Source organism: Cynocephalus volans, chromosome 10 (assembly GCF_027409185.1).
Source record: "Cynocephalus volans isolate mCynVol1 chromosome 10, mCynVol1.pri, whole genome shotgun sequence".
Lineage (NCBI taxonomy): Eukaryota > Metazoa > Chordata > Mammalia > Dermoptera > Cynocephalidae > Cynocephalus > Cynocephalus volans.
This window is the reverse complement of record NC_084469.1, coordinates 106622356-106694444: the sequence shown is the minus strand read 5'-3', so window position 1 is coordinate 106694444 and position 72089 is coordinate 106622356. Positions and strand designations below refer to the sequence as shown.

Genomic DNA, 72089 nt, shown 5'->3' with positions numbered 1-72089 from the left:
GGATTTCTTGTAAGGGTGGTCATGTGGTAGTGAACTCCCGCAGTTTTTGTTTGTCTGAGAAATATACTATTTGCCCCTCATTTCGGAAGGATAGCCTTGCAGGGTAGAGTATTCTTGACTGGCAATCTTTGTCTTTTAGTATTTTGAAAATATCATCCCATTCCTTTCTAGCTTTTAGGGTTTGTGATGAAAAGTCTGATGTTAATCTGATTGGGGCTCCCTTATAGACGCTTATTGACGCTTCTCTCTTGCAGCTTTTAAGATTCTCTCTTTGTCTCTGAGTTTTGCCAATTTGACTATGACATGTCTTGGAGAAGGCCTTTTTGGGTTGAATACGTTTGGAGATCATTGAGCTTCCTGGATCTGAAGATCTGTGATTTTTCCTATACCTGGGAAGTTTTCTGTCACTATTTTGTTGAATATGTTTTCAATGGAATCTCCATTTTCCTACCCTTCTGGAATACCCATGACTCGGATATTTGAGCGCCTGAGGTTGTCTGATATCTCTCTCAGCTTTTCTTCCGTGTCCTTGATTCTTTTTTCTTTCTTTTTGTCTGCTTGTGTTATTTCAAACAGCCCATCTTCAAGTTCAGAGGTTCTCTCTTCAACTTCGACAAGCCTGCTGGTTAAACTCTTCGTTGTGTTTTTTATTTCGCTGAATAACTTCTTCAGTTCAGCAAGTTCTGCTACATTTTTTTTCAGGACATCGATTTCCTTGTACATTTCCTCTTTCAGATCCTGTATACTTTTCCTCATTTCATCATGATGTGTAGCTGAGTTTTCTTGTATCTCATTCAGTTTCCTTAGAATTATCACTTGAAATTCCTTGTCAGTCATTTCAAGGGCTTCTTGTTCTATAGGATCTATAGTTTGAGATTTATTAACTTTTGGTGGTGTACTTTCTTGATTTTTTGTATTTCTGGTATCTTTTTTTTGGTGTTTATTCATTGTGGCAGGGGGTTGCACAGACCACCGGTTTGAGACTAATGACTAACTAGGATGTTGCTGTGGTTGCCAATTTGGTATGGCTCCCACCGTGACTGCTCACTTGGCCTCTAGTGCCTTGTGTGTGTGGTTGCCTCGGGTCTTGGGCTTCTCTGGGGAGCCACCTTTCTGGTCAGCTTGGACTCTGCTGGGCTGGTGGATCACGTACCACAGGGTGTGTGATCTCTGTTGAGCTTTCACTTCCTGTGCAGGACTTCTCCCCGTTCCGTGTGCTCTGGCCCAGGCTGTTAGATGGTGCAGTGGCGACCCCACCGGGTGTGTGGTATCTGTCGGGTCTCTGCCTCCCTGGACGCACGTCTCCCCCCTCTGTGCACACTGTGCTGGGCTGGGGCGTGTCTTCTGCACCCCTCGTCTATCAGCTGGGCCTTCAAGACCCTGCTCGGCACCGCCTCGCCCAGGAAGTCTACCAGGTTTCTGCTAGGCACAGACGACCGGTCGCTCTGGGTGCCTTTGTAGCACTGTGTAGATCTTTCTCGGGTCTTGTTCACCTTTGTATCCCCCCAGTATAAACCGAGCCTAGCGCCCGCCTGCAGCCTGCTCTCCGGCAGGTTCAAGCGGACCTGGGAACTCTCCTACCACACTATTCCCAACCAGAAATTCGTTAGGCTTTTTTCCAAACTGGTGGCCGCAGAGATGGTATCTGCCTCCCAGTAACAGGAAGCTTACCGGGGGCCGGAGTCTAGGGTGTGGTGGAGTGACAGTCGGCCCGCCCGTACTTCCTTGCCCTCCCAACACTGGCCGGGGATGCCCCTAGCCACCAGCCCCACCAGAGATCTGGGGAGGGAGTGGGACAGGAGGCCGGTCCGCAGGCTCCGGAAAGCCCTGCGCCAGGCCAAGCAAGTGGGAGGGCTCAGTGATGGCCGAGCAGTGCGGAGCTGCCCGCACCTGGGAAAATGAAGGCAGCACCGGGGCAGTGAGTGGCCTGGTGGTGCAGGCGGGAGCCAGGTGGGCATCCGCCCCCTGAACAGAGCTGGACCAGGGGGTCACTCACAGTGCTGTGCCAGGTCGGGCGCTCGCTCTCTGTCTCTGGTTTGTCGCCTTCCGTGTTCTCGGCTGCTGCCGCCTCAGGCTGTTCAGTCGCAGCGCGGCTCGGGCGCTCCCAGGAATCTTCTTTAATGCCGGCCTGAAACCTCGAATCCTGAATAGAGCAGCTGGCCACCTTCAGCGCGGCCCTGGCCTCCGGGATCCTGGCTGCATCCACAGCAGCCCTGGTGCCGTGTTCCCTGTTTCGAGACTCGCTTTTGCAGCTAAGAAACAGTTCTTTTCCTGCTCCACACTTCAAAGCTGTTGCCTGTAAATGAGGCAGCCTCTCCTGCCGGGGGCAAAGTGGCGGTCACCCCCCACGACCGGCCAGCAGCAGCGGTCCTCCCTTAAGAGATGGCAAGAGGAAGGTCCACAAGTTTCCCGGCTGCCTGAGGCCCAGTGGCCGCCTTTTCCACCTCAGCTACTCTGCACCAGCCGCCGCAGCCACCGCCATCTTGAAAGAGTCTTCTGAGGGCTTTAAAAGAAGGGGAGAATCTGTCTCTCTCTCTGCTCTCTCTGCTTCCACCATAGTTTCTGAGGCTGGGAAGTCCAAAGTTCATCTGTTGTTGGTGACAGTGATCCAGGGGTCTCACATTGCAATATAGTGGAAGCACAATGAGCAGAGCTGGGTCCACCTTTTTGATCCAGTCAGCCGGTCTGTGTCTTTTGATTGGGGAACTTAAGCCTTTTACATTAAGAGTTGTTATTGAAAGGTGTTGATTTATTCCTAGCATTTTATTGGTTGTTTGGTTGTCTTAGGTTTCTTTTTTTCCTTGCTTTCTGATTTACTGTTTGGTTTCTGTGTTTGTTGGTTCCTTAGGTTGTAGAGAGCATTTTTGTTTGTTTGTTTTCTCTTCATGAATGCCATTTTTATTGTACTAGTGGGTTTTGATTTTTCTTGGGTTTTTATGGCAGGGGTAGTTAATTTTCAGGAAACAAACCCAGTACTCCCTTGAGGATTTCTTGTAAGGGTGGTCGTGTGGTAGTGAACTCCCGCAGTTTTTGTTTGTCTGAGAAATATACTATTTGCCCTTCATTTCGGAAGGATAGCCTTGCAGGGTAGAGTATTCTTGGCTGGCAATCTTTGTCTTTTAGTATTTTGAGTATATCATCCCATTCCTTTCTAGCTTTTAGGTTTTGTGATGAAAAGTCTGATGTTAGTCTTATTGGGGCTCCCTTATAGGTGATTTGATGCTTCTCTCTTGCAGCTTTTAAGATTCTCTCTTTGTCTCTGAGTTTTGTCAGTTTGACTATAATATGTCTTGCAGAGGGCCTTTTTGGGTTTAATAAGTTTGGAGATCATTGAACTTCCTGGATCTGAAGATCTGTGATTTTTCCTATACCTGGGAAGTTTTCTGTCACTATTTTGTTGAATATGTTTTCAATGCAATCTCTATTTTCTTCCCCTTCTGGGATACCCATCACTCAGATATTTGAGCACTTAAGGTTGTCTGATATCTCTCTCAGATTTTCTTCAATGCCTTTGATTCTTTTTTCTTTTCTTTTCTTTTTTTTTTTTTTTTTTGTCTGCTGTGTTATTTCAAACAGCCCATCTTCAAGTTCAGAGGTTCTCTCTTCAACTTTGACAAGCCTGCTGGTTAAACTCTCCGTTGTGTTTTTTATTTCACTGAATAACTTCTTCAGTACAGCAATATCTGCTTCTTTTTTTTTCAGGACATTGATTTCCTTGTACATTTCCTCTTTCAGATCCTGTGTACTTTTCCTCATTTCATCATGATGTGTAGCTGAGTTTTCTTGTATCTCATTCAGTTTCCTTAGAATTATCACTCGAAATTCCTTGCCAGTCATTTCAAGGACTTCTTGTTCTATAGGATCTAGAGTTTGAGATTTATTAACTTTTAGTGGTGTACTTTCTTTTTTTTATATATTTCTGGTATCTTTTTTTTGATGTTTATTCATTGTGGCAGGGGTTTTCACAGTCCACAGGTTTGAGACTATTGACTAACTAAGATGTTGCTGTGGTTGCCAATTTGGTATGGCTACCTCCGTGACTGCTCACTTGGCCTCTAGTGCCTTGTGTGTGTGGTTGCCTCAGGTCTTGGGCCTCTCCAGGGAGCCACCTCTCTGGTCAGCTTGGACTCTGCTGGGCTGCTGGATCACGGGGTGGTACTGCAGGGTGTGTGGTCTCTGCTGAGCTTCCACTTCCTGTGCAGGACTTCTCGCTGTTCCATGCGCTCTGGCCTGGGTTGTTGGATCACGCAGTGGCAGAACCCACAGGGTGTGTGGTTTCTGTCGAGTCTCTGCCTCCCTAGCTAGAGGTCTCCCCACTCTGTGCACACTGGGCTGGGCTGGGACGTGTCTTCTGCAGCCCTTGTCTATCAGCCGGGCCTTCAAGACCCTGCTCGGCACCACCTCATCCCAGAAGTCTACCAGGTTTTTGCTAGGCGCTGACGACCAGTCTCTCTGGGTGCCTTTGTAGCACTGTGTAGATCTTTCTTGGGACTTATCACCTTCCTCCTGGTATCACGGTTATTTGTGTACTTGTCTTGTCTCCCACACCAGAGTGTGAGCTCCTTGGGGGAGGAGCCTGCAGCACACGGTTCACCATTGAATCCCCCCGGCGTGGACCGACTCTGGTGCCCGCCTGCAGTCAGCTCTCCGGCATGTTCAAGTGAACTTGGGAACTCTCCAACCACACTATTCCTAACTAGAAATAGGATAGGCGTTTTTCCGAACTGGTGGCTGCAGAGATGGTATCTGCCTCCCGGTAACAGGAAGTTTACCGGGGACTGGAGCCCAGGGTGCAGTGGAGTGACAGTCAGCCCAGCCCATACTTCCTTGCCCTCCTGACACTGGCTGGGGATGCCCCACGCCACCAGCCCCACCAGGGAACCACAGAGGGAGTGGTAGGGGAGGCCAGCCACCGGCTCCAGGAAGCTCTGTGCCGGGGCAAGCAAGTGGGAAGGCTCAGTGAGGAGCTGAGCTGGGCCAGAGCCCCCACCACCTGAGAAAATGAAGGCAGCCCTGGGGCCAGTGAGTGGCCTGGTGGGGCATGTGGAAGCCGGGCTGGCATGTGCCCCCCAAGGAGGACCGGGCCAGGGGTCACTCACAGGGCTGTGCCGGGTCGGGCGGCTCCCTCTCTGCTTCTGCGTCATCACCGTCCCCGTTCTCGGCTGCCGCCACCTCAGGCTGCTCACTCAGTCCCGCGGCGTGGCTCAGGCGCTCCCAGGAATCTTCTTTTATGCCAGCCTGAAACCTCGAATCCTGAATAGGGCAGCTGGCCGCCTTCAGCACGGCCCCGGCCTCTGGGATACTGGCAGCGTCAACAGCAGCCCCAGCACCGTGTTCCCTGTTTAGAGACTCGCTTTTGCAGCTAAGAAACAGTCCTTTTCCTGTTCCATACTTCAAAGCTGTTGCCTGTAAATGAGGCAGCCTCTCCTGCCAAGGGCAAAGTGGAGGTCAGCCCCCACGACCGGCCACCAGCAGCGGTCCTCCCTTAAGAGACGGCAAGAGGAAGGTCCACAAGTTTCCTGGCTGCCTAAGGCCCAGTGGCCGCCTTTTTCACCTCAGCTACTCCGCGCCAACCGCCACAGCCACCGCCATCGTAGGATCAGTTAACTCTATTTCTAAGTATTTTATTTTTTTGGTGGCGATTGTAAATGGGCAGGCTTTCTTGATTTCTTTTTCTGCATGTTCACTGGTTGAGTATAGAAATGCTACAGAGTTTTGTGTGTTGATTTGGTGTCCTCCAACTATGCTAAATTCACTTATCAATTCTTGGAGTTTTTTAGTAGAGGCTTTTGGCTGTTCAATGTATAGGATCATATCATCTGCAAACAGGGACAGTTTGACTTCATCTTTTCCAACCTGGATACCCTTTATTTCCTTCTCTTCTCTGATTGCTCTATCTAGTACTTCCAACACTATTTTGAATAGGAGTGGTGAGAATGGTTATCTTGGTCTAGTTTCTGTTCTTTAGGGAAAAGCTGAAACTTTTTCAGAATGATATTAGCAGTGGGAGTATCATATATGGCTTTAATTATGTTGAGATTCTTTCCATCTTTACCTAACTTCTAGAGAGTCTTTGTCATGAAAGAATGTTGAATTTTGTCAAATGATTTTTCAGCATCTATAGAGATGGTCAAATGGTTTTTTCTTTGCTTTTATTGATGTGGTGTATCACATTTATTGATTTGCATACATTGAACCGACCTTGCATCCTTAGGATGAATCCCACTTGATCATGTTGTATAATTTTGTATATGTGTTGCTGTATTCTGTTAGGTAGTATTTTGTTGAGGATGTTTGCATCTGAATTCATCAAGGATCTTGGCCTGTAGTTTTCTATTTTTGGTGTATCTTTGTCTAGTTTTGGTATCAGGGTGATGTTTGCCTCTTAGAATGAGTTTGGGAGAATGGCCTCTGTTTCAATCTTTTGGAACAGTTTGTTGAGAACTGGTATCAGTTCCTCTTTGAATGTTTGCCAAAACCCTGCAGTGAACTTATCTGGTCCTGTGCTTCTCTATTTTGGGAGCTTTAGGATAACAAATTCAATCTCTTTTACTGTTATTGGTCTGTTCAGATTTCCTATATCATCTTGCCTCTGTATTGGTAGTTTGTATGCATCCAGAAATTTATCTGTTTCCCCCAGATTTTCAAATTTGTTGGCATATTATTGTTGATAGTAGTGGCTAATGCTTCCTTTTATTTCTGAGGTGTCAGTTGTAATACCACCTTTTTCTTTTCTAATTTTTATTTGGGTCTTCTCTCTCTTTTTCTTACTTTGCCTTGCTAAAGGTTCTTCTCACCCCAAGACATACTTATTAGGAAAACATGGTTGCAAGGCAAGATGTTAACATAGATGATCTTTCCCCTAAAGCATGTAGACAGAGCAGCTAATTCCAGTTCATGAGCTTCACTTGGTGATGGGAATATGGGGCTCACTCCATTGGGATATGATGATTTGCTGTCTTGCACTTAAAGTAAAGTAAATATCTGCTTAATCAGTACAGAGAAGAATGAAATGGGCACAAGGGAGTAAAAAGATTGAAGAAACTCAGGTGGTCCCAAACGACCATGATGAAGAGATAGTGTCCTTTGTTCAGGAGGCATTCCCACCCCAGTTATGTTTCTGTGATGCCTCCGATTACCAATAAATCAGCAAAAAACAATTTATTTGGAAGAGAAAAGAGAGATATATATGGTGTCAGGATACCTTACAGATTGAACATCCCAGTAGATCAATGATCAAAGGGAATAAGAAAGGAGTTCACAAAAGGAAATATACAAAGTACAACAAAAGTGGATAAGTTTTAAGTACGAAATGGTCAGAGACTTTAGTGAATGATATTACATGCAAAACTTTTGGAATTAGCAAACCAGGTTTTGAATCTTGGATCTACCACATATTTGCTGTTTGAAATTGAAGACCCAAAGCCATTCTAAATGTCAGCATCCTCTCCTGTATAGTGGTCATAGTAGCATTTGTTCTCTTAAGTTGGTTGACAGATCTGATCCGTATTTGTAAAAAGCTTAGCACAGTTCCTTCCTGTTGGTAAATGAATGGTTGTGACTGGTGATGAGATGAGGCAGATTTTTTTCTTTTACTTCTCAAACAAATGTCCTCATTTTATGTCCCCAATACCATGATATTATTTCAGTTCTTTGCTGTCTCTCCAGCTATTACAGGCTGGTTGTCATCCAGTCTCATATTCATACCGAACAAGAAATATCTTTCTATATAACAAAGGTGATCAGCCAAACCCTTGACATAACCCCCCTAACAATTACCTACTGGAGAGTGAAGCTCAAGTTGCAGAGCCAAATATCAGTCTTAATTCTCCATGACCATCCCTCCAGCTAGATCTTCACAGGGCGCTGTCCCCACCGCATTGATCTCCTAAACACTGAACTTGATGTTCAGTTTCACCAGACACCAGATCTCCATAGCTCACCCACTCCCCTCTGCTTGGAGTCTCTCCCATGAGTCTATTTGGAATTATTTACTCCTCCATCTGGAAAACTCCATCTACTTTTTAAGGAGTACCCAACATCATTACCTTCATACATGCCTTTTTTGTTTGTTTGCTTTTCACATTCCCATAGGGAATGACATTTCCGGCATGTGCTTAATTTTGATGTAGGGACTGTCACTGTGATGATTTTATTTAATTTCATGTATTTTTTTTTCACAGTTATGCTGTGAGCACCATGGTGTGGTATGTAACAATGATGTACATACTCTGCCCTCCACCACCCAGATAAATTTAGTTGGAAACAGTAGCTGAGTGAGTATATATATATAAACAATTGAGCAACTGGGGTCTCAGAGAAATTTCTGGTGACGGGAGAAAGAAAAGAAGCAGTAAATGCTAAAACATTTGTGGAGATCTAGCTAAATAAATATTTCTCCATGTTCTGAGATCTGGACTGATTGGGGTTCATGCTATGGTTTGTAAGAACTAAACAGAATAGACTAAAACACAAGAGAAAATATTCGAGTGCATCATATATGGTAAGCGAACATACAAAATTGTCTTGTGACACTCTCTGTTCAGATATGTACGTGTGTGTATTTGTGTGTGCACACATGCTGGATCCTAATGTAAAATACATTTCTTACTCTGGGATACAGTAAAACACAGTTTGGAATCCACTACTGTAAAGGCAAGCATAGTTTTAAAAGGAGGACAGATTCTGCTAATGAGAGAAAAGCTCATGGGTGAAGAGCCTAACAGCAGAGCCAGGGTGTTGGAACACAGGTACCCATCGTGGTGCTGATGTGACCTCCTGACTCAAGGGTCACGTGCTGAGCAGACTCTTATTGCTCCACCTGACTAATCACAGAATTCACATCAGAGCCCTGATCTGGTTGTTATTCCTGCAACTGTTCAACGTTTATATGACCACACCTGTTTTCAAAGGTCTGATAGGGGTGAGGCAAGACGTTCTCTCACTTTTCTTTGTGGCCTTTTTTTTCCTTGGGCTTTGGACTTTGATCTCTTTACTGACAAATACAATGAGCACAACCTGTCCTGGTTTTCTTCCTCATCCAACATGCAGAGACCTCCCCAGAGCATACTGTATGAAACCCTGCACATACCATGACAATCTACCCTCTTTCTTTATATGATTTATCCCTGGGGATGTTATAAATTAACAAAGACCTGGAAATAAAATAGTAAAAAGGACACTTTTTTGGAAACAGTGGAAGAAACAGGGTCTAACATTATAGTTTCATTCTATATAAACATAAGTGGATTCCAATCTGCTTATGAAAAGCATATAGAAAATCTTTAGGTGAATGCAAAAAATATTTTCACAATATGGCAGACTATGACTTTCATTCATAAAAAATAATCCAATCACAGAAAGCAAAAAGGTAACAATAAGGAAATCCAGATGTGAAATAAGATGGCAAAAGGCATAAAAGGTGACTTATTACTACTAATGATGCAGAGGACCTTTCTAAGTGTAAAAAGTACTGGGGGAGGGGATAGATACACAATGTGACCAACTGATTGATTTGACCACACAAAATGTATAAACTTCCATGTATTCCCCCTAAAGACATCTATACACAAACAAATATAAAATAATTAAATGGAAAATGGCACATTAGTGAAAAAAATCCTCCATTTTTTTCTTTGAAAGAATGAAATCAAAAGATAAAAATACTCGGACCCCAGTACAAAAAAGCAAAGGATTTGCAATAAACAAAAAATGGCTAAGAAACCCCCAAAATATATTCATCCACAAGAGTAATTGCAATGTATACTTTAATGCTCCAAATTTGACCTATCAAATAAAAGTTATTTTTCTTGATATTATAGAACTGTGGTTACCAGACTTGGGAGGGGAGGGGGACGGATAACAGGAAGAAGTTGGCCAACAGGTACAAAGTTACAATTGGGTAGGAAGAATAGTTCTGGGGTTCTAATGCACAGTAGAGTTGCTATGGTTAACAGTTAAGTTTTGTATATTACATAATAATCAGAGGGCTGGCCTTTGAATGTTCTTAACACACACAAAAAAGATAAATGCATGAGGTGATAGATACATTAACTACCCTGATCTGATCATTTTATAGCATATGTATGTATCAAAACATCAGATTGTACCCCATAAGTATGTACAATTACAATGTGCCAAAAATGATTTTTTTTTAAAAAAAAGAGAAAAGATAAACTTATTTTTCAATGTGAGTACACAGCATGGGAGAAGATACTGTGAAATGAATGTCTCATGAACTGCTATTGCAAGGTACTATGAGGGTACTTCAAAAAGTTCATGGAAAGATCTGTATTACCTTTCAATTCTAATTTTCCATGAAATTTTTGATGTACTCTTATACTTGTAAGCAATCCATTGGTCTAATCTCCACAATGAATACTAAAACACACTTAAATACACTGCACATTAAAAGTTCAATTTTAAAAAAGGCCTAAATTCACTGCACATTTCTTCACTCCTAATCAATTTTCTTACCCCCATACTGCAAAACTCCCTGGATATGTTCTAAGTTTATGGAAAATACTTTATACTTCCCATTCCTTCTTCAGTCTCATTCATTGGACTCCCATTCCCATCACATAATTGTCAATAATGATCCATGCATCATAGAGTCTAAAAGACACTTCTTTTTTTCACATATTAAATAAATTAATTACCAATTAATTAGACAAACAAACACAGTAATCTCTCAACTCTGAGTTGGGCTGGTTTGGCTCTCACGTGAAATAGATAAACGTTCTTGGATTCCTTTGTCCCTGAAGTTTTCCTGCAGTACCTACTAGGTTATCAGACTCACCTGGATGAGTTTTCTGAAAGGAAGGTCTTCATGCAGGTGTCTGAATTCCTCCCTGGATGGTTGAATATGAAGACTGAAGCTTCATACAGAGAAGACAACAGGAAGAAATAAACCATCAGTCCCTTCGCCAGACACAAGTCTCTAAAAGAAACAACCATGTCCTGCCCAGCCCATAGTTGTACTCTCTGAGGGACATCATCAGAGGAGGTACTTACACCTCCCTATCTCTGCTCATTAAGTGTATTTTCCCTTCTTACTCCAATCCCTGAGCACCTGATTATCCTGTGGAACACTGGTTTCAGCAGAAGAAAAATTTTCCTGTTCTTACTCGATTCCCAAGAGACCAAGTTAGAAGTTAGGTGAATCCAGTCTTAATTGCTTCTCCATGAAATCTCCAGCCTTCCAGAAGTCTATAGTCCTTAGGACTTTTGCCCAATCCTTTGTCAAAGTTTTCTCCAGTGTCTGAGGTACTGAGATCCCTGGAACTTCAAAGCAGTGATTGTGGTGGGGACACAGCTCCTGTTACCTTCCAAAAATGCTACTCCCTCTTCATCAAGGGAGAGAACTGTGTCCACTTGCTGTAAAACTATAGATAGTTACTACAATCCCTGCCTTCATGACTCTTTCTACAAAGCACTTAGGAGTTTCATGCTTGTAACACAAGTGGAGAACTGTCATGTACTTATGCAATAATGAAACACTTGGTAATTAAAGAAGATTTTGGTTGTTACAGCTGGGGAGGTGCAATTGACACCTGGTGTGTTGAAACCAGGAATTGCTGCTCAACATTCTACAATGAACAGGACATTCCACAACACAAAGAATTATCCACCACAGTTGTCAACAATGAGAAGTTTGAGAAACACTGTTCTAGATCAGAGCTTCCTCAACTTCAATGTGTATATAGGTAACTTGGGGATCTTGTTCATATGCAGATTATGATTTGGCAGGTCTAGGATAGACCCAGGGATTCTGCACTTGTAACTGGTCCCTAGTTGATGTTGCTGAAGCTGGTACAGGTCAATAGACCACTCCTTGAATATCAAGGCTGTGGTCCAGTGTCAGAATCAGCTGTAAGTATTTTGAGAACTTCTCCACCAAGAATCCTACCACCCAATTCGTGTGTGACTTTAGGTGGTCAGATATTGCACTCAGTAGCCCAGCTTCTGCATACACAAGTTTACACTTGCCCCTTGAGTACTTCCCTCATGACAAGAAATGGTTCCTTATCTATGAACTTGATAAATTCCACCTCCTTTATGGTGTTTATGTTAGAAGTAAGTAGTATTTGAAAGCTTATAAGAAATTGCCTGGCACACACATGATGCTCAGTAGATAACAGCTATTGCACTATGCATTTATTCCAGATTTACTACATTCAAGGTGATACCACAAATTTTCTTGGGACAGGAAGAGAGTCTAGCATCGCCATGAACCTAGGAGACAGCATGCTGTGATCATGAAGAAGTACCCCTCCCAGGTCCCCATACGAGGAGCAGAGTTCTGGAGAGTTCACCACTCTATGCTTTGTTGTACTCAGAGACATCATCTCTGAGCACCTCTTGTAGACACCTCATGACAAATTAATAATGTTTAGACTCGTTTAGGCTGTTTTACTATGTTCCTCTGGTGGGAATATTTGTAAAGTTGATGTTTCTTGTGTATATCAACTTATTCCTCCAAATCTTCTCATCTTCCTTATTGCAAATCCACAGCCTATAACTCATAAACATTTGAGGTCAACAGAAGTACATAATGCTCCCCTTTCTGCCTCTGTCTCATGCAGAATTGGTTTTATATATCGTGATTAGTTATTACTCCACTGCTCTCTGTAGGGGAACTGTGCAATCCCACCCATTGCTTTGGGTCTTGATGGTGCCTCAAGAGATAGAAGTGTATGTCCCTGCCATTTGTCTTTGGGCTGGGACAAGTGACATATTTTGGTTGACAGGATGTGGACAGCCATGATGTTCTCAGTGCTTAAGAAGCTTGAAGGACATTGTGAGAAGTTGAGATCTTCACCTTTTCACTTAAAGGAAGCACTTTACGGCTTTTCATAGGCATCTCCAAAATGCCAGCATCACTACTCTTGTGCTTTGGGACCATTGTTAAGGAAAATAATGGTTACTTGAATGCTAGCACTACAATATCATGATGGTCAATCTAATAGCCAAGACAGCTGCTTAAGTATCAAGGAGGTGCAAAGACATCATGGATACTCTGTACAGAGTGGTGATTCACGTCTCAGGTGGGACTGACTGGATGGCAGATTTCATCACACTTCTCAGAACAGTGAGCAGTGTGAGACTTGTAAATTGTTTAATTCTGAACTTTTTCATTTAATATTTTCAAGCCGTGGCTTCCCTCACATAACTGACACTGTGTAAAGGGAAACCGATTATGAGTGGAGACTGCTGTACACTTACATCTTTTCAGACACAGTCAAGACTCAGAGCCAAGGGTGAGGAAGCACAGATCTGCTACAGGGAATAGGGGAGTTGATACATAGTTGGTAAAATAAAACAAACTGCCTGCAAACATTTCACACCACTGTTGAAAAATGTTTATGAACTTTTTGCTGTGAAGTTGCAGCAAGGAGCATAAGAATAGTCAAAGGAATAATTTGATGATCAAGAAACAACAGCTTTACAGATGTTCCCAAGATTAGAAGGTTAGTAAAACAGCTCGAAAGCATATATGGCTGTCTGGAGCCAGCTTGAAGAGATAAGAGGCCAATCCTTTGAGTACAGCAAAGCACAGAATGGTAGCCCTACATTCTGTACCCTGTGCTGGCTCTAAAAGAAGTTCTTTCTCAAAGTCCTGGCTCTCTGTCTCCCAGGAGCAGGGCAATGCTGCACTCATATCCTGTCAAGAGAGACTTTGCTGTTGTCACAGGAGCATAGTAAATATGGAACTAAGACTTACAATAGCTGCTAACAACTACTTACCCGCATCAATTAGAAGCCAAATTGTCCCTTGGTGAGGACCATTGGCCAAGAACATGAGAAATGGAAAACTCGTGATGGAATTCCAATCAAAGCCCATCCCTTACTCAGTTCATAACTTTAGGCAGATCACTAAAGCTTTCTGTCCTCCATTTATACAAATGTCAAATGATATTTATAAGAGAACAGACTATTATGAATGAACTTTAATAAAAGTTCAATAAGATTATTCTAATAAGTTGCAGTCTCAGGGCAATGTGCATAAAAACATCTAAATATATGGTTTTTAATTAGCAAACATTTTTATAAATGACAACACTTAATTTGTATTATGGTGTAAATATGAGATTTGTGATTTCTTTGGGAAAAGGGTCATGAAGCCAAGAAATATAGAAGCTATAATTTTGTATCAAAGGAACACAGTTGTCCCCCTTATTGAAGAGGGGAATAGCAATTTTCTAAAGTTATCAATAGCTGTGTCCCTACCACAAGTTAAGGCTTTGTAGATCCAAGGGTTGTAGTCAAGACAGGTTTCTTGGTGTTAGACTTTGGAGAAATCATTAACTCAAGGTAGGCATAAGGTATTAGGTGATTAGATCTCTGGAAGGCAGGTGAGTTCACATTGAAGGAGCAATAAAGACTGAATTCCCCTGATGTTTAATCTGGTGTCTTGGGAACAGAGAATCTGCAGGAAATAATTTTTTTCAGTGCAGAGCAGTGTCCCACAGGAGAACGGTGTACTCAGGGCTGGTATAACAAGAGGGAAAGCTGCCTCATGAACAGATATATGGATCTGTATCTCCTCTGCTGTGGTCCCTCAGAGTGTGCAAACTTCTCTGGACAGAACATGGTCATTTCTTCTGGAGTCCTAAGTCTGGCTCAGGTATCAATGCTTGACTCTTTTCTGCTGTCTTGTCTGACACCACAGCTTCAGTCTCCATCAAGAGCCATCCAGAGAAGACTTCAGATTTCTACACCGAGACCTATCTTTCAGAAAACCCATATAGGTGAGTCCCAGAGCCTGGTAGTCACTGCAGGAAAGGTACAGAGAGAATGGAAGTTGTGAACATGTCCCTGAGGTCACCTGAGAGGAAATCTAACCCAACCCACAGCTGAGAGATGGCTGTGGTTCTTTGTTTGATCACTTGATTAATTAATTAATGTATTTATTTAGGATTCTAAAAAGAGAAGTTAATATTGAACTGAGAAATGCAGATCACTGTTGACTGCACACTGATGGTCACGGAAGCCCAATGAGAAGAGGGAGTGGGAGGCTTAAAGGTGTTTTAGTAAAAATAGAACATAAGTCCAAGGACCTTTGCAATTAAGTGCAGAGGAGAAAGAGGGTATTGGCTGTGGAGGGATGTGCAGTCAAGTGAGGTTATTTATTTTTAATTCATGAGATGGCTCATGTTTGAGTATGTTTCTGTATTGATGAGAAATCCAGAACAATGGACTTTTCATAGTAGTATCTTCTCTCACACTGGGGATCACAGGAAAAAAATGAATGGGCTAAACTGGTACACAAACAGGCTTTACTTTACAATTATTTCCTTCCCTGTGATGCCAAATATATTGGTGAGTCTCTTAGACATTTGTTCCTCTATTGCAAATTGTGCAGATTTTTTGCTTCCTTAGTGGGCTGAAGTGTTTTTATTCCTGTTTGTAATCACATTTCTTAAAAGTATGCTAATTGGAGTCGTTCACCACCTTGGATGCTTGTCATTCGGTCCTTTGATAAAACTATAGTTATATTTGGAGGGAAATGTGTGAACATTTATGAATTTTGAGTAGCCAAATCTATCAGTAAGTCATATTGTGCTCCCGTCATTGCTTTTAAAATGCAGAAAGTTCTTCTGCATGCTTTAAGCAAATAAATATCCTTTTATGCATATTTACATCGTGATTTTATACCTCTGTTATTCCTTAGGGTGCCTTTTGTCTTTTTGTGTTTCAGTCTATTTCTAAAAGTTGCATCACCTTCAGCCCTCATTTAAAAGACATTTATTATCATTTGGATAAAAATCAACCATATCTTTCATAAGCATATTTGAATCCTCATATCCTTTAAAAAAAATTAGGGTGAACCGTCGTATCTTTATTTAATATAAATTATAACTTTACATACTGCTTACTTGAGTCATTAAAAAGACTTCGTATTTATTCTTTTTTGGTTAAAACTTTGCAATTTAATCTTGAATTAGTGACCCTTGTTGATGTCATCAAATTACTATTTCATATATTTATATAACGTTACTTTCAGATTTTTACTCCATTCTGTTTCATACAGTAGTTTTGAAGTCCTCTAATTAACCCCACTGCCTCTCCCTGCCACTCCTTGTTATCTAGGTTCTTAGTTTCACTTTAAAACTTCTCTTTCTGTATTATGCATACATACATACCCATACAGTTATTATACAAATGCATGAGTAGACTGCTGTGCACACTGGAAATGCTCTTTATGTTTTAGTGCAGTCTTCTTTTCTAACCGTTCTCCTCTTTTTTTCTCACTGAGTTGTACCTTAAGGAAGTTTCTGAAACCAACTACTGTAATGCTGATTCATTATTTCAGTGGCTACATAACATCTCAGGTGTCTCCATGCCATTTACACTATTAACAGTTTGTCACATTTTGTCCTCAGTAAACTGCTATTATATCAGTACTACAAATTTTGGGATTGTTTAGTTAAAACAGTCCTCTCTACCAGGGGTGATTTTTTTCTTCCAGGGGTCATTGAGCAATGTCCAGAGTCATTTCTGGCTTTCACACTGGAGAGGGGCTCCTTAACTTCATACAATGCACAGGGCAGACCCCACCACGAAGAATGATCTGGACCACAATTTTAGCAGATCCAAGGCTGAGGAAGTCTGAGTGACAGATCACCAGCATTTTTCATATTTGTAGCTGATTGTTTCCCCAAGACCTTGTAGCAGTGCACATTTCTGCCAGCAAGATAAGACAGCACCCCACTGGCTGCCGATTTAAAAGTTCTAATACCGATAAATGTGACAGCTTTGAAAGTTTGAAAGAGATCTCTCGTTTTCTTAAATTCTTATTGGATTTGAGGAAAAGTTTATATATTTGATCACCATTTTGATATGATTACTAATATACGCCTATTTTCTACAGTTACCCGTTTTCAATTGATTTTTATAGAATGTTGTTTCTGTACTGACTTTTGAAGTAATGTTTATGGTCATAAAAAGTTATAAATTTTAATTAAATGTGTACATTACTATTTCAGAGTCTTGTCTTAGTTAAGATGGTTTGCTCACATGTAAATTTTACAAGTGTTTTCTAGATATTTGTCTAAAATTGATGACTTTTATACTGAGGTCTTTAATTCCTCTGATTTATTCTAAATAATGAGATAGGGGACCAATTTCATTTTCTTCCAGTCAGAAAGTCATTGATGTCAGATTTTATTTAACTATTCAAGCATTTCCCACTAAATTAACCTACAACCTTTTCATCTATTAAATGCCCATATATGCTGAGGCTTAATTCCTGGTTTATTCAACAAATAATAAATGAGCATTGGCTGAGAATGTGCCAAAGCACACTAGGGATATTCTCTATTATGTGTTTTTATAACTATGTCCTTGACAATTTAATTATTAATCCATCTAAATTTTATTAAATTACTGGTATTTTATATCTTGTTCATTAATGTTTGATGCTCCATTTAGCCCAGTTGTTTTGAAACTGCTGCATTTAACCATGTGTTATTTAACTGTTACTCATTATATTTCACAACATTTTATTTTTTTAACATAATGCACACTTAGACAAAAGTAGATAAAATGGGTAAAGTGCCTACCATTTGGATCTTGAATTATGGTGGTGAAAACAGGGTACAATGAATTAAATGTGTATGATGTAATGCCCTCAAGGATACATCAGTTGCAGGTTGTAATTCAGTGGAAAAGGTTAGAAAGGTCATGATGAGCGTAGGGTGTTACAGAACATGGTCTTGGGAGGCCTATGCATGTTGGACAAAGACCAGACAAGGACTAGCATGTGCCCTTTGGATTTGTCAGAAAAGAGATAAAAACTGAGTGTCCAAGAATAACAGAGAAAAGTTGCCACATGAGAAGTGTGGGAAAAAGTCTTGCCTCATCACCTGTCGGACCACATAAAAGCCAAAACATTTCTCCTCATATTTCATATACTAAAGCTCAAATTTTGTTGCTCTTTGTGTACTTCTTTTTTTAGAATTTTTATTTATTCCTTTGCTCGTTTTTTCTTTATATGAATGCTCAAACTGACATATCTTGGCACTATTTTTTTCTGAACACCCTTTCAAAAAGTCAAAAGATAACAACAGTCCCTATCAACTTCCTCCTCTATCTCTTTTACTTCATAGTACCCATCACCATCTGACTGTTGCACAATTATCAATTTATCTACTTATAATTGTTTTTATTTGCTGTGTTATCAGTTATCACTTTATCATTACATTTTATGGACTTTTGTTTCTTAGCACTGATCAATCACTGCTTAGATAGAGAATGCAATGTGATTGTCAATCAATTTATAATCCTCAACTCTATGAAGATATTTCTCATTAAAATTTTATACTGCATGATCTTTTGGGGAAAGGGTGACAATGGGACAGGGATTTCTATTCATAGGTAGCACAGGGGATCCACTAAAGAAATCATATTAATACACCAAATACAGGGATTAGTGTCTTGACAGGTTGGTAAAGCATGTTTGGGTCATGATGTCTAGCTCTTCTTTTCATAGACACATCAACCATATGGAACCGAGGAATGAGACACGAATATCAGAATTTCTTCTTCTGGGACTTTCAGAGGAACCCGGACTGCAACCCATTCTCTCTGGGCTGTTCCTGTCTATGTACCTGGTGACAATGCTTGGGAACCTGCTCATCATCTTGGCCATCATCTCAGACTCCCACCTCCACACGCCCATGTATTTCTTCCTCTCCAATCTTTCCTTTCTGGACATCTGTGTGCCCTCCACCACTGTCCCAAAGATGCTGGTGAATATACAGACGCAGAGCAAAGTCATAACATATGAAGGCTGCATCACCCAGGTATACTTCTATTTACTCTTTGGAATTTTGGACACCTTACTCCTGACCGTGATGGCCTATGACCGGTTTGTGGCCATCTGTTACCCCCTCCAATACACAGTCATCATGAATGTCCGCTTCTGCGGACTCCTGGTTCTTGTGTCCTGGATCATGAGTGCCCTGAACTCCTTGTTCCATAGTTTAATGGTTCTGCAGCTGTCCTTCTGTACAGACTTGGAAATCCCCCACTTCTTCTGTGAACTTAATCAGGTTGTCCACCTTGCCTGTTCTGACACCTTTTTTAATAACATAGGGATTTATTCTGCAGCAGTACTGTGGTTTTGTGGACCCCTTGTTGGGATCCTTTACTCTTACTCTAAAATAGTTTCTTCCATATGTGCAATCTCATCAGGTCCAAGAAACTATAAAGCTTTTTCCACCTGTGCATCTCACCTCTCAGTTGTCTCCTTATTTTATTGTACGATCATAGGAGTGTACCTTAGTTCTGCTGCTACACAGGACTCACACTCAAGTGCAACAGCCTCAGTGATGTACACTGTGGTCACGCCCATGCTGAACCCCTTCATCTACAGCCTGAGAAATAAAGACATACATGGGGCCCTGACAAGACTCTTCAGAAGGAAGCAATAAAAGAGCTGTTTTTCAAGAATTGTCTGTGATTACAGGGCTCTAAGCTTCAGAAGCGGACATTAAAATTCTTTGATCAGTTCATGAAAGTACGACTTGCCATTTATTTCCTTCTATTTTAATTTCATTATTTTCAACTGCTTTATCGACTTTACATAACTCTCTTTAGTAACTTTCTGCTCTCGCGGATATCTGATATTGTTTCCCTTTCTCTTTTTCTACTTTCACAAAGTTATTCCCCACTTTGCATCATAAACAGTTTGGAGATTTCTGTTCATTTCATATGGTGATGAGTTGTACAAGTTTTACAGAATAAACTACACTTGGCAACTGAGGCTTTTTATTTTTTTATTTATTTATTTTTTTTTTAAATTTTATTTTGTCGATATACATTGTAGCTGATTATTCCTCCCCATCACCAAAACCTCCCTCCCTTCTCCCTCCCCCCCTCCCCCCCAACAATGTCCTTTCTGTTTGCTTGTTGTATCAACTTCAAATAATTGTGGTTGTTATATCTTCTCCCCCCACCCCCCGGTTTGTGTGTGTGTGTGTGTGTGTATGTGTGTGTGTGAATTTATATATTAATTTTTAGCTCCCTCCAATAAGTGAGAACATGTGGTATTTCTCTTTCTGTGCCTGACTTGTTTCACTTAATCTAATTCTCTCAAGGTCCATCCATGTTGTTGCAAATGGCAGTATTTCATTCGTTTTTATAGCTGAGTAGTATTCCATTGTGTAGATGTACCACAGTTTCCGTATCCACTCATCTGATGATGGGCATTTGGGCTGGTTCCAACTCTTGGCTATTGTAAAGAGTGCTGCGATGAACATTGGGGAACAGGTATACCTTCGACTTGATGATTTCCATTCCTCTGGGTATATTCCCAACAGTGGGATGGCTGGGTCGTATGGTAGATCTATTTGCAATTGTTTAAGGAACCTCCATACCATTTTCCATAGAGGCTGCACCATTTTGCAGTCCCACCAACAATGTATGAGAGTTCCTTTTTCTCCGCAGCCTCGCCAGCATTTATCGTTCAGAGTCTTTTGGATTTTAGCCATCCTAACTGGGGTTAGATGGTATCTCAATGTGGTTTTGATTTGCATTTCCCGGATGCTGAGTGATGTTGAGCATTTTTTCATATGTCTGTTGGCCATTTGGATATCTTCCTTAGAGAAATGCCTACTTAGCTCTTTTGCCCATTTTTTAATTGGGTTGCTTGTTTTCTTCTTGTAAAGTTGTTTGAGTTCCTTATATATTCTGGATATTAATCCTTTGTCAGATGCATATTTTGCAAATATTTTCTCCCACTCTGTTGGTTGTCTTTTAACTCTTTTAATTGTTTCTTTTGCTGTGCAGAAGCTTTTTAGTTTGATATAATCCCATTTGTTTATTTTTCCTTTGGTTGCCCGTGCTTTTGGGGTCGTATTCATGAAGTCTGTGCCCAGTCCTATTTCCTGAAGTGTTTCTCCTATGTTTTCTTTAAGAAGTTTTATTGTCTCAGGGTGTATATTTAAATCCTTAATCCATTTTGAGTTGATTTTAGTATACGGTGAGAGGTATGGATCTAGTTTCATTCTCCTGCATATCGATATCCAGTTATCCCAGCACCACTTGTTGAAGAGGCAGTCCCTTCCCCAGTGAATAGGCTTGGTGCCTTTGTCAAAGATCAGATGGCAGTAAGTGTGTGGGTTGATTTCTGGATTCTCTATTCTATTCCATTGGTCAGTGTGTCTGTTTTTATGCCAGTACCATACTGTTTTGGTTATTATAGCTTTGTAGTATAGCTTAAAGTCAGGTAGTGTTATGCCTCCAGCTTTATTTTTTTTGCTCAGCATTGCTTTGGCTATGCGTGGTCTTTTATTGTTCCATATGAATGTCTGAATAGTTTTTTCCATTTCTGAGAAAAATTTCTTTGGAATTTTGATGGGGATTGCATTGAATTTGTAGATCACTTTGGGTAGTATGAACATTTTCACTATGTTGATTCTTCCAATCCAAGAGCATGGGATATCTTTCCATCTTCTTGTATCCTCTCTAATTTCTCTCAGCAGTGGTTTGTAGTTTGCATTATAGAGATTTTTCACCTCCTTGGTTAACTCAATTCCTAAGTATCTTATTTTTTTGGTGGCTATTGAAAATGGGCAGGCTTTCTTGATTTCTCCTTCTGCATGTTCACTATTGGAGAAAAGAAATGCTACTGATTTTTGTGTGTTGATTTTGTATCCTGCTACTGTGCTGAAATCATTTATCAATTCCAAGAGTTTTTTTGTAGAGGTTTTAGGCTGTTCGATATATAGGATCATGTCATCTGCAAACAGGGACAGTTTGACTTCATCTTTTCCAATCTGGATGCCCTTTCTTTCCTTCTCTTCTCTGATTGCTCTGGCTAGTACTTCCAACACTATGTTGAATAGGAGTGGTGAGAGTGGGCATCCTTGTCTAGTGCCTGTTCTTAAAGGAAAAGCTTTCAGCTTTTCCCCATTCAGGATGATATTGGCAGAGGGTTTGTCATATATGGCTTTAATTATGTTGAGATACTTTCCCTCTATACCTAACTTATAGAGGGTCTTTGTCATGAATGAGTGCTGAACTTTATCAAATGCTTTTTCAGCATCTATAGAGATGATCATATGGTCCTTGTGTTTGAGTTTATTAATATGGTGTATCACATTTATTGATTTGCGTATGTTGAACCAACCTTGCATCCCTGGGATGAATCCCACTTGATCGTGATGAATAATTTTTCATATGTGTTGCTGTATTCTGTTTGCTAGTATTTTAGTGAGGATTTTTGCATCTATATTCATCAAGGATATCGGCCTGTAGTTTTCTTTTTTGGTTATATCTTTACCTGGTTTTGGTATCAGGATGATGTTTGCTTCATAGAATGAGTTTGGGAGATTTGTGTCCGTTTCAATCTTTTAGAATAGTTTGTAAAGAATCGGTGTCAATTCCTCTTTGAATGTTTGGTAAAATTCTGCTGTGAATCCATCTGGTCCTGGGCTTTTCTTTGTTGGGAGCCTTCTGATAACAGCTTCAATCTCCTTTATTGTTATTGGTCTGTTCAAGTTTTCTCCGTCTTCACGGTTCAGTTTTGGGAGCTTGTGTGTGTCCAGAAATTTATCCATTTCCTCCAGATTTTCAAATTTGTTGGCGTATAGTTGTTTATAGTAGTCTCGAATGATTCCTTGTATTTCAGATGAATCCGTTGTAATATCGCCTTTTTCATTTCTAATTTTTGTTATTTGAGTCTTCTCTCTTCTTTTTTTTGTTAGCCATGCTAATGGTTTGTCAATTTTATTTATCTTTTCAAAAAACCAACTTTTTGATTCGTTGATCTTTTGAATTGTTTTTTGGTTTTCAATTTCATTCAGTTCTGCTCTGATCTTAATGATTTCTTTCCGTCTGCTAACTTTAGGTTTGGATTGTTCTTGTTTTTCTAGTTCTTTAAGGTGAAGTGTTAGGTTGTTCACTTGCCATCTTTCTATTCTTCTGAAGTGAGCGTTTAATGCAATAAATTTTCCCCTCAATACTGCTTTTGCAGTATCCCACAGGTTTTGGTGTGATGTATCATTGTTTTCATTAGTTTCAATAAATTTTTTGATTTCCTGCTTGATTTCTTCTTGGACCCATATGTCATTAAGTAGAATGCTGTTTAATTTCCATGTGTTTGTATAGTTTCCAGAGTTTCGTTTGTTATTAATTTCTAGTTTTAATCCATTGTGGTCTGAGAAGATACATGGGATAATTCCAACTTTTTTGAATTTATTGAGACTTGATTTGTGACCTAATATGTGATCTATCCTGGAGAATGATCCATGTGCTGATGAGAAGAATGAATATTCTGAGGTTGTTGGGTGGAATGTTCTGTAGATATCTGCCAATTCCAATTGGTCTAGAGTCTTGTTTAGATCTTGTGTTTCTCTACTGATTCTTTGCCTAGATGATCGGTCTAATATTGACAGTGGAGTGTTCAGGTCCCCTGCTATTATGGTATTAGTGTCTATTTCCTTCTTTAGGTCTAATAGAGTTTGTTTTATAAATCTGGCTGCTCCAACATTGGGTGCGTACATATTTATGATTGTTATGTCTTCTTGATGGATCAATCCTTTTATCATTAAGTAGTGTCCCTCATTGTCTCTTTTTATGGTTTTTAGTTTAAAGTCTATTTTGTCAGATATAAGAATAGCCACTCCAGCTCGTTTTTCTTTTCTGTTTGCATGGTAAATCTTTTTCCATCCTCTCACTCTTAGTCTGTGCGAATCTTTATGGGTGAGGTGGGTCTCTTGTAGGCAGCATATAGTTGGGTCCTGCTTTTTGATCCAGTCAGCCAGTCTGTGTCTTTTAATTGGGGAATTTAAGCATTTAACATTAAGAGTTGTTATTGAAAGGTGTTGATTTATTCCTAGCATTTTCTTGGTTGTTTGGTTGTCTTAGGTGTCTTTTGTTCCTTGCTTTCTGATTTACTGTTTGGTTTCTTTGTTTGTTGGTTCCTTAGGTTGTAGATAGTGTTTTTGTTAGCTTGTTTTCTCTTCATGAATGCCATTTTTATTGTACTAGCGGGTTTAGATTTTTCTTAGGTTTTTATGGCAGTGGTAGTTATTTTTCAGGAACCAAACCCAGTACTCCCTTGAGGATTTCTTGTAAGGGTGGTCGTGTGGTAGTGAACTCCCGCAGTTTTTGTTTGTCTGAGAAATATACTATTTGCCCTTCATTTCGGAAGGATAGCCTTGCAGGGTAGAGTATTCTTGGCTGGCAATCTTTGTCTTTTAGTATTTTGAAAATATCATCCCATTCCTTTCTAGCTTTTAGGGTTTGTGATGAAAAGTCTGATGTTAACCTGATTGGGGCTCCCTTATAGGTGATTTGACGCTTCTCTCTTACAGCTTTTAAGATTCTCTCTTTGTCTCTGAGTTTTGCCAATTTGACTATGACATGTCTTGGAGAAGGCCTTTTTGGGTTGAATACGTTTGGAGATCGTTGAGCTTCCTGGATCTGAAGATCTGTGATTTTTCCTATACCTGGGAAGTTTTCTGCCACTATTTTGTTGAGTATGTTTTCAATGGAATCTCCATTTTCCTCCCCTTCTGGAATACCCATGACTCGGATATTTGAGCGCTTGAAGTTGTCTGATATCTCTCTCAGATTTTCTTCTATGTCCTTGATTCTTTTTTCTTTCTTTTTGTCTGCTTGTGTTATTTCAAACAGCCCATCTTCAAGTTCAGAGGTTCTCTCTTCAACTTCGACAAGCCTGCTGGTTAAACTCTCCGTTGTGTTTTTTATTTCGCTGAATAACTTCTTCAGTTCAGCAAGTTCTGCTACATTTTTTTTCAGGACATTGATTTCCTTGTATATTTCCTCTTTCAGATCCTGTATACTTTTCCTCATTTCATCATGATGTCTAGCTGAGTTTTCTTGTATCTCATTCAGTTTCCTTAGAATTATCACTCGAAATTCCTTGTCAGTTATTTCAAGGGCTTCTTGTTCTATAGGATCTAGAGTATGAGATTTATTAACTTTTGGTGGTGTACTTTCTCGATTTTTTGTATTTCTGGTGTCTTTTTTTTGGTGTTTATTCATTGTGGCAGGGGGTTTCACAGTCCACCAGTTTGAGACTAATGACTAACAAGGATGTTGCTGTGGTTGCCAATTTGGTATGGCTCCCGCCGTGACTGCTCAGTTGGCCTCTAGTGTCTTGTGTGTGTGGTTGCCTTGGGTCTTGGGCTTCTCCGGGGATCCACCTTTCTGGTCAGCTTGTACTCTGCTGGGCTGGTGGATCACGTACCACAGGGTGTGTGATCTCTGTTGAGCTTTCACTTTCTGTACAGGACTTCTCCCCGTTCCGTGTGATCTGGCCCAGGCTGTTAGATTGTGCAGTGGCGACCCCACTGGGTGTGTGGTTTCTGTCGAGTCTCCGCCTCCCTGGCCGCACGTCTCCCCCCTCTGTGCACACTGTGCTGGGCTGGGGCGTGTCTTCTGCACCCCTCGTCTATCAGCTGGGCCTTCAACACCCTGCTCGGCACCGCCTCGCCCAGGAAGTCTACCAGGTTTCTGCTAGGCACAGACGACCGGTCTCTCTGGGTGCCTTTGTAGCACTGTGTAGATCTTTCTCGGGTCTTGTTCACCTTTGTATCCCCCCGGTATAAACCGAGTCTAGTGCCCGCCTGCAGCCTGCTCTCCGGCAGCTTCAAGCGGACCTGGGAACTCTCCTACCACACTATTCCCAACCAGAAATTCGTTAGGCTTTTTTCCAAACTGGTGGTCGCAGAGATGGTATCTGCCTCCCAGTAACAGGAAGTTTACCGGGGCCGGAGTCCAGGGTGTGGTGGAGTGACAGTCGGCCCGCCCGTACTTCCTAGCCCTCCCAACACTGGTCGGGACGCCCCGCACCCCTAGCCCCGCCAGAGAACCGCGGAGGGAATGGGAGAGGAGGCCGGCACGCAGGGTCCGGAAAGCCCCGCGCCAGGCCAAGCAAATGGGCTCAGTGATGGCCGAGCAGGGCGGAGCTGCCCGCCCGTGGGAAAATGGAGGCAGCACCAGGGCAGTGAGTGGCCTGGTGGTGCAGGCGGGAGCCACGTGGGCATCCACCCCCCGAACAGAGCTGTGCCAGGGATCACTCACAGTGCTGTGCCAGGTTGGGCGCTCGCTCTGTCTCTGGTTTGTTGCCTTCCGTGTTCTCGGCGCTGCCGCCTCGGGCTGTTCAGTCGCGGCGCTGCTCGGGCGCTCCCAGGAATCTTCTTTAATGCCGGCCTGAAACCTCGAATCCTGAATAGGGCAGCTGGCCGCCTTCAGTGCGGCCCCAGCCTCCGGGTTCCTGGCTGGATCCACAGCAGCCCTGGCGCCGTGTTCCCTGTTTCAAGACTCGCTTTTGCAGCTAAGAATCAGTTCTTTTCCTGCTCCACACTTCAAAGCTGTTGCCTGTAAATGAGGCAGCCTCTCCTGCCGGGGGCAAAGTGGCGTTGAGCCCCCACGACTGGCCAGCAGCAGCAGTCCTCCCTTAAGAGATGGCCAGAGGAAGGTCCACAAGTTTCCCGGCTGCCTGAGGCCCAGTGGCCACCTTTTCCACCTCAGCTACTCCGCGCCAGCCGCCGCAGCCGCCGCAGCCGCCGCCATCTTGAAACTCTCCCCTGAAAATATGTTCAACACATGATTCCAACTGAGGCTTTTTATATACTTATTTTATAAAAGAAATTATAGGCCACAGGTTTTCAGTTTCGTGTCTATTATTTCTTTCCATATGACAACCTTAACTGCTCTTCTTTATAATGTCGACTTGAACATACTAGAAGATTCACAGTTGATAATTTGATTTTATTCTGGTCATTATGATACTGTTCTCTCTTTATTTTCCCCCCTCAGCAACTATTTTTTAAATATTTTTACTTTTATAAACAATTTATTTTAATTGACAAATTTTAATTACACATATTTACCTTATATACAATCTCGTGTTTTGATACATATATATGTTGTATCATAATCAAGAGTAGTTAACAATGATTCTTTTTATTTATTTATTTATCTATTTATTTATTATAATTTATCAATATACAATGTAGTTGATTTTTCTGTGGAAAGGAGGAAGGAGGTTTCTATTCTCTTACACAGCACAGTGTTCACAGGGTTCACAGCCACATTCCCTGGCACAGAATAGTAACGAAATTTTGCCTATCAAATATATGTTAAAGATTTAATCTACACAGAAAGAAAAATTAGCATAAAACTATTTACAATATGTTCTTCAACTCAGAGATGACCTTATATATGTACAATTTTCAGTCGTTCGTTGAATTTGAAATCACACATTTTCTATGGAATATTTGTTTTTGATTATGTGCATGTACTCCTGGAAATGTGGAAACTTTTGTGTCCAATTGTGAAGGGGTTTATTCAGTGGACTGAGGATTTGGTTTCATGTTCTATATTGTTCCCTGCATCATGTTTTGCTATCTTTTTCTTTTATTTTTTGGTTTTTTTCCAGGTTTTTTAACATTTAGCTGATAGAGAATAACTGAGTATAATTAATATACACAACGTGGTGTGTTTAAACCAGTGTACACATTGATGTTACCATCACCACAATCAAGGTAATAAACGTCCATCACCTCCAACAGTTGTCTGGTGTCTCTCTGTGTCTTTTTTAACTGACAGGTAAAATTGTATGAGTTTATCTTATACAACATCATATTTTGAAGTATATAAACATGGTGATTTGGTTAAATCTAGCTAATTAACAAATGCATTATCTCACCTAGTTATCATTTTGGGGCAAGAGCTCAACATCCATTCTCTTTGCATTTTTAAAGAATATAATATATTGTTATAAACTATGTTCACTGTACTGTACCCTAGATTTCTTGAAGTTATTCCTCCTATCTCACTGTAATTATGTATCCTTTGCCAACATCTCTCCAACTTCACCCCACTCTCCAACCACTCCAGCCTTTGGAAACCCCCATTCTATTCTCTACTTCTATGAGCTCAGCTTTTATGATTCCACAAATGATGCCATGTGGTATTTGTCTTTCTGTGCTTGCATTATTTTACTTAGCATACTGTCCTCTAGGTTCATCTGTATTGTTACAAATGACAGTATTTCCACTTTTTAAGAAAAGTGAATATAATGCTATTCAGTGATCTTGGTTTTTCCTTAAAAATACCCAATGTAGTCTACAAATATGAATCCTTCTATTACCCTAAACAAAATATCTCCCCCTTTAAAATTTTTTGTCATATACATGAATATCCTGGTAAGTGAACAATATGTGTATATACATGATTATAAATTGTATTTTGTTTTTTATGTCCAAAATGCTCTTCAATGCTCCTGAGCAGTGGGTGACTCACTCAAGAGCTTGATTCCTACCAAGTCAAGCCTGTAGGGATGATGACTTGTGAATTGCAGGAATGAGTTTTTGGTGGACAAACATACATGTTCTTCCAATCTTTCCCAACTACCTGGAATGGAATTTCATTGATTGTCACATTCTAATGTAATTATCTAAAGTACATGTAAATATCCTGGTGATCATGAATGTTGCCTTCAAATACATGTAGCAGATTATTCCGAATTTCCTCAGTTCTGTTTGCATGATTATTGCATCAGGAAGCTATTGCTGCATAACAAGCCACGCCAAAATAAATAGTTTAAAGCGATGTTTTTTTTTTTTTCTTTTGTATCATATAGGAGTCTATGTTGTGAACGTTTATTGGCCTCCTCTGGTCTCCTCATGAGTCTGTAGTCAGACACAAGTCATCTGGAGGTGCTCTGCTAATGTTGGTTGGGTTCTCTCAAGATGTATCCGTGTGGTCATGGACATGTGATGAGCAAGGTCTCTATGTAGAACCTTATGCAAAATTTAACTGCAGAAGGTCCTTGATTTTCTCTCAGTCATGTTCTCCCTCATCCTCACTCTGCTCCCCTTTCTCTTTCCAAGTCTCAATTTCCAGGTCTTCAATTTCACCAGCAGGAGCTTTCTTCAAATCTGATCTGTGATCTGTCTTGCCAATCCCACCCTTCTGACATTTTCTACTAATTCACTAGAGGCATGCATACCCTCCGTGTCACATTAAACAATTGTTTTATGTAAGTATGATATTCACACAAAGCGTGCACTATAAACATTCAGCTTGAGGAGTTTTCACATAGCTGTATAACCAGAATGCTCGAGTCTTTCTCACCTGGCCTATCTTCTGAACACACTCCCACCACCAACATAACCATTATTCTGACCCTAATACCACATGTTAGCTTTGATTAGTTTTGTACTTTATAAAGTAAAGCATGTCGTATATCTTAGTTAATGTCAAGCTTGTTTTATGGGTTCATCCATATTGTTGGATATGGTTGTAGATCAATCATTCTCATTGATGTATAGTATTCCATTGTCTGACTATACCCATTTTTATGTACCCCATTAAAAAATTAATAGACTTTATATCTCGGAGAAGTTTTCTTTTTACAAAAAATGTGAGTGGAAAGTTCAGAGTCATGTATTCCTCCTCAACCACCACACAGTTTTCCCTATTATTAACACCTTGCATTGGTGTAGTTCATGTGTTACAACTGAGGAGCCAATATTGATACATTATTATTATTAACTAAAGTCTGTAGTTTACAGTAGGGTTAACTCTGTGTTGTACATCCTATGGGTTTTGACAATGATATGTGTCGACCATTACAGTATCATACAGAATAGTTCCATTGCCCTAAATATCCTCTGTCTTCCAGGTATTCATCTCTGCCTGCCTTTCTGTGAATCCAAGGCCACCACTGATATTTTTTACTAAGTCCACAGTTGGCCCTTTTGCAGAATGTCACACAGGTGGAATCACACAGTATGTAGACTTTTCAGATTGACTTCATTCACTTATCAATATGCATTGAAGTTTCCCCCATGTATTTTCATTGTTTTGTAGCTCATTTTTATTACTTAATGATATTTCATTGTATAAATATACCACAGTTAGATATCCACTTACCTATTGAAGGACATATTCATTGCCTCCACCTTTTGGCAATTATAAATAAAGTTGTTAAAGGTATTTCTGTGAAGGTTTCCATGTGTTTGTGTACGCACCTATTCTCCACATCTTTGAAAGCATTTTGTGTTGTCAGTGTTTTGGATTTTAACTATTCTAATATGTGTGTATTTGAATCTTATTATTTAATTTGCAGTTTCCTGATGACATATGATGTTAAGGATATTCTCATATGTTTATTTGCCAGTGGTATATATTATTTAGTTTGGTGTCCATTCAGTTGTTTTGCCTGTTTTTCAAATTGAGTTGTTTCCTTATTTTGTGTTTTAAGAGTTCTTTGTATATTTTTAATACCAGTCATTAATCAGATACATGTTTCATAAAGGTCATCTCCCAGTCTTTTGTTTGTATTTTGAATCTCCCTACAGTGTCATTCCGAGAGCCAATTTTTAAAATGTTAATAAAATAACACATCATTTTTTTCCTTATGTGGGTCATGCTCTTTGTATTGTATCTAAAATGTCATTGCCACCAGTGTGAACGGAACTGGGAGACATCCAGCAGGGGAGGTGGAAGGTCTGCAGAGACCACACATCCTACGGTGCCAGCATGTGACGCAGCAGCCCAACCCATTGGGTGTGGAGTAGGGAGATGTCCAGCAGGGTAGGCAGAAGCTTCGCAGAGACCACATACCCTGCGGTGACACCATGTGATGCAGCAGCCAGACCGAGTGCATGCTGACCAGAGACGTAGCTACCCAGAGTGGCCCAAGACCCGAGACAAACACACATACAAGGCACTAGTGGCCAACTGAGCAGACACTTAGGTAGCCATACCAAATTGGCAACCCCAGCAACATCCTAGCCAGACAATATTATCAGACTAGTGGACTATGAAACCACTGCCAAAATGACTAAACATCAAAGGAAAGATACCAGAAATATGAAAAATCAAGAAAGTACACCACCAAAGGGTAATAACTCTCAAGCTCTAGATCCTATAGAAAAAGAAGCCCTTGAAATATCTGACAAGGAATATCGAGTGATAACTATAAGGAAACTGAATGAGATACAAGAAAACTCAGCTAGACAACATGATGAAAAGAGGAACTGTATATAGGACCTGAAAGAAGAAATGTACAAGGAAATCAATGCCCTGAAAAAGAATGTAGTAGAGCTTGCTGAGATGAAGAATTCAATCAAGGAAATAAAAAACACAACAGAGAGTTTAACCAGCAGGCTTGCAGAAGCAGAAAAGAGAACTTCTGAACTTGAAGATGGGCTGTTTGAAATAACACAGGCAGACAAAAAGAAAAGAAAAAAGAATTGAAGGCATTGAAGAAAATCTGAGAGAGATATCAGACAACATTAAGTGCTCAAATATCCGAGTCATAGATATCCCAGAAGGGGAGGAAAAAGGAGATTGTGGAGTTTTTCAAGATGGCGGCGGCTGCGGCGGCTGGCGTGGAGTAGCTGAGGTGGAAAAGGTGGCCACTGGGCCTCAGGCAGCCGGGAAATTTGTGGACCTTCCTCTTGCCATCTCTTAAGGGAGGACCGCTGCTGCTGGCCGGTCGTGGGGGCTCAACGCCACTTTGCCCCCGGCAGGAGAGGCTGCCTCACTTACAGGCAACAGCTTTGAAGTGTGGAGCAGGAAAAGAACTGTTTCTTAGCTGCAAAAGCGAGTCTCTAAACAGGGAACACGGCACCAGGGCTGCTGTGGATGCAGACAGGATCCCGGAGGCCGGGGCCGCACTGAAGGTGGCCAGCTGCCCTATTCAGGTTTTGAGGTTTCAGGCTGGTATTAAAGAAGATTCCTGGGAGCGCCCGAGCCGCGCCACAACTGAACAGCCCAAGGCGGCAGCGGCCGAGTACTGGGAAGGCGGCAAACCAGAGACAGAGAGTGAGCACCCGACCTGGCACAGCACTGTGAGTGACCCCTGGTACAGCTCTGTTCGGGGGGTGGATGCCCACCCGGCTCCCGCCTGCACCACCAGGCCACTCACCGCCCAAGTGCTGCCTCCATTTTCCCAGGTGCGGGCATCCCCGCCCAGCTCGGCCATCACTGAGCCTTCACACTTGCTTGGCCTGGCACAGGGCTTTCCGGAGCCTGCGAGCCGGCCTCTGCTCCTACTCCCTCAACGGTTCTCTGGCGGGGCTGGTGGCGGGGGGCGTCCCTGGCCAGTGTAGGGAGGGCAAGGAAGTACGGGCGGGCCGACTGTCACTCCACCACACCCTGGACTCCGGCCCCAGGTAAACTCCCTGTTACTGGGAGGCAGATAACATCTCTGCAGCCACCAGTTTGGAACAAAGCCTAACGGATTTCTGGTTGGGAATAGTGTGGTAGGAGAGTTCCCAGGTCAGCTAGAACCTGCTGGAGACCAGGCTGCAGGTGGGCGCTAGACTCGGTTAATACTGGGGGGATACAAAGGTGAACAAGACCCAAGAAAGATCTACATAGTGCTACAAAGGCACCCAGAGAGACCGGTCGTCTGTGCCTAGCAGAAACCTGGTAGACTTCCTGGGCGAGGCGGTGCCGAGCAGGGTGTTGAAGGCCCAGCTGATAGACGAGGGGTGCAGAAGACACGCCCCAGCCCAGCACAGTGTGCACAGAGGGGGGAGACGTGCGGCCAGGGAGGCGGAGACTCGACAGAAACCACACACCCGGTGGGGTCACCACTGCACGATCTAACAACCTGGGCCAGAGCACACGGAACAGGGAGAAGTCCTGCACAGGAAGTGAAAGCTCAACAGAGATCACACACCCTGTGGTACGCGATCCACCAGCCCAGCAGAGTCCAAGCTGACCAGAAAGATGGCTCCCCGGAGAAGCCCAAGACCCGAGGCAACCACACACACAAGGCACTAGAGGCCAACTGAGCAGTCAGGGAGGGAGCCATACGAAATTGGCAACCACAGCAACATCCTAGTTAGTCATTAGTCTCAAACTGGTGGACTGTGAAACCCCCTGCCACAATGAATAAACACCAAAAAAAAGATACCAGAAATACAAAAAATCAAGACAGTACACCACCAAAAGTTAATAACTCTCAAACTCTAGAACCTATAGAACAAGAAGCCCTTGAAATAACTGATAAAGAATTTCAAGTGATAATTCTAAGGAAACTGAATGAGATACAAGAAAACTCAGCTAGACATCATGATGAAATGAGGAAAAGTATACAGGATCTGAAAGAGGAAATATACAAGGAAATCAATGTCCTGAAAAAAAATGTAGCAGAACTTGCTGAACTGAAGAAGTTATTCAACGAAATAAAAAACACAACGGAGAGTTTAACAAGCAGGCTTGTCCAAGTTGAAGAGAGAACCTCTGAACTTGAAGATGGGCTGTTTGAAATAACACAAGCAGACAAAAAGAAAGAAAAAAGAATCAAGGACACGGAAGAAAAGCTGAGAGAGATATCAGACTACCTCAAGCGCTCAAATATCCGAGTCATGGGTATTCCAGAAGGGGAGGAAAATGGAGATTCCATTGAAAACATATTCAACAAAATAGTGGCAGAAAACTTCCCAGGTATAGGAAAAATCACAGATCTTCAGATCCAGGAAGCTCAACGATCTCCAAATGTATTCAACCCAAAAAGACCTTCTCCAAGATATGTCATAGTCATATTGGCAAAACTCAGAGACAAAGAGAGAATCTTAAAAGCTGCAAGAGAGAAGCGTCAAATCACCTATAAGGGAGCCCCAATCAGGTTAACATCAGACTTTTCATCACAAACCCTAAAAGCTAGAAAGGAATGGGATGATATTTTCAAAATACTAAAAGACAAAGATTGCCAGCCAAGAATACTCTATCCTGCAAGGCTATCTTTCCGAAATGAGGGGCAAATAGTATATTTCTCAGACAAACAAAAATTGCGGGAGTTCACTACCACACGACCACCCTTACAAGAAATCCTCAAGGGAGTTCTGGGTTTGGTTCCTGAAAAATAACTACCACTGCCATAAAAACTCAAGAAAAATCTAAACCCACTAGTATAATAAATATGGCATTCATGAAGAGAAAACAAGCTAACAAAAACACTATCTACAACCTAAGGAACCAACAAACAAAGAAACCAAACAGTAAATCAGAAAGCAAGGAACAAAAGACACCTAAGACAATCAAAGAACCAATAAAATGCTAGGAATAAATCAACACCTTTCAATAACAACTCTTAATGTAAAAGGCTTAAATTCCCCAATCAAAAGACACAGACTGGCTGACTGGATCAAAAAGCAGGACCCAACTATATGCTGCCTACAAGTGACCCACCTCACCCATAAAGATTCACACAGACTAAGAGTGAAAGGATGGAAAAAGATTTCCCATGCAAACAGAAAAGAAAAACGAGCTGGAGTAGCTATTCCTATATCTGACAAAAAAGACTTTAAACTAAAAACCATGAAAAGAGACAATGAGGGACACTACTTAATGATAAAAGGACTGATCCATCAAGAAGACATAACAATCATAAATATGTATGCACCCAATGTTGGAGCAGCCAGATTTATAAAACAAACTCTATTAGACCTAAAGAAGGAAATAGACACTAATACCATAATAGCAGGGGACCTGAACACCCCACTGTCAATATTAGACCGATCATCTAGGCAAAGAATCAGTAGAGAAACACAAGATCTAAACAAGACTCTAGACCAATTGGAATTGGCAGATATCTACAGAACATTCCACCCAACAACCTCAGAATATTCATTCTTCTCATCAGCACATGGATCATTCTCCAGGATAGATCACATATTAGGTCACAAATCAAGTCTCAATAAATTCAAAAAAATTGGAATTATCCCATGTATCTTCTCAGACCACAATGGATTAAAACTAGAAATTAATAACAAATGAAACTCTGGAAACTATACAAACACATGGAAATTAAACAGCATTCTACTTAATGACATATGGGTCCAAGAAGAAATCAAGCAGGAAATCAAAAAATTTATTGAAACTAATGAAAACAATGATACATCACACCAAAACCTGTGGGATACTGCAAAAGCAGTATTGAGGGAAAAATTTATTGCATTAAACGCTCACTTCAGAAGAATAGAAAGATGGCAAGTGAACAACCTAACACTTCACCTTAAAGAACTAGAAAAACAAGAACAATCCAAACCTAAAGTTAGCAGACGGAAAGAAATCATTAAGATCAGAGCAGAACTGAATGAAACTGAAAACCAAAAAACAATTCAAAAGATCAACGAATCAAAAAGTTGGTTTTTTGAAAAGATAAATAAAATTGACAAACCATTAGCATGGCTAACAAAAAAAAGAAGAGAGAAGACTCAAATAACAAAAATTAGAAATGAAAAAGGCGATATTACAACGGATTCATCTGAAATACAAGGAATCATTTGAGACTACTATAAACAACTATACGCCAACAAATTTAAAAATCTGGAGGAAATGGATAAATTTCTGGACAAACACAAGCTCCCAAAACTGAAACATGAAGACGTAGAAAATTTGAAGAGACCAATAACAATAAAGGAGATTGAAGCTGTTATCAGAAGGCTCCCAAGAAAGAAAAGCCCAGGACCAGATGGATTCACAGCAGAATTTTACCAAACATTCAAACAGGAATTGACACCGATTCTTTACAAACTATTCCAAAAGATAGAAACGGACACAAATCTCCCAAACTCATTCTATGAAGCAAACATCATCCTGATACCAAAACCAGGTAAAGATATAACCAAAAAAGAAAACTACAAGCCAATATCCTTGATGAATATAGATGCAAAAATCCTCACTAAAATACTAGCAAACAGAATACAGCAACACATACGTAAAATTATTCATCACAATCAAGTGGGATTCATCCCAGGGATGCAAGGTTGGTTCAACATACGCAAATCAATAAATGTGATACATCATATTAATAAACTCAAACACAAGGACCATATGATCATCTCTATAGATGCTGAAAAAGCATTTGATAAAGTTTAGCACTCATTCATGACAAAGACCCTCTATAAGTTAGGTATAGAGGGAAAGTATCTCAACATAATTAAAGCCATATGTGCCAAAGCCACAGCCAATATCAAACTGAATGGGGAAAAGCTGAAAGCTTTTCCTTTAAGAACAGGAACTAGACAAGGATGCCCACTACACCACTCCTATTCAACATAGTGTTGGAAGTACTAGCCAGAGCAATCAGAGAAGAGAAGGAAAGAAAGGGCATCCAGATTGGAAAAGATGATGTCAAACTGTCCCTGTTTGCAGATGACATGATCCTATATATCGAACAGCCTAAAACCTCTACAAAAAAACTCTTGGAATTGATAAATGATTTCAGCACAGTAGCAGGATACAAAATCAACACACAAAAATCAGTAGCATTTCTTTTCTCCAATAGTGAACATGCAGAAAGAGAAATCAAGAAAGCCTGCCCATTTACAATAGCCACCAAAAAAATAAAATACTTAGGAATTGAGTTAACCAAGGAGGTGAAAAATCTCTATAATGAGAACTACAAACCACTGCTGAGAGAAATTAGAGAGGATAGAAGAAGATGGAAAGATATCCCATGCTCTTGGATTGGAAGAATCAACATAGTGAAAATGTCCATACTACCCAAAGTGATATACAAATTCAATGCAATCCCCATCAAAATTCCAAAGACATTTTTCTCAGAAATGGAAAAAACTATTCAGACATTTATATGGAACAATAAAAGACCACGCATAGCCAAAGCAATGCTGAGCAAAAAAAATAAAGCTGGAGGCATAACACTACCTGACTTTAAGCTATACTACAAAGCTATAATAACCAAAACAGTATGGTACTGGCATAAAAACAGACACACTGACCAATGGAATAGAATAGAGAATCCAGAAATCAACCCACACACTTACTGCCATCTGATCTTTGACAAAGGCACCAAGCCTATTCACTGGCAAAGGGACTGCCTCTTCAGCAAATGGTGATGGGATAACTGGATATCCATATGCAGGAGAATGAAACTAGATCCATACCTCTCACCGTATACTAAAATCAACTCAAAATGGATTAAGGATTTAAATATACACCCTGAAACAATAAAACTTCTTAAAGAAAACATAGGAGAAACACTTCAGGAAATAGGACTGGACACAGACTTCATGAATACGACCCCAAAAGCATGGGCAACCAAAGGAAAAATAAACAAATGGGATTATATCAAACTAAAAAGCTTCTGCACAACAAAAGAAACAATTAAAAGAGTTAAAAGACAACCAACAGAGTGGGAGAAAATATTTGCAAAATATATATCTGACAAAGGATTTATATCCAGAATATGTAAGGAACTCAAACAACTTTACAAGAAGAAAACAAGCAACCCAATTAAAAAATGGGCAAAAGAGCTAAGTAGGCACTTCTCTAAGAAAGATATCCAAATGGCCAACAGACATATGAAAAAATGCTCAACATCACTCAGCATCCGGGAAATGAAAATCAAAACCACATTGAGATACCATCTAACCCCAGTTAGGATGGCTAAAATCCAAAAGACTATGAATGATAAATGCTGGCAAGGCTGCGGAGAAAAAGGAACTCTCGTACATTGTTGGTGGGACTGCAAAATGGTGCAGCCTCTATGGAAAATGGTATGGAGGTTCCTCAAACAATTGCAGATAGATCTACCATACGACCCAGCTATCCCACTGTTGGGAATATACCCAGAGGAATGGAAATCATCAAGTCGAAGGTCTACCTGTTTCCCAATGTTTATCGAAGCACTCTTTACAATAGCCAAGAGTTGGAACCAGCCCAAATGCCCATCATCAGATGAGTGGATACGGAAAATGTGGTATATCTACACAATGGAATACTACGCAGCTATAAAAATGAATGAAATACTGCCATTTGCAACAACATGGATGGACCTTGAGAGAATTAGATTAAGTGAAACAAGTCAGGCACAGAAAGAGAAATACCACATGTTCTCACTTATTGGTGGGAGCTATAAATTAATATATAAATTCACACACACACACACACACACACACAAACTGGGGGGGGGAAGAAGATATAACAACCACAATTATTTGAAGTTGATACGACAAGCAAACAGAAAGGACATTGTTGCGGGGAGGGGTGGGGAGAAGGGAGGGAGGTTTTGGTGATGGGGAGCAATAATCAGCCACAATGTATATCGACAAAATAAAATTTTGTAAAAAAAAGAAAGAAAAAGAAAAAGGAGATTGCATTGAAAAGATATTCAAAAACATAGTGGCTGAAAACTTACCAGGTATAGGAAGAAAAAAAGATCTTCAGATTCAGGAGGCTCAAAAATCCCCAAACGTATTCAACCCAAAAAGGTCTTCTCCAAGACATGTTATAGTCAAATTGGCAAAACTCAAAGACAAAGAGAGAACATTAAAAGCTGCAAGACAGAAGAGTCAGATCACCTATAAGGGAGCCCCAATCAGACTAACATCAGACTTTTCATCACAAACCCTAAAACCAGAAAGGAATGTGATGAATTATTCAAAATACTAAAAGACAGAGATTACCAGCCAATAATACTCTCCCCTGCAAGGTTATCCTTCTGAAATGAAGGACAAATAGTATATTTCTCAGACAAACAAAAACTGCAGGAGTTCACTACGACACAACCACACTTACAAGAAAATCTCAAGGGAGTACTGGGTTTGGTACCTGAAAAACAACTACCACTTGTCCCGCGCTACCGTCTCGCCAGCAAGAACGACGCGGCACACAAAGGATCCTTCTGCAGATCAGCTTTAATGCATCTTGAGAGGGAGAGCATAAGCTTGCCAAAAATGGAGACCCCGAGCGAGGGAACCCGCGCCCTTTATATAGAGACTGCTCCTCGCCTAGGACGTGCTCCTACCTTATTGGTGGCTGCCTAATCGGCCCAGGCGTGTTACCGAGCAGCCCTGCCCTCCACCGGAAATCAGCGCCATCTTGTAATGGCGATTTCGGGCAGCTCCTCACATCTCCCCCTTTTTTATCATTTAAAGCGGCTGGTACAAGCTCGGTGGTCGCGGACAAATTAGCCAGCGTTCCTGTCCTAGGTCGTCCCTCCACAGACTTTGACCTTACCCGTCATAGGTTGACCCTATCGCCACCGGGCACCATGTCTTAGGTTGGTTCAAGTCTGGGGGAAGTTGCCCGTCTCTGGACACACTGGAGCCTGTTGTTACACATAGAGCTGTTTGAGCAAGGGCGAACTCCTCTGAACAAGCTTCAGGGAGGCCAGCCAACAGGAAGGGGGAAGGGGAGTCAGAGCAGGCTAATCCTTAAGCATGGACAGCCAAACGTCAGGGTTGGCCCCCTGTTCCAGGGCTAGAAATGCCTGGGCGATGACTACCCTGTCTCTCTGGGTCTGGGCTTTTAATCTGCAGACCAACCATAGTAGGAGCACAGTTCCCCCACATAAGAACATGCCAACCCCAAATCACTCCTGCCCACTCCTTGAAGTGGGACACGGCCGTTTTAATCCATGAGGACAGTCCGGCTGCGAAGGAGACATCCACTCTTGTTGAATTCACGGACACAATGGCCATGCGCAGCTGGTTTATCAGGTTGTCAAATTCTCTCGTCCAACCTGTTGAAAGATGCTGGGATAATTGTTTAGACAAATTTGCAGCTTTGGTATACTTTTTATATTGGATACTGGTGACACATAACCCTGAATATTTCCATTGACACCCCAATTGAGCAATTTGCCATAAAACGTCTATTTGTTCCTGCACAAGATCCACCCGCTGGTTAACCACCATTAATCCTCCCTTCAGCTGAGCGTTTAGCGCAGTCTGTGTTTCTAAGGCCTGTGTTACCGCGGAGGACAAATTATTCAACGTGGTGGCAGTCTGTACCGTGGTAGTCAAGGAGACGGCAGCAGCTGTGGCTGCACCCGCCGCCAGGGATACGGCGGCGACTATTGCCGCAGTGAGACCAAAATCCCTCCTCTGCCTGAACAAGACCATAGTATTGGGAGCTTCTACTGGGACAGGAATCCATCTAGGCATTCGAGCAACTATGGCCAAATTGAACAGCGTAGCATTCCAGCACTGTGCATAAAAGCAAGTATAGTTATCACAAGCAATCTGACTCCTCTCATCACTAATATTAGTTAAAATAAACATGAAAGGAGGATAAAGGCAAACTGGTGTTGGTGGGACAGAGTAATTTGTTCCAAGCTGTTTTATGGACACAGTGGATTCAAAGGACTCAGTCACATTCCACTCAAAAGAGGCATTTCCCCAACCACCGCCTTTTGAAAAGGCAAACGGTGAAAGGTCCGTGCAGCTGCCATTTACCCCACACAACAGCCAAACATCAAATGGGTTGGAACGGATCGCCATCGTGGGGTTTTGATATGTCCAATTTAGGCCTGAAGAGGTAGCATTATACTGGGTACCCATATAAGGCGAAAAGGTAAAGTAATTTTTTAGTGCCCACCCCGCCTTTTTAGACTGGCAGCCCATCCAGGGCGGGGTATCTCCCTGCCTTCTGGGGCTCAGGCAATACGGGGCCCATTTTGCCTGAGAGGGAATACTGGTATTGTTCTTTGGATCAAAAGCAGGCCACACTCCAGACAGCCAAGAAGCATTGGCCGAACCTGGATGTTCTGGCCTATCAAACCACGCCGCGGTTTGATTATAAAGCTTTATGCATGGAATCTCAGACCAGGACCGATTAGAAACCATCCAAAAACATAGACTGCCTGTTAAAGAAAAATTTCGACTTTTTCCAATACCCGCTATCTCCGTGTCTTCAGGTAGATAAGGTAGATCCAAAGTCTTATTAGAACTGAAAAACCGAGGAAACAACCTAGTATCTAGATCCTTAATTTGGGTGTACTCGACGGGGGCATGAACTCTCCCTCCGCCCTCAACCTCAAAAACTGGGAAGGCAGCTTGAACCTTTTTCCTCACTTTATCAGAGAGGAATGAGAAGGGATTAGAAGACTGCACGTAAGGAGGAGGCGCCGAAGGCGCAGGCCGTGCGGGGGCCACTGGGGGCGGCCGGCATTTCCACTCCCCGAGTGGTCTCCGCCGCCTGTCGGGATGATATCTCTCCTCCTCGTACCTGGCAGCTTCCTCCTCCAAATCGGATTCCTCACTAGGGCTGAGGGGATCGGAGTCGGACTCATCCAGATTTAAATCTTCTAATTCTTGTTTTAAGGCCCCCAGCTCTTGCATAGGGTAGAGGCCTCCTTCTTTCCCTTCCAACTTTTGTCTGGGTTTTGAAATCCCTCCTTTACCGGCAGATGTGCCGGGAGTGTCACTTTGTTGTTTTAGAATCTCTCCCTCGTCCGTAGACTTACCGGGAGGGCCCTTTTTCTTATGGGAGATGTCTCTCCTCCTGCGGGTACCCATCCTCTCACTCCGTTCAGTTTCTGACATGCTGTCTTGGACCTCCTCTAATGTATTTTGCCCTACTATCACTACCGGTTTACAGCCCTCATCTTCTAAGCAATTTTTAATAAACTTCCAAATGGTCTTGGTGCCCTGACGGAGGTCTCCCTCCGCGTACTTGCGGTCAAGGTCTCTGCCTAGTTTGTTCCAAGAGCTCAAAGTCAAGGAGCCGGAACAAGCAAACCACGGCGCTACACGATCTACCTCTTTTACAAAATTTTTGAGCACACGGCCCCCTACCTTTATATCACGTTGTCTCAGCACGGCCTCTAACGCGGTAACCATGGACTGAGTGGAACCCATAACGCGCCCCACTCCGTGGGAGGCGCTGTGAGACGCGCCGTTCCCTTACGTACTAGAGGCTCACACAGGTCTCTGGTGCAGCTGCTTATCTATGTCAGTCTGACCACACCAACGGGCGATTTCAAAACCTTTTAAACCAACCGGATTAACCCCAGACCAAGAACAGGCATACCTCTCCGAACTTACCCTCCTGCAGTTCTGAATCCTCCCTGTCTCCAGGGGGTCTCTGAAGGTGCTGACGATGACACAAGTTCCCGGGTTTCGGCACCAAAAGTCCCTCGCTACCGTCTCGCCAGCAAGAACGACGCGGCACACAAAGGATCCTTCTGCAGATCAGCTTTAATGCATCTTGAGAGGGAGAGCATAAGCTTGCCAAAAATGGAGACCCTGAGCGAGGGAACCCGCGCCCTTTATATAGAGACTGCTCCTCGCCTAGGACGTGCTCCTACCTTATTGGTGGCTGCCTAATCGGCCCAGGCGTGTTACCGAGCAGCCCTGCCCTCCACCGGAAATCAGCGCCATCTTGTAATGGCGATTTCGGGCAGCTCCTCACAACCACTGCCATAAAAACACAAGAAAAATCAAAAACCATTAGTATAATAAAAATGGCATCCATGAAGAGAAAACAAACAAAACAAAAAGGCTCTCTACAACCCAAGGAATCAACAAATACAGAACACAAACAGTAAATCAGAAAGAAAGGAACAAAAGACACTTAAGACATCCAAACAAAAATCAATAAAATGGTAGGATTAAATCAACACTTTTTGACAACAACTCTTAATGTAAAAGGCTTAAATTTCCCAAACAAAAGACACAGACTGGCTGATTGGATTAAAAATGAGGACCCAACTATATGCTGCCTTCAAGAGAACCAACTCACCCATAAAGCTTCACATAGACTAACAGTGAAAGGATGGAAAAAGATTTCCCATGCAAACAGAAAAGAAAAACGAGCTGGAGTAGCTATTCCTATATCTGACAAAAAAGACTTTAAACTAAAAACCATAAAAAGAGACAATGAGGGACACTACTTAATGATAAAAGGACTGATCCATCAAGAAGACATAACAATCATAAATATGTACGCACCCAATGTTGGAGCAGCCAGATTTATAAAACAAACTCTATTAGACCTAAAGAAGGAAATAGACACTAATACCATAATAGCAGGGGACCTGAACACCCCACTGTCAATATTAGACAGATCATCTAGGCAAAGAATCAGTAGAGAAACACAAGATCTAAACAAGACTCTAGACCAATTGGAATTGGCAGATATCTACAGAACATTCCACCCAACAACCTCAGAATATTCATTCTTCTCATCAGCACATGGATCATTCTCCAGGATAGATCACATATTAGGTCACAAATCAAGTCTCAATAAATTCAAAAAAATTGGAATTATCCCATGTATCTCCTCAGACCACAATGGATTAAAACTAGAAATTAATAACAAACGAAACTCTGGAAACTATACAAACACATGGAAATTAAACAGCATTCTACTTAATGACATATGGGTCCAAGAAGAAATCAAGCAGGAAATCAAAAAATTTATTGAAACTAATGAAAACAATGATACATCACACCAAAACCTGTGGGATACTGCAAAAGCAGTATTAAGGGGAAAATTTATTGCATTAAACGCTCACTTCAGAAGAATAGAAAGATGGCAAGTGAACAACCTAACACTTCACCTTAAAGAACTAGAAAAACAAGAACAATCCAAACCTAAAGTTAGCAGACGGAAAGAAATCATTAAGATCAGAGCAGAACTGAATGAAACTGAAAACCAAAAAACAATTCAAAAGATCAACAAATCAAAAAGTTGGTTTTTTGAAAAGATAAATAAAATTGACAAACCATTAGCATGGCTAACAAAAAAAAGAAGAGAGAAGACTCAAATAACAAAAATTAGAAATGAAAAAGGCGATATTACAACTGATTCATCTGAAATACAAGGAATCATTCGAGACTACTATAAACAACTATACGCCAACAAATTTGAAAATCTGGAGGAAATGGATAAATTTCTGGACACACACAAGCTCCCAAAACTGAACCGTGAAGACGGAGAAAACTTGAACAGACCAATAACAATAAAGGAGATTGAAGCTGTTATCAGAAGGCTCCCAACAAAGAAAACCCCAGGACCAGATGGATTCACAGCAGAATTTTACCAAACATTCAAAGAGGAATTGACACCGATTCTTTACAAACTATTCCAAAAGATTGAAACAGACGCAAATCTCCCAAACTCATTCTATGACGCAAACATCATCCTCATACCAAAACCAGGTAAAGATATAACCAAAAAACAAAACTACAGGCCGGTATCCTTGATGAATATAGATGCAAAAATCCTCACCAAAATACTAGCAAACAGAATACAGCAACACATACGTAAAATTATTCACTACGATCAAGTGGGATTCATCCCAGGGATGCAAGGTTGGCTCAACATACGCAAATCAATAAATGTGATACACCATATTAATAAACTCAAAGACAAGGACCATATGATCATCTCTATAGATGCTGAAAAAGCATTTGATAAAGTTCAGCACTCATTCATGACAAAGACCCTCTATAAGTTAGGTATACAGGGAAAGTATCTCAACATAATTAAAGCCATATATGACAAACCCACTGCCAATATCATCCTGAATGGGGAAAAGCTGAAAGCTTTTCCTATGAGAACAGGAACTAGACAAGGATGCCCACTCTCACCACTCCTATTCAACATAGTGTTGGAAGTACTAGCCAGAGCAATCAGAGAAGAAAACGAAATAAAGGGCATCCAGATTGGAAAAGATGAAGTCAAACAGTCCCTGTTTGCAGATGACATGATCCTATGTATCGAACAGCCTAAAGCCTACACAAAAATCTGTTGGAATTGATAAATGATTTCAGCACAGTAGCAGGATACAAAATCAACACACAAAAATCAGTAGCATTTCTTTTCTCCAATAGTGAACATGCAGAACGAGAAATCAGGAAAGGCTGCCCATTTACAATAGGCACCAAAAAAATAAAATACTTAGGAATTGAGTTAACCAAGGATGTGAAAAATCTCTATAATGAGAACTACAAACCACTGCTGAGAGAAATTAGAGAGGACACAAGAAGATGGAAAGATATCTCATGCTCTTGGATTGGAAGAATCAACATAGTGAAAATATTCATACTACCCAAAGTGATCTACAAATTCAATGCAATCCCCATCAAAATTCCAATGACATTTTTATCAGAAATGAAAAGAACTATTCTGATATTTATATGGAATTACAAAAGATCACACATAGCCAAAGCAATGCTGAGCACAAAAATAAAGCTGGAGGCATAACACTACCTGACTTTAACCTATACTACAAAGCTATAATAACCAAAACAGTATGGTACTGGCATAAAAACAGACAAACTGATCAATGGAATAGAATAGATAATCCAGAAATCAACCCACACACTTACTGCCATCTGATCTTTGACAAAGGCACCAAGCCTATTCACTGGGGAAGGGACTCCCTCTTCAGCAAATGGTGCTGCGATAAGTGGATATCCATATGCAGGAGAATGAAACTAGATCCATACCTCTCACCGTATACTAAAATCAACTCAAAATGGATTAAGGATTTAAATATACACCCTGAAACAATAAAACTTCTTAAAGAAAACATAGGAGAAACACTTCAGGAAATAGGACTGGGCACAGACTTCATGAATACGACCCCAAAAGCACGGGCAACCAAAGGAAAAATAAACAAATGGGATTCTATCAAACTAAAAAGCTTCTGCACAGCAAAAGAAACAATTAACAGAGTTAAAAGACAACCAACAGAGTGGGAGAAAATATTTGCAAAATATACATCTGACAAAGGATTAATATCCAGAATATGTAAGGAACTCAAACAACTTTACAAGAAAAAAACAAGCAACCCAATTAAAAAATGGGCAAAGGAGCTAAGTAGGCATTTCTCTAAGGAAGATATCCAAATGGCCAACAGACATATGAAAAAATGCTCAACATCACTCAGCATCCAGGAAATGCAAATCAAAACCACACTGAGATACCATCTAACCCCAGTTAGGATGGCTAAAATCCAAAAGACTCTGAACGATAAATGCTGGCGAGGTTGCGGAGAAAAAGGAACTCTCATACATTGTTGGTGGGACTGCAAAATGGTGCAGCCTCTATGGAAAATGGTATGGAGGTTCCTCAAACAATTGCAGATAGATCTACCATACGACCCAGCTATCCCACTGTTGGCAATATATCCAGAGGAATGGAAATCATCAAGTCGAAGGTATACCTGTTCCCCAATGTTCATCGCAGCCCTCTTTACAATAGTCAAGAGTTGGAACCAGCCCAAATGTCCATCATCAGAAGAGTGGATAAGGAAAATGTGGTACATCTACACAATGGAATACTACTCAGCTATAAAAACGAATGAAATACTGCCATTTGCAACAACATGGATGGACCTTGAGAGAATTATATTAAGTGAAACAAGTCAGGCACAGAAAGAGAAATACCACATGTTCTCACTTATTGGTGGGAGCTAAAAATTAATATATAATTCACAGACACACACACACACACACACACACATACAAAAACCGCGGGGGGGGTGAAGAAGATATAACAACCACAATTACTTGAAGTTGATACGACAAGCAAACAGAAAGGACATTGTTGGTGGGGAGGGGGGTGTGGGGGAGGGAAGGAGGTTTTGGTGATGGGGAAAAATAATCAGCCACAATGTATATTGACAAAATAAAATTTTTTTAAAAAAGTTTTCTAAACCATATATAAGATCCTTTCTCACTGCAAGGCCATATTAGGTGATTCTACTTGTTCAAATTTGTCTATGTAGATTCCACTTGTAGACATGTAGACGATAATCAGGTTTTGCCGGTGACTGTGGTAAGCACTATAGGCATTTCAGCTCGGTAATAGCACCCTAATGAGAAAAAAAACTCAGCAGACTGTTATAAAATGCATTGCTATGTTAAAGCCTACATTTCAGGTAGAGCAATTAAGGTAGTGGTACAGAAAATAATAATGGAGCACAAGATAAAAACTGTAGTCTCAAATTTTCTAATACTATAAAATTATATAAAAGTCTTTAATTGCCAAGTGTAGTTTTTTCCAGAGGAATAGTACAACTCATAAATATTCATGTAATAGAGCTTAAGAAAAAACTTGGTAGATATGACATACACCATTTGAGAAAAAATAATCTTAAGAAATTCATATTATCTTATGACATCTATGGGCATTTCCAAATATCTCTGATCCAAGGTTGGGAATAATATTGGAAAAGTAGAAAAACAAAAAAGGAAAATTTTGATAGATATCAGAAAAAACAGAAAGCCTAAGAAAGGGAGTTATTTAAATTTTGTAAACAAGTTGATGTCAAAGAAATGGAATTTGCAAAAATAAATAGAAGGAGAGAGTTATACTTCCACAATCTGAAAAAACAATACAGGAAATGGATCCAAGTCTTTGGATTCTGTGGTTAGGGTCACTTCTTCAGCTGCAGGAGGTCTTTTTTTGTTTTTATTCTTAAATAATGAAGATATTTTTATATGTATGTGTGTATATATATATATAGCTTATAAATATTCATGGGTGTATTAGTCCATGTTGTATTGCTTATAACAAAATACTTGGAACTGGGTGATTTATAAAGAAAACAAAATTTATTGTTTACAGCTTCTGAGGCTGAGAAATCCAAAGTCCATCTGGTGGTGGCAACAGTGACCCAGGGGTCTCACATTGCAAGATTGTGGAAGCAGAGAGAGCAGAGAGAGAGCAAGACAGACTCTCATCTTCTTTTAAAGCCCTCCAAACCATGCCCCTGACCACCATTTTTAATCCATTCACTACTGCATGGTCCTCCAACCCAATCACCTCTTCAAGGTTCCACCTTTCAGTTAGCATAATAGGATTTCCCACCCTTTTAACAGTTACAGCGGGGTCTAAATTTCTAATACATAAAACTTGGGGGACACAATTCAAGATGCAGGGAGTTTTGGGGGGACACAATTCAATCCACTACAATGGGGTAGAAAGCTGATTGTCACCACTCATGCCCAAGATGTGATAACCAGATCCATACTAGCATCATACGCATTACCACAAATTGTGATTATACCCTGTGTCCCCCACCCTGTTATGCCCAACCTTCCTCCCCATCCCCCTTTCTCCACTCCACTTTATATCCATAGGTATGCTCTCTCCCTCTGCAAGTCCAACACACCACTGTGGTCTTTCTTTCCTTCCTTCTTTCTCTCTTGGCTCCCAATTATGAGTGAGTACATGTGATACTTATCCCTCTGTGCTTTGCTTATTTCACTCAACATAAGTTTCTCCAGGCTTATCCATGCTGTTTCAAATGGGAGAATTTCATTCTTTTTTATGGCAGAGTACTATTCCATTGTGTATACATAACACAGTTTCCTTATCCAGTCATCCATTGATGGACATTTAGGTTGGTTCCATACCTTGGCTATTGTGAACTGAGCTGGGATGAACATGGGAGGGTGGGTATGATTTCCATTCCTCTAAGTATATACCCAGAAGTGGAATTGCTGGATTGTATGGAAGATTTACCTGTAGTTATTTGGGAAACCTCCATGTTGTTTTCCATAGTGGTTATACTAAATTACACACTCACACCAACAGTGTAAGACCATTTCCTTCTCTCCAAATCCTTGCCAGCATTTGTTATTCTTCAACTTTTTGATTATTCAGCTGCAAGGTTTTTTTCTTTTTTCTTTTTTATAGTTTCCTTACCAAAGTTTTTTTCAGAGCCCACTTTATATCTTTATTCCTCAGCCTGTAGTTGAAGGGGTTCAGCATGGGTGTGACCACCGTGTACATCACTGAGGCTGCAGCACTTGATTGTGAGTTATGCATAGCAGCAGGACTGAGGTACATGCCTAGCATTGTACAATAAAATAAGGAGACTGCTGAGAGGTGAGATGCACACGTGGAAAATGCTTTATACTTCCCCTAAGCTGATGAGGTTCCACTAATGTAGGAAACTATCTTAGAATAAGAGTACAGGATACCATCTAGTGGACAACCCTCCAGAAGCCGTGCTGCAAAATATATCACCATGTCATTAAGAAAGGTGTCAGAACAGGCATGGTGGACCACCTGATTAAGTTCACAGAAAAAGTGGGGGATTTCTACATGTGTACAGAATGACAGCCACAATATCATTAAACTATGTAACAAGAAATTCAGGGCACTGATGATGCCAGACACCAGAACTAGCAGTACACAGAGTTGGGAATTCATGATGACCATGTAGTGCAGGGAGTGACAGATAGCTACAAACTGGTCATATGCCACCACAGTCAGGAGAAGGTCATCAAACCCTGCAAAAAGTGTCAGAAAGTACATCTGGGAGACACAGCCTGCATATGTAATGACTTTGTTCTGAACTGGATGTTCAGCAAAATTTTAGGGATGCTTGCAGAGGTGAAACAGATGTCCACAAAGGACAGGTTGGAGAGGAAGAAGTACATGGGTGTGTGGAGGTGGGAGTCTGAGATGATGGCCAGGATGATGAGCAGGTTTCCAAACACAGTGATCAGGTACATGGAGAGGAAAATTCCGAATATGGGGGCTGCAATTCTGGTGTCTCTGAAATTCCCAGAAGAAGAAATTCTGATTTTTGTGTATTATTCCCTGGTTCAATGGGATCAACATAACTACCAATGAAGAGAAAAACAACGACTAATTTTCAAAAAGAAGGTTATTACTCACATAGTTGAAATGCCAAAATTTACATATTGCAATGAAGAAATTAATTTATGTATTCTGTGTATGTACCTGATTCATATAGAAGATTCCTCTGTTCTGTTTCTAATAATTTCTTCCTATCCACACTCAGCCTTTTCCTCACAAGGTCATTATCCTAGAGATTTTGGAGAAAATTTCTCATGTTTTTGACAAATATATACTTAGCACCAACCATAGTCCAGGCACCATCTAGGAAATGCATGCAGAGTGCTGAAAAACAAATGTCCCCACACTCTGATGATGGAGAAAGAATATAATCATATGACATGTCAGATGGAGGTAAGTGTGCTAAAGAAAACAACAGCTGATAAAAATGAAAGAGTGAATACGAGTGATTATTAATGAAACATAATTGATTACATATGTTCGTGGAGTACAGAGTAGAATATCATTACCTGTGTGCAGTATGTGGTGATAAAATAATGATTATTAGCATATTCATCATTAAAAAATGTAAACATACATTAAGTGAAATAAAACAGGCACAGAAAGAGAAATACCACATGTCCTCACTCATATGTGGGAGCTAATAAATAAATAAATAAGGAAGGAAGGAAGGAGAAAGAAAGAATCACAGTAATTGAAAAAGAATCACAGTTTTGGTGATATATAGGATAAAAGGATGAGATAGGTTTGGGGAGGGATAGAGCTGGGACTGCAAGGACAGTGGCTTTGAATCACTGGAAGGGAGAATGAATGGGCTTTGTGGGATCTAAAGAAATGGTAGGATCTCCTTTGGCTGCCTCATAAAGTGGCTTTGCTAGCACGCCAAAGTTAGGAATCCATAGGCGAAGATACCCTGCAAGCCCCAGGAAAGGGAGAATTTCACTCTTTGTGGTAGGAGTAGGGAATTCAGAAACTAGACTCTTGTGATCCACCATTATTTCTCTGGTATTGGGGCTGAGGTGAACTCCCAAATAGGCAACTGAAGCAGAAGAAATTTGGGCCTTGCTGGGGGACACTCAATATCCCCTGGAGGCCAGGAAATTAAGGAGAGCAAGAGTGTGGGCCTGAGAATTCTCATAGGAGGGGCTGCAAAGGAAGAGGTCATCCACATATTGTATTAATGTGATAGAGGACGGAGAAAGTTCAGATAAGTCTTGAGCTAAAGCCTGGATGGAAAAGTGGGGGCTATCCCAAACCCCCTGAGGTAGAACTGTCCAGGTGAGTTGTTGGGAATGACGTGTGTCAGGATTAGTCCTATAGTAAATGGTATGAGCCATTAGGCTTTATAACCAGAAGGATGGTTGTATTAAAAGGCAAGTGGGTAGGCTGTGAGAGATAAGAAGAAAGGAGATTATGTATGATGGGTTTTAAGCCTATTAGGTGTTTGTTAGCGATGGGGTACTGTGGGACATTAGGGAACAAAGAGGGTTTCTGCAGTTTCACAAGGATAAGGGAATGGCACATAGCAATGGAAGGAGAAGATGCATCCCATGCTAGGTATTAACCTTGTCTGAGGGAGAGGCTAAGTTGGAAGCCTCAGAGGCCAGGTCTGGGTGGCCTATAACAAGAATATTATAGCTGGAGATAAAGTGTTAGGAGAAGAGTAGCTTTGAATTTGAAAAGAATGTCCCATCCCAGTAAGGGGGCTTGGCAATGAGGCATTATTAAAAATTTGTGTGCAAATTGGGTGTGATGTAGGGTGCAGGAAATGGGTTGAGTGATCCATGGGTGCTATTCTGATACCATGACCCCTACTATTGTGATAGAGGATGGGGTCATTGGTCCTGCATATTCAGGAAAGGTAGAGTAAGTGGCCCCTGTATTGATGACAGAAGAGATCAGCTTACTTGCCATGAGGCAAGGTGATCTCTATGGGGGCCTCAGGACCTGGACATCATCATTCCTCCTCCTGGGCAAAGCCAAGAAGCTCCAGGAGGGATGGCCATGAAGTCAAAGCCTGTGGGTTGCCCCCCCCCCCCCGCCCACTGATTTGGCTGTTTGAAGTGAGGACAGGGTCTGGAAGAGGACTCTGGTGTTATGTCAGGCCCATGTGGAGAGGCCCAGTTGACCACATATGAAGCAGTTCCCAGGTGGCTTTCCTCTTGAGGCAGTTGACTTTGGAGTATGTGAGCCACAGATGGCATTAGCCAGGAGCTGGTATTTGGCCTGATCTCTTTTATAGTTTTTTCGAATATCAGAGGCTGATTTTGTAATGAAATGAAAGTGTAAGAGGACCCTGCCTGCAGCGGAGTTTGGGTCTATATGTGTGTATTCATGTAAAGCCTCAGAGAGGTGGGTTAGGAACTCATTGGGATTTTCGGTGGATCTCTTTGTGATTTATCTAAGCTTGTCATAATTGACTAACTTGTGAGTAACCTTTTGGAGGCTGTAAATCAAGTGTGTGATCATGTTATCCCAGAGATCCTCATCCCTGTGGCTGGTCTGGTTGTCCCAATATGGGTCTGTGCAAGGGACTGTAATGGCTCCCAGAGGCCACCTATTATTTTGAGCATGTTCCTCATCTGCCTGTTGTTGAGCCACCATCCAGACCTGCTCCCTCTCTTCAAGGGACAGATATGTGTCTGGGTCAGTCTAGAAAGATCCCAGTCATTTTTTGATTTGGTAAATGTCTGAAAGAGAAAAGGGGATATGTACCCTGACAAATTCTTTCATCCCTGCCACTTCATGGAGGGGATATAAAGGAGCTGCAGGTGCATTGTTACCTGATGAAGGGGGAGAAGGAGAGGGGGATTTGGTGGCTGAGGGTGATGAGAGGGAAAAGGTGGAAGGGCTGGTGAAGGATTTGGAGCATAAGGAGATATTTGAGGTGGCCTATATGGGGAGCAGAGTAGGCTGATGTATTAAAAGATTAATCCAAGTCCAGAAGGGGAGGTTGGGCATGAGCTAGGAGAATTTGAGATGTAGGACAGTCATGACAGATAGAGAAGGCAGAGATTGAAGAAGAAGGCTTGGATCATAAGAAATCCCTCCAGCCTTTGCCATTTCAGTGAGTATCTAAATTGAGAGTGCCATCTTGTGGCCACTGGGATCCATTTTAATGAGGTATTCAAGTTTGGCCAGGAGACAGCCGGGTGTTGTAGAGCATGGAGTATAGCAGAAAATGAGAAATTTAGGTTGGGATTGTGAGGATCCCATTTAGAGGGTGAGAAAGAGAATGGGCAGTACTCGTAGAAGTAGAGTGCCAACAAAGAGCATCCTCTTTGCTGTCCACCTTCTTTTTGAGAGAAAAGCCACTGACCAGCTAGAGGAACATCCTCCAATATCTGAGGGACCCTAGAGAGTTTCCCTGGCCAGGAACCTGGGCTTTGAAAACAAAAGAGAGAGCAAGTCAGGGGAACCCAAGATGAGAGACGACTGACCCACTGACTCAGCCTGAATTGAGATTGATGTTGGATGTGTTGTTTTGAATTGGCAAAAGGAGAGCGTCCCAAGTGTACCCAGTTCAGCCCATCTGGGAAGGGTGGCCATGGGCCAATCAACCAAAGAGAGGGGATAGTCTGATGGTCTGGCCAAAGCCTTTGGTGGGTTTTGACACCAAAATAAAAGAAAGTGAGCTAAGACGCCAGGTACCAATCAAGGTTTATTAAAGGAAAAGAATCTGCTGGGCTGCATACAAAGAGGACGGCAGCCCAGGGCTCCCTCAAAATGGAGGACAGCACCAGGTGTGGGGGCTGGAGAACTTATATAGTGTGCCAAGGGCTGGGTGATACCATCAAGGAGGGGCATTATGCTAATGTGGAATCTATGCAATGAGGATGGAGAATTGTGCCCTTGCAGAAGTAAATAGTTTCTGTTTAAGTCATGAGGCACAATGGCACCAGTCACGTCCAAGATCCATCATAAACAAAATGTCTAAATGTTTCATTTCCAGTCAAGAATGAAGTAATCAAGGGGCACATGTAAACTTGTGCATGCAGAATCCAATCTCCTGAGTCCAACATTTGACCAGCTGAAGTGAGACTTGAGTCAGGGGTGAGAGGATTCACGGTGGAGAAGGCCTCAAAAAACCTACACCTAATTCAACACTGGAACACAGTCTTATTCAGACAAAGTGGTCCACAAACCAGGACTAGCAGCAACCACATCAGCTAGTAGCTAGTTCCAAATGCAGAATCTCTAGGATTATCTTACACTGTAAAATTAGAATATTTATTTGAACAAGATCCCCAAATTATTTATATCCACATTGAATTAGATCTGGAATAGTCTCTCAACCTCCCAGATGTTAACATTAGTAGTAGGTAGTTCTTTGTGGAAAGGGCTGTCCTGTGGTTTGTGGGATGTTGAACAGCATCCCTGGCCTCAATCCACTATGTGTCAGTAGCACCTCTTCTTTGATGACAAACTAAATTTTCTATAGACATTCTCAGCTTTCCGCTGGAGGCACAATCATTCCTGGTAAAGAACCACAGACCTAGAGTGTGAGAACTGAAATATCTTGGTGAAATTCAAATCAAAATATCCCTTCCTGGGTTCCAATTCTGAGCACTATTGATGCAAATAAAGAATGAGTTTCTTAAAAGTATGACCTGATGGACAGGAAATTGAAAATAATTAAATGAGACGGTCCACTGAAGATTCTAATCTCTGTCCATGGTGCATAAATGGATCTGCATAGATCTTTTGTAATTACCAAGCTTTTCAGGAATGAAGGACAAAATGACAGCTCTTAAATTTTGTTACATAAGTGATACTCCTACTTGCTTTGTTCAAAGTATCATGAAGCCAATTACTGTAGTAACTACTCATGGTTTTACAGGAAATGGGCAGTGTTCTTTTTCTTGTCAAAGAGGGAATAGCAACTTTCTTTGTTTTTAATATTTATTTGTACATAATTTTGGAGCACTGTGTGTTGTTTCAATATATGCATATATAATACAGAAGTATATGTATTGTACATGTTTTATGTGTATTGTATACATAGTTTGCAACACACAAGTATATGTATTAGCTAGGCTATTTACCCTGAAATGAATCAATGTATTGTATGTGCATATATTGTATGCATTTGTCCAAGGAATAGGAATATTCTGAAGATATCACCAGCAGTGTCCCCACCACAAATCAGTACTTTGAGGTCCAAGGAACTTAGCAAAGTGAGGTCCCTCATTCTTGGACTTGGCAGAAAAATTTAACTCAGGTTTGGGCAAAGGTGGTAAGGATATTAGAGCTCTGGGAGACAAGCATGTTTATAGAGAAGGAGTAATAAGTACTGGTTTCACCTCATTCCTAATCTGGTCTCTTGGGAACTGAGAATCAGAAAGAAATTTCCTTTCAGTTTAGACTTTGTCCCACAGTGAAATCAGGCACTCAGGTGATGGTGTCACAATTGGGAATTGTGCTAAAAGAGCAGACATATGGTGCTGTCAATATCTCCTCTGCTGTTGTCCCAGAGAGTGTATAACCTTGGGCTGCTGGGGATGTGTTTGTTCCTTTAGAGTCCTCTTTAGGAGATTGATGCTTTACTGCTGTTTTGTTAGAGAACATTGCTTCAGTTTCCATTATCCACCATTCACGGAGGAATTCAGACTCCCACATGGAGACCTTCCTCTAAGAGACCCCATACAGGTGAGTCTGACAGCCCAGCAGTTATTCAAGAAAAGTTTGACAGAAAAGGAAAGCTGAGAACATTTATCTGAGATTACCTGAGAGCAAAAGTAGCCCAGCCCAGAGACAAGAGTTTGTTATGTTTTGTTTTTTGTTTCTTGCTGTGTTGACTAAATTCATTTTAAATTTATTTAATATGTTTAAAAAAGAAATGTCTTTGAGACTCTGCAATGAGACTGGAGAAACAATGAAAGGTATAAATAGGTTGCAGTAAAATTAGAGAGATGTTTTGCATTTAAAGGAGTACAAAAGTTGAGTATTAGATGTGGAGGGATAAGCAGTAAGTGAGGGCATTTTCTAAAATGCTTAAGATGAGATAATTTGAACATGTTTCTGTGCTCATTAGAAACATCAGACCAGTGGACCGCTTGCTAATACCACCTTGCAAGAGCAGTTCATGAGATATACATTTCGCAGTATCTCATGTCATGTTCTGTACTCACATTAAAAACAATAAATGCCTTTTCATAGGTGTAAAGGGGAACTCTAAATACTTTTTCCATCCATGAGTTATTTCAAAAACACTATGTTCAATTCCAGAAATTCTTTCTTCTGTTTGTTCTAGCCTGCTGCTTATATCAGTTATGTTGTTTATTTCATTGAGTGAATCTTTCTGTTCAATGAGTTCTGCTACATTCTTTTTTAAGGTATCAATCTCTTTTTAAATTTCCTCCTTCATGTCCTGGATATGTTTTCACATTTCATCATATTCTCTAATTGAGTCCTCTCTTATCTCTTTTGCTTTACACAAGATTGCTGCTTTCAATTCCTACTCAGACATTTATAGTGTTTCCTGCTCTATAGAGTTTGATACTTGAGAATTACTGTATTCCTTTGGTGTTGTCATATGTTCTTATCTATTTATATTTTTAGTATCTCTATGTAGATGTCTAGTCATCCTGTAGAGCAGTTGTTTCTTCAGTTACTCTGGAGTAGTGTTTGTGGAGAAAGAATTCCTCTTCTATTTGCAGGCTCTGCTGCTGACTCTCCTTGTGTCAATGCAGTTGAGTGTGAGGTGGGCTTCTTGAAGGGTGAATCTGACTGCTCCATTGGTGTTGTGCTGTCCTTGCAGCAGCAGTAACGGTGGCAGTGGCTATGCTGGACCACCTGTGAAGAGACAGTGTTTGTGGTGCTCTTCAGGGCTTCTAGCTGGGCCTGCAGTCATGGGATACTGACTTGGCTTTTGCCTGGGCAATGGAATGGGCTGCTTGGGGTTTCCAGCAGGGGTCCCAGTGGTGCAGGAAGCTCCTTTCCTGCTGTTTGGCCATGGCAAATTATAACTTTAGATACTGCTTCTTCCCTGCATTTTAGAAGACTTCCTGTTAATTTGAACAATTCAATTTCATATCCAATTAGTAAACCTTTGTTGATATCATTAAATTAATACCATTTGGAGCATTCTTTTAGATATTCATTATAAGGTTTTTTGGGGCATATGGCAGGTATAGGGATCTGAACCCTTGGCCTTGGTCTTATCAGCACCAGGATCCTGCCTCGTGACTAAGTGAGCTAACCAGTCAGACTTATTTTTAGGGGGGCACCTGGCTGGTATAACAATCTGAACCCTTGACCTTGGTGTTATAACACTGCTCTCTAACCAACTGAGCTAACCGTCCAGACCTGTTTAAGATTTTTATTCAATTTTGTTTCATCAGTGGTACTGAAAACACTATACTTACACTAACTTCATTAACACTCTCATTTTGTATTCCATAAATTCTCAGGTTCTTTTAAAACTTCTCTTTCTGTATGATGCATACTTATATATTTTCACACCTTTTATACAAATATATGAATAAAATCATTTGCCCATCATAAATGCTGTTTATGTTTTAATGCAGTCTTTTTTTGCTCCTTATCTTTCCCTTTCTTCATTACTCAGAAATACCTTATGGACTTCCCTCCAATCAACTAGTGTAATGCAGATTAATTATTTCAATGGCTGCATGATATCTTACGGTATGGCCAAGTCATTTACATTTTTAATGGCATTTCATATTCTTTTTCATTGATTTGCTATTATATTGATGCTACAAAAATACTTTGTGATTGTTAAGTTAAAGCTAAGGTTCTTGACCAGGGGTTGTTTTGTTCCTCAGGAGCCATTGAGCATTATCTGGAAACATTGTTAACTGTCACACAGGGGAGGGGTCATTAGAGGCTGGGGATGCTGCTAAACACCCTACAGTGCACGAGACAGAACCGACCATAAAGAATGATCTGGCCCAGACTATCAATAGTGCCTGGACTGAGAAACCCTGAGTTAAAGATTATCTGTATTTTTAAGCTATTTTATTTTTAAGGTTTATAACTATTTTCAGATTGTTTCTTCAATGTGTTGTACTGCTTTTCATTTCTTGCAGCAAAATTAAAAAGTATCCCTTTGTTACCCATTTTAAAGTTCCATCTCAGTCAATGTGACATCTCTACATTTGTCACAGAGTGCTGAGTGTAAAAAAATAACTATTTTTTGCTACTTTTTAAAACTACTACTGGATTTGAGCATAGATTCATATATTTGGTTACCATTTTAATTTGCATAATAAGATGCTTGATTCAGATATTATATGTTCATTTTGTGAAGTTATCAGCACTCAAGTTATTATACAGATTATTGTCCTGCAGTCCCTCCTTTTGGGGCTATTTTTATCTGTGGACCTGGTCACATTTACTGGTGACCTGCTCATGATCCTGACCATCATATCAGCAGACTCCCATCTCCACAGAGAACAAAGAGGTGGTTTTAAACAAGTGAGAGAGCATTTCTAGCAGCTCTTCACCCTGACTCAGCCTAGGCCATCTCCCAGTTTCCTTTTTGTGATAAGATCTATTTTATGAAATAGTCATCATCTTCTTCCAATGTATGGGACATATTCTTTTGCATTGAGATAAAGATTTCCTATATTATAATTTTTAATTTAAACATATTTTCTCTACATATTTGTGGTGTGCAAAGTTATATTTCAATACATTTGTCTAGTATGTGAGAATCAAATCAAGCTAATTTGAATGTCTTATATGGTTGTATCTTTTTAAACCCCCATTTTTGTTATACTTTGTGTCTTTTTCTGAATCACAGGCCGGTCACTTTGCTTTTTTTCTCCTGGGGTGTTCAGCATGTAAGATGTCCTGACACTGTAAAGACATCAATTCTTGTTCTTTTGGATGATTTTTTTCTGCTTTATTGCTTATTCTGGGCATCACGGGTACTTCACCACGGTTGGAATGCTGCCAGAATCTTGGAAGCCTCCATCACAATCTCTCATTTACCGTCTGAGTATATTATATCTTTTTTTCCCTTTATACACATTTTATTCATTTCAGTTTATTCAGCAGATTTTTTTTATGTTTCTTTAAATATAGAGCACAATGTGGTCAAATCAAAGGGGGGCCACATGATGACATGCCCACAGGAAGCTTGTCAACTGGAATGTACTGCTCTCTCCACATTCTTGGAGGTCTAGACTAACACAGATCTAGGAACAATGTGAGAATGATGGTCGCTCAGTGTCTTCATGTTGCAGCAGCAGCGAGATCCCCTGATTCTTCAACATCCATAAACACCATCTCTCATCACTCTCCCTATTGTTCCTTCACCTCAGTGCACTGGCTCCTTTGGAGCCTTGATTTTATGAAACAAGCAACGACCATAGAACCTTTGCACTAGACATTTCTTCTGCAAGGTGCACACTTCCCCAGATATCCTTGAGGCTCCCATCTTCTTTGCTGATGTCTCTGTTTAAATGTCACCTTTTCTGCCAGTCTTGCCTCGAATCCAGTAGAATATAGCACTCTCTATCTATGCTCTCCTTGTTATAGGCTTTCATTTTCTTTTAAGCAGTTATTACCATTTAAGATGCTATATGATGATTTTTCTTTATCAGCTCTTATTCTTTCCTCATCCTTGGTTGTAAAGACGTTAGTTTCTCAGCACCCAACACTCATTTCATAGACAGTACCTAAAACATGGTCAGCACTCAATTTATGTTACTCAAATGTATGAAAAAACAAACAAAAAACCAACTGCTCATTAAAACTGTAGAACACATGACCTCTTGGTGAAAGTTTAAGAGTAGGCTAGGAATTCCCAATCAGAGATGCATGGTGGGTGGGGGAGATACAGTAAATGTGATCCACAAACAAAATATAGAAACTAATTTCTTGACTGCAAAATATATTGGAGCATTTCAACTTTGTAATATTCACTTTCCTGAAAATTGGTTATGGTGTTTTTCTCTTCTCTGATAGTCACTTCCACCACATGGGACCAGGGAATGATACACAAATTTCAGAATTTCTTCTTCAGGGGCTATCAGAGGAACCAGAATTGCAGCCCCTCATATTTGGGCTGTTCCTGTCCATGTATCTGATCACTGTGTTCGGAAACCTGCTCATCATCCTGGCCATCATCTCAGATCCCCACCTCCACACACCCATGTACTTCTTCATCTCCAACCTGTCCTTTGTGGACATCTGTTTCACCTCCACCACCGTCCCAAAGATGCTGCTAAACATCCAGACAAAAAGCAAAGTCATAACCTATGCAGGCTGCATCACCCAGATGTACTTTTTCATGCTTTTTGCAGCGTTAGATGACCTTCTCCTGAGTGTGATGGCCTATGACCGGTTTGTGGCCATCTGTCACCCCCTGCACTACACGGTCATCATGAACCGCCGGCTCTGTGCGTTGTTGGTTCTAATGTCTGTCATCATCAGTGCAGTGCAATCCTTGGTACATACGTTAATGGTGTTGCGGCTGTCCTTCTGCACAGACTTGGAAATCCCCCACTTTTTCTGTGACCTTAATCAGATGGTCCACTGTGCCTGCTCTGACAGTTTTCTTAATGATGTGGTGATAATTTTTGCATCTGTACTGCTGGGTGGTGGTCCCCTTGCTGGTATTCTTTACTCTTACTCCAAAATAGTTTCCTCCATACGTCTAACCTTCGCCACTCAGGGGAAGTATAAAGCATTTTCCACCTGTGCATCTCACCTCTCAGTTGTCTCCTTATTTTATGGAACAAGCCTAGGAGTGTACCTTAGTTCTGTTGCTACACACAACTCATACTCAAGTGCTATAGCCTCAGTGATGTACACCGTGGTCACACCAATGCTGAATCCTTTTATCTACAGTCTGAGGAATAAAGACGTAAAGAGGGCTCTGAGGATTTTCCTTGGGAGAGAAACTAGAAAAGGATCAATTGTCTGGAACAGAAAAAGTGTCCATTGACGGATTTTGGATGTGATCAGTGCCATTTTGTACACAATAAGTACAAAATAGTTGCCAGCCTCTCCCTTTGTAAGAAACGTCATGATTTCTGAGAAACAGAAAGACTTTTGCTTCTGCAAGGGTGCAATTCTCCACCCTGGTGGCATAGTTCTGCATTAGCAGAATGCCTCTCCTTGCTTATATCAGCCAGCCCTTGGCACCCTGTATAAGCTCTCCCATCCCCATACCTGGTGCTGTCCTCCATTTTGAGGACAGCCCCGACTTCCCTCCATTTTGAGTGCAGCCAGGCAGATTCTTTTCCTTTAATAAAGCCTGATTGGTACCCAGCATTTTGGCTCACTTTCTTTCACCTGTGATCACAGGTCTCAAAACCTAGAGCCAGAAGTAGCAAAAGGCTACTTAGATTGTGAAAATAGAACATGTCCCTTCAGCTATTTCCTGGAATTTGTATGACTTTGATTTCAACCTCTCCTGCAATTGAAGTTACTCAGTTTAGTAAACTTTCTGCTTTGTCTTATCAGTTTTCCAGAATGTTTGTATTTTCACAAGTTGATTCCAACTATGACATCCTCATTTATTCCATGGAACAACATGGATTTTTTAGGAATGATTTCTTCTTGAATGACATATAACGGGTATTTTTTTTTTTCTTCTACAAGGAAAATAGTCATGTGTTGTACTTCTCTTATGTGGAAACAACAACAACAACAAAAAAAAAACACCCTTGACGGGGGCCGGGGCCGGCCCTGTGGCGCACTCAGGAGAGTGCAGCGCTGGGAGTGCAGCGGCGCTCCCACTGCGGGTTCGGATCCTATATAGGGATGGCCGGTTTGCTCACTGGCTGAGCGCGGTGCAGGCGACACCAAGCCAAGGGTTGCGATCTTCTTACCGGTCACACACCCCAAAAAAAAAAAAAAAAAAAAACCCTTGACATCTAAGGTCATTTAGATAATTTTATAGTAGAGGAAAATCTGATATTGGATTTTCAATTTATGTCCCTATTCATTTGCAAATCACTGCTTCAACTGCTCTTCCTGATAGTGTAAAGTTTTACATGTCAGTTTGTTTTCCAACTTGTGGGGTTATGTTCTCTTCTTTAGGATTCTGCTTCATATTTAGCACAGTGTTCACAGTTACTACATAGTCAATGGTGAAAAAATGGTCACTGATTATCATGTACATGTCTCTAAGTGGAGTCGACATGGAAAGACAAATTTGAACAAATCTTTTCTCTTAGTTTGTCTTTGGAGTCAGAGATGAATGTAAATATGACAAAGCAAATATTAAATTATGCATTGTATTATTATGCAAAATACTTCTTTTTATTCTGTTTATCCACCCGTTAATGTATGGAAAAATGGTGTTTATATATGAAGTGGATTACTCATTGCAGCAAAGGATTGTTTGACTTGTTTTATATTTTATTATTGAATTATCTTCCTGTTTCCACTTGAAAACTTCCAGTGCAGCCTATACATATGAATCCTTCCACTGCTCTAAGTGCAACATCTCCTCATTTCCTAAACTTTGTCATAATCACTAAATGAGTGATGTTAACATTACCAATATCATCTATTGTATATCTGATTTATGGTGAGGATTCTCTTTAATCCTCACAAACGATCTGGAATTTCTGTTCAGTCAAGTGATTTGGGGTAACTATTTTTCTGTACAAACATGCATGTCCTTCCAATTTCTCTTGGTTATCTGGAAAAGGACCTCAATGTAGTAACTTTTTAATACAAATTTCTTAAATAAATTTGAGTAACAGAGTAATTATAAATGCTGTCTTCAAATATCATAATGAAGATCAAACACACAAAGCAGGAAATTGCTATAATTCCCCTCAGTCCTTTACACTCTGGTTATTGTATCAGGTAGCTATTGCTGTATAATAAGCCATCCTGAAAGCAAATGGTTAAATATAAAGCCCTTATTAATGTTATTGCATGGTGAAAAGTTTATCTATTCTCTCCTGGTTTCCTCATAAATCTGTAGTCAGCTGTGTGTTATCTAGGGAGGCTCTGCTGATCTTAGTTGGGCTTTTTCATCTATTGGGGACTCATCTGGCTGTTGGTTGATCTTGTCTAGGACAACTGGCTTTGCTTCCATATTTCATTTCCTCATTTAGCCAGATAGTCTGGATTTTTTCACATGGCTGAGCAAGTGAAAGGTCACATGTTAACCCACAAAACAAGTCTTAACAAGTTTAAGAAGACTGAAATCATATCAAGTAACTTTTCTGACCTCAGTGAAAAAATAGAAATTAATAACAAGTGAAACTTCAAAAAAAATTACAAGTAGATGAAAATTAAACAATACACTCCTGAATAAACAATATGTCAATTAAAAATTTCAAAAATATTTGAGAAAAATGAAAATGAAAACAATATACCAAAACCGGTGGACACAGTAAAAGCACTTCTAAAAGTAAAGTTTTCAGCGATTAACACCTACATGAAAAAAAAAAAAATAACAGAGAAGAGAGAAAGATCACAAATAAATTACCTAACTTGACTCCTTAAGGAACCAGAAAAACAAGAACAAACTAAGTCAAACATTGGTAGAGGGAAGGAAATAATAAAGATAAGATGAGAAATAAATAAAATAGATGCTAGAAAAACAATAGAAAAGATCAACAAAATGATGAGATGGTATCTTGAAAAGAAAAACAAAATGAAGAAACCTTTACACAGACTGACAAAGAAAACTGAAAATTCAAATAAATAAAATCAAAGATTAAAAAAAGTACACATTACAATGGATACTACAGAAAAACCAAGGGTCATAGCAGCATAGTATGAACAATTACACAGCAAGTGGATAAAATAGAATAAGTTAATACATTTCTGGCCACACACACTGACTAAAATTGAATTGTAAAGAAAGAGGATATATGAACTGATCAATAATAAGTAAAGTGATAGAAACAGGAATACAATGTCTCTCATCAAGGAAAAGCTCAGGATCTGATGGCTTCACTGCTGAATTCTATCAAATGTTTTTTTTGAAAACCTAACAATCCTCCTCAAACTCTTTTATAAAACTGAAAAGAATGGAATACTTCCAAATTCATTTCGCTAGGCCAGCCCTATGCTGATACCAAAATCAGACAAGGATACACACACAAAAAAAAAAGAAAAGAAAACTACAGACCAATATCTCCAATGAACATAGGGGCAATAATTCCCAACAAAATACTAGCAAACTCAGATAATGTGAGGAGACCTCAAAACTAGGGATGTCTGTGACGATGAGCGAGAATGTTCCTCACTTCAGTCACTGTGGGCTTCACTAGTAAAGGCACTTGTAGAAACTAATATTTCTTGTCGTAAACCCATTCCAAAATGTCGATATATAAGGATACAGCAATGGATTTTTTTAAATGTTCAGTGATTCCTTGCAAATCAAGAATGATGATTAATGTAGGAAGATGTGAAGAAATGGCCAAGTTTGGGAGACTGAAGTAAGAATATTTTTATCATTGTTTGAGGTCAGAAACTGATAGTCACATTATGTCAGCTGGTGAGATGAGAGGACAAAATGGTATTATATCAGACACAGGCATGCAGTGGGTTGTTGTGGAAGTGAGACAACCCACAAATAAATACAAATGGGCAATGTGAGTCTGACCTGCACATCATGGTCACGAGGGGTGACAATCAGATTTCTATCTCATGAGTATTCATAACCAATAAAAAAAAAGCAAAATAATGTGCAACACACACACACAAAAAAACTCATTTGCCATGATCATGTGGGTTCATTTTTCCCAGACTTGCAAGGATGGTTCAACATATGTGAATAAATAAACACACAAATACCCAAAGCAGTAATGATTAAGAAAAAAAAAAAGCTGGAGACATAAAACTGCCTGATTTTAAATTATACTACAAAGCGATAGTGAACAAAACAGCATGGTACTGGCATGAATATAGACACTGAGACCAATGGAAAAGTATTGAGAGCCCAGATATCAACCCACAGACTTACAGCCATCTGATCTTTGACAATGGCAACAAAAACATACATTGGGGAAAAGACTGCCTCTTCAATAAATAGTGCTGAGGAAATTGGATATCCATATACAGAAGAATAAAACTAGACCTGTATCTCTCACAATATACAAAATCATCTCAAAATGGAGCAAATATTTTAAAATAAGACCTAATACTACAAAATTCCTAAAGGAAAACATAGGAGTAATACTTCGGGAAATAGTACTGGACAAAGACTTTATAAATAGGACCCAAAAAGCACAAACAACAAAATAAATGAATGGGATTACATCAAACTGAAAAGATTCTGCACAGCAAAGGAAACAATCAATAGAGTGAAAGACAACCTACAGAGTGGAAGAAAATATTTGCAAACAAGAATCTGACAAGAGATTTAGAGAATATGCAAGGACCTCAAATAACTACATAGTAAAAGATAAATAAATAAATAAAATAAAACAACCCAATTAAAAAATGGGAAAAGGAGATGAACACATGTTTTTTGAAGAAAGGCATAAAAATAGCTAACAGGTACTTGTAAACATGCTCGATATCACTAATCATCAGGGAAATACAAATCAAAGCCACACTGCGATATCCTTTCACCCTGGTCAGACAGGCCTTTAATCAAAAAGCCTGAGAATAACAAATGTTAGTGAGGATACAGGGAAAGAGGAACTCTTCTACATTGTTGGTGGGACTGTCAAATAATACAGCCACTATGAAAAACAGTATGGTGGTTTCCCAAACAACTACTGATTTATATACCATATGATCCAGCAATCCCACTTTTGGATATATACACAAAGAAATCGAAATCATCATGTCGAAGGGAAACCTGCACTCACGTGTTCATCATAGCTCTATTTATAATAGCCAAGACATGGAACCAACCTAAATATTCATCAATGGATAAATGGATAAGGAACTTGTGGTACATATACACAATGGAATACTACTCAGCCATAAAAAGAATGAAATTCTGCCATTTGTGACACATGGATAAGCTTGGAGAAAATTATGTTAAGTAAAATAAGCCAGGTATAGAAAGAAAAATACCACATGTCCTCACTCATAAGTGGGAGCTAAGAGAGACAGTGGTGTGTTGGACTTTTGGTAGTAGAGAACAGACCTAGAGTGGCCAGGACAGGGGGTGGGGATGGGACAGGGACACTGCAGAGAGGCTGGGTGGAAGACATGGGGAATAATTGCAGTCTGAGGTGGTGCGCATGCTGATAGCACTATATTGTTCACCACAATTTGGGCACAGGTGCTGGCAGCCAGCTCTTTCTCCATTAATCTGTATGATCAATAAACTAAATAGATAGATAGAAAATAAATAAAGCCTCCAGTGCCAGGAAGGGGTAAGCATCCTTCCCAGAAATATTCATAATCTCACCTAGTTGTATTCAGTGCAGAATGTTTTTTTGGGGGGTGTGCGGAAATTAAAAGATAATTTAATTCGTCTTTTTATTATTTTATTATGTTTATTTTAACTTCTCAATATACATTGTAGTTGATTTTTGTGACCCTTTACCTGTTCCTCTTTCACCCCTCCCTCTCTCTTATCTGTTCACTTGTCTTAACAAATTCAAGGAATTGTGATTGCGTGTCTTCTTCCCCGCGCATCCTTTATTTGTTTGTGTATTTCTTTATTTATTTTTAGCTCCCACAAATAAGTAGGAACATGGTATTTCTCTTTCTGTGCCTGACTTGTTTCACATAATGTAATTTTTTTCTAAGTCCATCTATGTTGTTGTGAATGGTAGTATTTCATTCTTTTTTTATAACAGAGTAGAATTCCATTGTAGAGATATAACACAGTTTCCTTATCCACTTATCTGATGATGGACAATTGGGCTGGTTCCAACACATGGCTATTGTAAATAGTGCTGCAATAAACATTGCAGTTCAGGTATCCCTTTGGCATGATGATTTCCATTCCTCTGGGCATATTCCCAGCAGTGGAATAGCTGGGTCATATGGTAGATCTTTCCGTAATTGTTTGAGGAACTTCCATACCATTTTCCATAAAGGCTGCATCATTTTGCAGTACCACCAACAGTGTATGAGAGTTTCTTTTTCTCTGCAACCTCTCTAGCACTTACCATTCTCAGTCGTTTGGATATTAGCCATCCTGATACGAGTGAGATGGTATCTCAAAGTGGTTTTGATTTGCATTTCCTGGATGCTGAGTGATGCTGAGCATTTTTGCATGTGTCTGTTGGCCATTCGTGTATCTTCCTTTGAGAAACGCCTATTCAGCTCCTGTGCCCATTTTTTAATTGGGTTATTTGGGGTTTTTTGCTGTAAAGTTGTTTGTGTTCCATGTATATTCTGGATATTAATCCTTTGTCAGATGCATATTTTGCAAATATTTTCTCCCACTCGGTTGGTTGTCTTTTCACTCTGTTGATTGTATCTTTTGCTGTGCAGAGGCTTTTTACTTTGATATAGACATGTTCCAGGAATGTCAAGATATTAAGTTAACAGAGCTAAAAGAAAAAACTAATTCCCTAAAATCTTATAATGGAGACAGTATACAAGCAAATTTTTAAAATAATTGTCAGATTGTGACAAGCGCTATGAAGAAAAAGAAAGAAGGTTGCATGTTACTTTATTTATTTCATTGCAAAGGTACCCTGTGATAGAAATGCAGCTCCTTTTTATTTCCATATGTTGTCTTCAGTTTTTTGCTTTATATCATGTCACCTTTTGGCATGTGTTGAACCTAGGGCCCTTTTTCTTAAACCTGTGCTCACTCCTAAAGCTGCATGCAAGCACACACACATGCACACACACACACGTAGCACAATGTGGTCTGCTTGGGCCATGTTAATACCATGCTCTTCATACGCCAGTCACACTATTAGAAAAGAGTGGATACCAGGTAAGTTGTCAGTATCAGATTGTCTCTTCCCTAGAGAATGTAGAATTTATCTCCAGAAATTCCAGTTTATTACTCTCCTGTACACATGTAACCATGAGGCTCCACTTTGGAATGGCCAATTTCTGCCCTTTGTTTAAAGAAACATGAAATACCTGACCAGGAAACAGAGAAAAATAAAAATTAATTGAACTTGAATGGATAAAGAAGATCTGAAATATTCATGTAGTCCTTGAAAAATTGCAAGAAAGAAAAAGCTTCTTTGCTTTTGGAGACAATCTAACTCCTGTTATATCCTCTTGAGATCCAGCAAGAATAATGGAGGAAAGAGATACATTTGCCAAACAATGTAATGCTATCTTTTCAAGATACATAGAGGTGGAGAAACCCAAGAGAAAAAATGTGCAAATGACGTAAATCAACTGTGTTAAAAGGGAAGTAAAGAAAGAAACACACCCTTTGGGCATTTTTACATGAAACAGAAGACTTGCTTTTCCTTTGCCTATTACATATTTATTTGAATAATTCGTTTTATATAGTTCCTCAGTGAATGACAGAGGCCCTTCTGTCACTTTTCTTGTGTGCTATCTTCTCTTTGTTATTCTCAGCCTTTGTGTTTTGATCTCTGTTTGACAAATCTAATAGGCACACTCTTGTCCTGGTTCTGGTCTTCCTCTAACACACAAAGGTTTCCCTGATGTTACTCTGTGAAATCCTGCATGCACTATGACAATTCTATCCTTGTCTGCTAAAAAGATTCTTCATATAGTTAATCCTTGAGGACATTATGTCGTACACACCTTTATTTTATTGTTCTGTATCTTAATCATTATTAAGCAAGATTCAAATGAGCAGAGACTTCACCTGCTTTGCTTAGTTTAGTATTTTCCAAAGGTATGTGAATATGTGTGCATTGCAAAAAACAAATTAAAGAAAAGAGGTTATGAAGTAAAAAGAATGTTGGGGGAATAAAACCACCTTAAATATAGAGGTTTTAAAACAACTGTAGTAAACAAAGTTGAATGAGCCTCAAAAAATAACTGAAAGAGACATAATATAACAGTAAGTTATTGATATGCAATAAATTAATTATTAAGTGGATAAGGATCTGGACATTAATAAGTATAATACATAATGTTTCTAGAAAGTTCTGGCACATGGTAGATGCTCACTTAATATTTGCTGAATGAATCAGGAAATAAGTCTCAGTAAATATAGACATTTAGTATATGACCAGGTTGTATTTCAATTTAGTTGCAGAAAGATGAATTAAAGTTTGCATATATGGTAATCTGCTGGGAAGGAAATCATGTTGGTCTCATATTTCACACACCTTACAAAAAATCAGAAGAATTAAATTCCACTGTGTAAAAGTAAACAATACATTTTAGCTGAATATCTAAAAAACTACATAGAAAATCTACAGGTGGAGAAAGCATCTTAACTAAGGCAAGAGACACAGAAGTAAGAGAAAGATGTATAATCAACTAGACAAAATACAAAACACTGTGTGGGCAAAAATATCCCCCAAAAATAAATGGAGAAACAAAAATCTGTATAATATTTTGAAATGCAGATACAGTAAAAAAAAAAGGGGGGGGGGGAGGCATATAATAATAACAAGCAAGTCAAAATGATGATTATATAAATGAATCTTTGTTCAAACTCAGTAATAGTTTATGAGAACAAGAAATATCTTTCCAAACCTGGGTAAGAAGAGATTCCCCATTGAGTGGTGTTAGAACTTTTAGATGGTAACAAGACATACTTCAATTTTGCTGGTAGAAATGTGAAGTTTTCTTGAGAACTTGAGAAAAGCAAGGTCTTGAGAAGATAATGTGGAGACAGATGTGCAAAATGCAGGTGTTTATTAACTCAAAGTTTCTCAGTTTCAACACTGCTCAAAGTATGGGACAGATCCCCCCCCCCTCTCCTTTTTAACTTTATTTTTTATTTTTTTATTTTTTTATTGATTATACATATTCATGGAGTACAAAACTGACCGTCTCCACCTGTGCCCAACATGTGATGATCAGATCAATACTATGTCATGCCCTTTACAACAAATTGCAATTGTTCTCCATGTCCTCCACCCAATTACCTCCCAACTTCCCTTCCCCTCCCTCCCACCACCCCCAGCAATCCTAGGTATGCTCTCTCCTGGAAGTCCAATGCACCACTATGGTCTTTCTTCCCTTCCTTCTTTCTCTCTTAGCTCCCACTTATGAATGAGGTATATATTATGTGGTGCTTCTCTTTCTGTACCTGGCTTATTTCACCTGAACATACTTTTCTCCAAGTTCATCCATGTTGCTGTGAATGACAGAATTACATTTTTTTTTTAATAAATGAGCCATATTCCACAGTGTATATATACCAAATATTCCTTAAATGGTCATCCATCAATGGGCATTAAGGTTGGTTCCATATCTTGGCTATTGTAAATAAACCTGCGATAAGCATGGGAGTGAGGTATACCTTTAACATGATGATTTCCATGTCTTTGGGTATATACCCAGAAGTGGGATTGCGGGATCATATGCAGGATCTATCTGTAGTTGTTTGAGAAACCTCCATACTGTTTTCCATAGTGGTTATACTAATTTACAGTCATACCAGCAGTGTAGGACTGTTCCCCAGTCTCAACATACTCTCAGTCTTTATTACAGCCAGTCTAACTGGGGTGAGATTAATATCTCAATGTAGTTTTAATTTGCATTTCCCTGATTATTAGTGATAATGAGCATTTTTTTAAATGTATGTCTTCCTTTTGCTTATATTCCTTCTAAAACTGTCTATTCAGCTCCTTTGCCCATTTCTTAAATTGGGTTGTGTGGAATATACTAAAAAAGCATATGTACTTCACAGGGCTTGGTTTTCCAAAGTCTTGCAGTTTCAAATATTGACCTTGCAAGGACAGGAAATTTTCCCCAGGCTAGTGAGTCTTTGTTGCAAGATAATAATTGTGGCACAGCAGGTTGCTGGCTCAAAGACAAACTAGTTACTGATTGTTATGTAAAGATACTGAGAAATTGCTGTAAGGTCACTTAATTGTCTAATGGAATGTCATCTGACTTGTTTCACTAAAAGTTACTAGGCTATATTGTTAAACTATAACCCCACCTATGTTCTCTTCCTGTAACTTCCTGGTCTGGAAAGTAAATGCAGGAAGAAAACCCCAATTTGGTGTTAATTTCTCGAGGAAGGGATCCCTCTCGCTTGAGCATTCCCAGGGAAGTTAACCATTTTCTGGTTTCTCACTGCTCAGAAGAGATGGGCTTTGAGATATCCTTTGCATCTCTGTCATCCAGAGGAAGTGGGGTGCCAAATCCGTGGGGGGTGCAGCAATACAAAGCAACAGGGTTGTTTGTTTTTTTACTCTGTACTTGCTTGAGTTCCTTGTATGATCTGGATTTTAACTCCTTTTCAGATGAATAGTTTGCAAATATTTTCTCCCATTCTATAGGTTGTCTCTTCACTCTGTTGATTGTCCCCTTTGCTATGCAGAAGCTTTTTAGTTTGACCAGCCACCAAACTCATTTTTTAAAATTGTTTTTAATTTTAATTGACACCTTGTAATTGCACATATTTAGAGACTGCAATCTGATACTTTGATACATGTATATGCTGTATAATAATCATGTTAGGGTAGTTAAAGTATCAGTCACCTTCTTCACTTATCATTTCCTTGGGTGAAAACATTCAAAAGCCTCTCTTGAAGCTTTTATGTATATATGAAAATTAACTCTTAACCATAGTCACCCTACTGTGTAAAAGAACATCAGAACTTATCCTTTGTATCTTTTTGCTGTAGTTTTTCTGTGCACTGCATTATGTTTTCACAATCCCTGGCCTTAGTGACTCCTCCCCAGAGTGAAAGCCCAATATGTCATTTCCCAATGTCCCATGGGGGACAAAATTACTGGCAGGAGAGAACCACAGTTTTAACATAAAAATCCCCATATATTTTACATTATTGATAAAATAGGAAAGGAAAGGGGAAGACAAGCTGGGGGGAAAAACTACACTAAAACATAAGGAACATTTGCTATGTGCACAGGAATCTATTCATACATTTGTATAAACACTGTATGAGTATGTTTACACACACAATTTAGGAAGAGAAGTTTTAAATGAGACTAAGAACTTAGGGAGTAAAGAACAGCAGGGAGAATGCAGTTAGGTTGTATATATATATATATATTTTTTCTCCAAATGACTGTGTAGAAACAGAATAGAATGAAAATCAGAAACTAACTTTATATAAAGATATAAAATAGTAATAATTTAATGACATCATCATGGTTCACTATTCAAGATTAAATTGCCAAAGGCTTAGAAATAAAAGTATATAACAATAATTGTTTTAAAATGTGGGGAGGGAAGGTATTATCTAAAGTTATAATTTCATCTTATATAAAGATATAAGAATTCAAATACATTTATGAAAGATGAAGGTGATTGTGGTCAAATGATAATGAATGCCTTTCAAATGATGGCCAAGGTGTAAAAACTTTTAGAAACAGATCTAATTTTTAAAAAAGGCAAAAGACACAAGAAGGAATAAAACAGGTGTGAAAACAAATAGGAAATGTATACATAAAAGGCAATTTATTTAGCCAAATAATCCAGAATAACTTCCTACATTTATAAAGCCATCAGTGGAACAAAATATAATTGATAAATGCATTTGATTACAAAAAAAATAGATAAACATTCATACATTATTCACAAATACACTGATACTTAATAAAAGATCTAAGTGACAAACATCAAAAATGTTGAAAAACTTTCAATTCTTATGTTTAAAAGAATGCAATAAAAAAAAAGAATTAAAAACACTCCAAACACACCATGTGAAGGCAAAAATTCTTGCACAGTCCATTTGCATTAGAGTGGTAAACATCTAATGAACACACAAATATATTCAGCCTCATAAGTAAGAAAATAATTGCAAAGTAAGGGT

At 40.1% G+C, this 72089-nt stretch overlaps 2 protein-coding genes and 1 pseudogene across 2 annotated transcripts; 2 read left to right on the top strand and 1 right to left on the bottom strand.

Moving 5' to 3' along the window:
• The first annotated feature begins 18506 nt into the window (after positions 1–18506).
• Positions 18507–19436, top strand: LOC134387081 (olfactory receptor 7A17-like). The gene has a single exon (XM_063109341.1). It carries the CDS (start codon positions 18507–18509, stop codon positions 19434–19436), a length of 930 nt encoding a protein of 309 aa, XP_062965411.1.
• A 28966-nt stretch (positions 19437–48402) lies between these two features.
• LOC134387624 (olfactory receptor 7A10-like) lies at positions 48403–51234 on the bottom strand (annotated as a pseudogene).
• Positions 51235–53156: 1922 nt separating this feature from the next.
• On the top strand, positions 53157–60238 carry LOC134387623 (olfactory receptor 7A17-like). The gene is made up of 2 exons (XM_063110040.1): positions 53157–53166; positions 59280–60238. Exons 1-2 carry the CDS (start codon positions 53157–53159, stop codon positions 60236–60238), a joined length of 969 nt encoding a protein of 322 aa, XP_062966110.1.
• The last annotated feature ends 11851 nt before the right edge of the window (positions 60239–72089 follow it).

Coding starts and splice junctions, on each gene's coding strand:
- LOC134387081 (XM_063109341.1), top strand. CDS start 18,507: ATGGAACCGAGGAATGAGACACGAATATCAGAATTTCTTCTTCTGGGA.